This window comes from Oryctolagus cuniculus, chromosome 10 (genome assembly GCF_964237555.1).
Source record: "Oryctolagus cuniculus chromosome 10, mOryCun1.1, whole genome shotgun sequence".
NCBI lineage: Eukaryota > Metazoa > Chordata > Mammalia > Lagomorpha > Leporidae > Oryctolagus > Oryctolagus cuniculus.
In genome coordinates this window covers 46,312,565-46,384,653 of record NC_091441.1, presented here as the reverse complement: position 1 = coordinate 46,384,653, position 72,089 = coordinate 46,312,565, and the positions used below count along the sequence as shown (strand labels likewise).

General features: G+C 37.8%; 1 protein-coding gene and 1 long non-coding RNA gene across 2 annotated transcripts; both read left to right on the top strand.

The window, feature by feature from the left end:
• Window positions 1–8,187: 8,187 nt before the first annotated feature.
• On the top strand, window positions 8,188–8,801 carry LOC138844035 (uncharacterized). The gene is made up of 2 exons (XR_011379376.1): window positions 8,188–8,363; window positions 8,467–8,801. It is a non-coding gene; the product is annotated as an uncharacterized lncRNA (long non-coding RNA).
• Window positions 8,802–20,475: 11,674 nt separating this feature from the next.
• On the top strand, window positions 20,476–63,503 carry DSG1 (desmoglein 1). Its single transcript, XM_002713483.5, has 16 exons — window positions 20,476–20,705; window positions 21,027–21,426; window positions 30,472–30,507; window positions 30,747–30,878; window positions 34,474–34,629; window positions 36,206–36,350; window positions 41,960–42,126; window positions 44,600–44,734; window positions 45,019–45,204; window positions 48,205–48,464; window positions 49,922–50,061; window positions 51,008–51,394; window positions 53,711–53,844; window positions 54,166–54,238; window positions 56,448–56,656; window positions 58,739–63,503. Exons 2-16 carry the CDS (start codon window positions 21,379–21,381, stop codon window positions 59,810–59,812), a joined length of 3,282 nt encoding a protein of 1,093 aa, XP_002713529.2. The 5' UTR covers window positions 20,476–20,705; window positions 21,027–21,378; the 3' UTR covers window positions 59,813–63,503.
• The last annotated feature ends 8,586 nt before the right edge of the window (window positions 63,504–72,089 follow it).

Sequence of the window (72,089 nt, the reverse complement as noted above, 5' to 3'; positions counted from 1 at the left end):
TTGCACCACAACAGGTTAAGCTGCCATTTGGGATGCCTGCATCCCATACTGGGATGCTGGTTTCCGGGATTTAGATCCAGCTTCCTCTTAATGCACCTGGCAAAGCTATGGATAATGGCCAAAGTACTTGGACCATGCCACACATATGGGAGACACAGATGGAATTCCTAACTCCTGGCTTCAGCCTGGCCCACTCCAGCTGTTGTAGGTATTTAGGGAGTAAACCAGCAAGTGGAGGGCTTGCTTGCTCTCTCTCTCTCTCTCTCTCTGCCTTTCAAATAAATTGAAAATAAATTATTTTGTTTTTAAAAATGAATGGTAGTAAGATTTATAAGAAGTAACCACAACTTTTTCAAATAACACCAATAAAAATTCATTTTTAATGTCACATTTGTGGCAGGCTTCTAAGAATTAGTTTATCTTACTAATGTTTCTATGTCCTTGAAGTATTTGAAGTGCTTTGTCTTCAGAACTAAGTTCTATGTGAGTATCCTAACTCAGTGCAGAGAAATAACAAGCATAGCGTGAAATTACAGTAGCAGGCACACCTGCTCAGAAAAAAAAACAAGTTTAACAAGTTCTAGATGAGAACATACATTCACTAGGCCTATTAATTTAACAAAATAATAGTAATATTAATATAATGACACTGTGCAGCTACTGGGATAATAAGACAGCAGTGGATATAGGACAATGGACAAATCCTTCCTGAGTTTCACAAGTTTTGTTCCAATCCAACAAGCTCAGTGTGCAGGAACACCCATGGTTACGGTTCTATCTGGGAGGTATTGCTAAAGGAATAAATACGTAGTCAGGCAGTAAAAGAAAATCCACTCAAGCTTCTAGTGGTGTCTAATTTCAAAATCATTTTGAAATTGTGAGCTTGCTGTCTAAATCAAATATTCATCCGAGCTCAGAGAATTTGGCAATTCCACATCACCACCTGGTCCCGATACTGCTTTCGGGGGGTGGGGGAGGGCCCTGAGAAACTCCAGCTCATGTCCCTCTCTCAGTGTTTCACTGTCCACCATTCAGGAACAGTATGACCTGGGCAATTTTCATTACCTGAAAATTCCATCCTGATGTGTTAATAGCCCCTAGAAAGAAACAGGCTCTTGGTTAGGTTGAGGAGAAGACAAATAGCATTGTCACAGTCTTATAATTCATTGCTATCAAGACTTGTCTGGTTCTAGACAGGATTCAGAGCACAAAGCAACCTTTCTCTTAGCAAGTTTTGATAACCTTTAGTTTTAAATGTCAGAACTTCCTGAAATTCAAGAACAATTACGTAAACTATGTACAATGTCCTTAATTTAAAAAAAAAAAAAAGAAAGAAAAGCTAGGGGCCAGCATTGTGGCGTAACAGGTTAAGCTACCACCTGCAATGCCAGCATCCTATATGGGTTCGGGTCTCAGCTGTTCTGCTTCCGATATAGCTCCCTGCTAATGTGCCTGGGAAAGCAGGGGAGCATGGCTCAAGCACTTGGGCCCCTGCATCCACATGAGACACCTGCGTAAAGCTCCTGGCTCCTGGCTTCAGTGTGGCCCAGCCCTGGCCATTGAGGCCATTTGGGGAGTGAACCAACAGAGGAAAGACCTCCCTCTGTCACTCCCTCTCTCTCCTTTCAAATAAAGCAAAGATAAATCGTTCAAGCTAAAAATAAAATTAACAAGTGACTGAGAGCGAATTCAAGAGAAGCAAATATTTCATATAAAATGTATAATCATTCTTTGGTACCTATAGGGGATTTGTTCCAGGACCCTCCCCAAACTGGATGCCAAAATCCTTGGATATTCCTTGATAAAATGGAGTTGCATTTGCATATAGCGTAAGCACACCTTCTCATGTATTGGAGATCACCTTTAGAATACACAATATCTAATACAATGTCAGTGCTATGCAAAATGTTGCTGTGTTTAGGAGAAAATGATGAAGGCAAAAAAGTACGTGGATGTGAAGTACAGATGCAGTTTTTTTAAGAAATATGTTTTTGATTTGGGTTTTGTAGAATCCACAGGTGCAGAACTCAAGGATGTAGAAGTCCTACTTGTTCTGTTATATTTTATTTGTTTAAAAATGACTTATGCTTTTAAATATTTATTTATTTATATACTTGAAAGACAGAGTGAGACAGAAACAGTAAGACAGACAGAAAGATAGAGATCTCCTAGCCACTGCTTCATTCCCAAATGATAGCCACAGCTGGGTCTGGGATGGGCTGAGAAGAGGGGACAAAAATTCAATATAAGTCTCCCACATTGGTAGGGGACACAAAAAGTTGAACCATTACCTACTGCCTCCAAAGGTGTGTATTAGCAGGAAGTTGGAATCAGGAATGAAACCGGAACTCAAACCCAGGCACTCTGATATGAGATTCAGGTACCTGCAGAGTCATATCCACTAGGACAAATGACCACAATGACTGTACTTTTTTTTTTTTTATAATAATTTATTTTGTTTAAGGAATAACACATCATGTATTTAATATATACAGATTTGGGAACATGATGCTTCTTCTCCCCTTACCTTCCTCCCACCCATACTCCTGCCCTTCTTCCTCCTCCTTCTTCCCTATTGTATTTTTAAAATATTGGAACAATGGAAGACCTTTCTATCTGTCTCTCTCTCACTGCCTGTAACTCTCTCTCTCAAATAAATAAATAAAAATCTAAAAAAAAAAAACCTTAATTTGAAACATTGGAGGCCAGCCCTGTGACATAGTAGGTCAAGCCTCCATCTGCAGCACCAGCATCCCACATGGGCACGAGTTCAAGTCCCATTTGCTCCACTTTTGACCCAGCTCCCTGCTAATGCACCTGGGAAAGCAGAGAAAGATGGACCAAGTCCATTGGCCCCTGCAAATACATGGGAGACCTGGAAGAAGCTTCTGGCTCCTGGCTTCAGATTGGTCTAGCTCCATCTGTGCAGCCATTTGGAGAGTCAACCAGCAGATAGAAGACCTCTCTCTCTGTCTCTCCCTCTCTCTCTCTCTTTAACTCTGCCTTTCAAATAAATAAATAATTTTTTAAAAAAGAAACATTAATTGCTTTATGTAAAAATAATTGAGAAAAAATAAGTTCCTTGCTGAGAAATTAATTAATCTACAAATTTTGTTAAATGGTTATTCTCACAAATGTTTCTCAAGTTGCTAAACAATATTGTGGGAGGGGCAACATCTAGTCGTGGGTACTCAGTAAATACTAGTGGGTTAAATAGGAAAGAATATTAATATTTTAAAATAATAACAATTTTAAATATTCTTTATATATAAAAATAATATTGATGAATTACTCACTTTGTTTTAAAAATTATATCAAGCTAATTTATGTTCTCAGTTTAAATGGTCAGTGGTTCTTAGGTGCTTTCTATTTTTAGGATGTGAAATTCCCCTTCAAAATATTTATATAAATTGCAGTAATATAAATGCTTGTTTATTAAAATTAACATTACTGTTAGTATCAATAAAGAAAATGCTTAATGACTGAAGTTAAAATTAATTTTCATTTTACTAATTTATATATATTTTTGACAGGCATAGTTAGACAGTGAGAGAGAGAGAGAAAGGTCTTCCTTCCATTGGTTCACCCCCAAGTGGCCGCTATGGCCATTGCACTGCGGCCGACGCACTGCGCTGATCCAAAGCTAGGAGCCAGGTGCTTCCTCTTGGTCTCCCATGCAGGTGCAGGACCCAAGGACCTGGGCCATCCTCCACTGCACTCCTGGGCCACAGCAGAGAGCTGGACTGGAAGAGGGGCAACCGGGACAGAATCCGGTGCCCCAACCGGGACTAGAACCAGGGGTGCCGGTGCCACAGGTAGAGGATTAGCCTAGTGAGCCGCGGCGTCAGCCCAACTAATTTTATATTTTACAAATAGGATACTTTTATCAAAATTTAAGTAATTGTTTATAAGTATTACTAGTTGTTTAAATGATGAGTGAAGGATAGAGAAGCTTGGATCTATCAACTGTCTGGTCTATAGATAAAAACAGGTAAGATATCAGAAGTTCCAAACAATGATTTCAGCCCTCCAAGTCTCCGAGTCTTTGACTTGATGGTCGGAATCCTCTAACCTGAGGAAAATTCTTCCTACAAATACAAATACAGGTTTCATTTTCTCCACAAGGACATCATGCTCTCTGGATTATGGCTTCCTGATAGGTATCTTGGATCCCTACTACCTAGTCTGGTAGCAGACACTTAGTAAGAATTCCATCCATGTTTATTGCATGTATAAATAAATTACTGACTTTCCCTAATTGGCAGTTCTCTACACATTTATTATCTACCACTTCCTCAAATTATCTCGCTGACAGTATCTTTTTCTGTTCTGATAATCGGTTGAGTACTCTTACACCCAAGAGGATGTTTGTTGGGATCTGAGTGTAGGTAGAGGAGAGGGCATTTTGAGGAGCAGGTGAAATTCCTACTGGTATTCAGACCACCATGCCATAGGGCGTGGTGCTATTTGCAACCGAGTAGGCCTATGGAAAAATGCACTTTAAAAAAAGATTTTTTTTTCTTTTTTTTCTCCTTTTTTTTTTTTTTTTTTACAGGCAGAGTGGACAGTGAGAGAGAGAGAGAGAGACTGAGAGAAAGGTCTTCCTTTGCTGTTGGTTCATCCTCCAATGGCCACCGCGGCCGGCCTGCTCTGGCCGGTGCGTCGCGCTGATCCGAAGCCAGGAGCCAGGTGCTTCTCCTGGTCTCCCATAGGGTGCAGGGCCCAAGCACTTGGGCCATCCTCCACTGCACTCCCAGGCCATAGCAGAGAGCTGGCCTGGAGGAGGGGCAACCGGGACAGAATCCGGTGCCCCTACCGGGACTAGAACCCAGTGTGCTGGCGCCGCAAGGTGGAGAATTAGCCTAGTAAGCCGCGGCGACGGCTAAAAAAAGATTTAAAAAAAATTTATTAGAAAGGCAGAGTTATCTAGAGTAAGAGGGAGAGAGAGAGAGAGAGAGATCTTCCATCCCCTGGTTCACTCCCCAAATGGCTGCAACCCTCAGGACTAGGCCAGGCTGAAATCAGGATCCAGTATCCTCTTCCAGGTCTCCCACAGGAGTACAGGGACCCAAACTCGTGGGCATCTTCCACTGCCTTCCCAGGCATAATAGCAAGGAACTGGATCCAAAGTGGAGCTGCCAGGACTCAAACCATTGACTTGAACCACTAGGGTGCTGGCATTGCAGGCAGAGGCTTAACTCACTATGCCACAATGCTGGCCCTGGAAACGATCTTTTCAAAGAGGAAATAACTCTTGAGTGTCCAACTGCCAGGAATCCTGGCACAGGGGAAACCCTGGCCCAAGCATAACTTTAAGGTTAAGACACATCCAATGCCTCTTTCTAGAATTAGGGAGAAAGACAGGTGTAGATTTCATAATGAAATATCTAGCCTCATGGGAATTTTTCCAAATTCCAAACTCTTGATAATAAACAAATGGCAATCAGAAAAGGAGAATCTTTAGCATATTGTAAAGAGTGCAGCAGACACACGCACAACATGCACGCACTTAAGCAACAACACGCACACACACACACACAAAGGCAAAATGTATCCCCAGTAAAGCAGACATATAACAGGAATGCAACAATAATAAACTGTTAAGCAAATTCTTGGCCAGGGAAACCTAGCATGTAAGAATATTGTTTTGGATTCTGGTGGTGTAAATAAAACAGACATGAAACTTTCCCATCACAACTCTCCTTCTCAACTGTGCTGAGGAGGAAAAGTTTATCGCAGGGAATCCTAAGATGTCTTGCGGATGAGTAACATACAGCAACTGTTGAACAAGCACCAGGAAAGCAGCACTTGCCTTTCAGAAAAAGCAATTCAGATGTGGGCTGATGTGAGCAAATGAGTGTTGATTGCAAAGCCACCTGCTAGGGTGTGGCTGGTGAGGAAATGATGGAGGGAAGAGAATGACAACCCACACAGCATACCATCCTCATGAGGCCCTTCACAACCCAACCTACTCTACAGCTGGAGAGAGGCGCTCACCTGTCTACTACAGGAATAAAAGAGTACAAGGTTGGTTACAACAGAGCTAATCCCAAGAACAATCACTTGCCAACATTCTCAGCTCTCTGGATTTTGGCTCATTGTGACTCTGGCACAATCTGCTCCCTCTAGAATGACTTCCTCTTCTCCCCACATTATAGTCTAACTACAGATATCCACAGCCTATAAAGAACCATACCAAGTGTTAACTCAGCCATTCTTTAAAGCAAATTAGTGTTGTGTCTTTGCTTTCTCCTATAGAATTTTGTACACACTTCTATTACAAAGATTGTCACATAACAGTTTAATGCATTTTATATGCATATGTTCCTCCATTAGATTGTGTTATCTAACCCATGTAAATCTCATTTAATATTCATAGCCTCAGATTCTAGCACAGTGTGTGCCCAATAAATAGTTGTTGATGCATGCAGCTTCTGGGCCAGTGAGTACAACAACCTCCAACAACATGGCAGCCTTCACTGAGAGCGCTCGAGCTGTCACTGGCCACCTTCCTGCTGCCATGGAGATTAATGCAACCTGCTTCTGTATCCGCATTCCCAAAGCAATGTGTCCATCTTCCTGCCCAGGATTCTTGCATAGTGAGGCTTGGGTTAAATGGGACTGAGATGTCTGCAGAAAGAGCAGAAGAACTCCTCAGAGAGCTCTGGAAAGATAAAGATCATGAGACAGTGTCCTGGGATTTGGAAAACGAATATCACCTGGCTCTAGTGACTGCCATTGGCAATTAGACCATCCATAATTGTATCTCTGGCTTTCTCTCTCATCACTTCCCTTATCGTGATTCACCTCCATTGAACTACCCGATGTTATACAAACTCACAGGATTTCATACACCATACACCCCTCATTTTATTCCTGTAAATGCTTCTTGACCTATTAAATAAATTTTTATTCCCATTTTTAAATGAGAAGACTGAAACTCATGGACATTAATTGATGGGACGAAGGTTATCCAGAAGAAAACCCAGGATCTGATCTCAACTTTGACCCCAAACTTTGTATTCTTTTCATGGATGCCAAGTAATTTCCTCTAAGGAGTCGGCTTGTGCCCCATTGCTGAGGACATCCTAAGCTGCCAATAACATCTTAAATGAGCAAATACTCTCAGAATCATTGTGCCTCTGCTCCTCCATATAACAGTTGTGATATAGGCTTGGGACGAACTTAGAAACAGAATCTTACTTACCAAGTTTCTATGTCAGAAGGTCCCACACTTTAAAGTATTTCCAAGTCACTTTGGGCACTCAGTATAACCTACTTTCCAGGGTTCTCATTCTCTAGAAATGTGAGTTTAGTGATGTAAAATAGGATGCAATAATCTAGATTTTAGGCACATTTTAAGATTGATTTTTATTTAGTTGAAAGAGTTACGGAGAGAGATAGAGACAGAGAGAGAGAAAGGTCTTCCATCCCCTGGTTCACTCCACAAATGGCGGTAATGGCAAGTTGAGCCAATCTGAAGCCAGGAGCCAAGAGCCAGGAGCTTCTTCCAGGCCTCCCACGTGGGTGCAGGGGCCCAAGGACTTGAGTCATCCTCTGCTGCTTTCCCAGGTGTGTTAGCAGGGAGCTGAATTGGATGCAGAGCAACTGGGACTCCAACTGGCACCCATCTGGGAAGCCAGCACTGCAGGCTTGGGCTTTAACCTGCTGCGCCACAATGCCAACCCTTTAAGCACATTTTGAGAAAGAGTTTTCTATAAATTCTATTATGCAAGCCATCTGTTTACATTTATTTTAATATCTCTAGACAGAAGTAAATATTTTGATGATAAAATATATTGTTATTATCCTACAGTTATTCCTTAATATTATTTCAAGTTAGATTAGTTTGTTACTACTCTTCAAATTAGTTTGAATTAGTCTTGATGCTATGATATTCATCCAAGACTCCTGATGGAGTTGGGCATTTCTATTATTCTCAATCAATATCTCTGAATGCATGCAGATTTCTCTGGGTGTTCTTCTCACTGACTCTAAGTCTGCAATTCTGTGACTCATAATTTGCTAGTTTGACTGCTTGCATGTGCAGTTCCAGAGGTTAGTCATCCGCATTTCATAGTAGATAGCTGATTATATCGTGGAATTTTGATGATGTTTGCAGGAGCTTGAGTTGAAAAACCCTCCCAAGAACCAGAAGCATGTTTTAAAAAACCTGTTCCAAGATTTCTTGTTGTCACTCTTGTCATCATGGCCAAAACATATTCACTGCTTACAGACTATAACTGCAGCTTAATTATTGAAGTCCCCGAAAGCAAGGAGAAATGCAAGATGCAGTGATTGACACTTTAACAAATACTGAATTTTCATTTAAGAAGCTGTAATGAAGTAGAGTTTGCTTGGAGGTAACTGTGAGACATACTCTAGAGAGATGCTATAAGAACACAGGTGGCAAAATGTCTGAGAAATAAGGCATTAATCCTATTTAGTTTAAAATATTTATTACAGGGCCGGCGCTGTGGTGCAGCAGGTTAACGCCCTGGCCTGAAGCACCAGCATCCCATATGGGAGCCAGATCCAGTTCTCTGCTATGGCCTGGGAAAGCAGTAGAAGATGGCCCAAGTGTGTGGGCCCCTGCACCCGTGTGGGAGACCCAGAAGAAGCTCCTGGCTCCTGGCTTCGGATCGGCGCAGCTCCAGCCACTGCAGCCAATTGGGGAGTGAACCATCAGATGGAAGACCTCTCTCTCTCTTTCTCTGCCTCTCCTCTCTCTGTGTAACTCTGACTTTCAAGTAAATAAATAATCTTAAAATACAATACAATATTTATTACACATATACTGAGTGTCCACTCTAGAGAAGCAGAGAGGAGACATGCCCCCCAACTTCAAGGACCTTCTAAGTTCTCAGAGCACACGTACATAGGGTCTATAGCATAATCCATACCATCATCAACTCCAGTTCCCATGGCTACATCCATATGCTTTAAGAAATCATTCTGTGCACGCAATTTCTAATATGAAAGTTTTAGGACCACAATCTACTATCTTCCTTTAAATCTCATTCCTTTGCTCCTAATACATATTTCTTTGACTTCATTGAGACCCCATATATCATGTCTGCATTTCTTCTGTTTTATTCACTTAGATCTACTTCTCACTTCCTTCCTTCTCCAGATCATACCCCACAGCCTTGCTGTTTGGATATTCTTACCTACCCACCATCAGATTATTCTAGGTACTTCTGGAATTAACCAGAAATCATCTATTATTCAAATTTGTTGACATCTTCTCAATATTTACCGTCACTCTCCTGTATCTCTCAACATAGCTAAAAAATACACAGCCTTTCTTTTGAACTCCAATTTTATTTCATTCATTTATATATTTATTCTAAAATATTTATTGAGCAGTGTCAGATGCTAGATTCCAGGAGTACATTTTGGATCAAAACAGCATTGCTCCTATAGTGAGTACAGAGAGTAATAGCCATATAAATACATGTAAGCTTGCTACTTGTAAACTGCAAAGGAGGCTGTATACAGGGCCCTGAGAAGATCTTTGTGGATAGAATGTGGCAAAAGATGAGCCTAGAGGTAGACAAGTGCTAGACAACTCAGAACCTTGTAAGCAAGACTAAGGACTGGGGCTGGGGCTGTGGGTAGGCTGAGCCTCCACCTGAGGCACAGCCATCCCATATGGACTCTGGTTTGTGTCCTGGCTGCTCCTTTTCTGATCCAGCTCCCTGTTAATGTGCCTGGGAAAGCTGCAGAGGATGGTCCAAGTTCTTGGGCCCCTGCAGCCATGTGGGAGACCTGGAAGAAGTTCCTGGCTCCTGGCCTCAGATCAGCTCAGCTCTGGCCATTGCAGTCATTTGGGGAGTGAACCAGCAGATGGAAGACCTTTCCCTCTGACTCTCCCTTTCTCTGTCTATAACTTTATCTCAGGACAATTCAGGAGACATTCTCTACCACCAGTGTGGTAAACAGATTAGAGGCTGGCAGATCTGTTTTCTTATTATGAAGTTGCAACCACAATCTTTGGTAGGAACAAAAATCCCTTGGCTAAGATAGTGATTGTCAAGGTGCAGAGAAGGGAATGAACTTGAGAGATATTTTGGATGTAAAATCAATAAATGTTGGTGATGGATTAGAAATACCAAGGTAAAAATAAAATGATGTTGACAATGTGTCTTGGACTTATGTCTTGCACAACTAGCTAGATAGTGATCGCATTGCCTGTGAAGTTCTGATGACTATGTGAACATGAGTTTTCAACACTTCGACTTTGTATTTGAAGTCTCCAAAATAAAGGTCAAGTAGATATTTAAATGTATAGGCTGGTACTTCAGGGAAATAGGCCTGAACCTGACACAGCTACCTAGAAGTTGTTATTACATAAGATCTCTCTTGAGAGAAAATACAGCTGGAAGAAGAGCTAAGCAACTAAACCTCAGAAGGAGAGAAGGTGCCAGGAAGGAACAGAAAAGTGACAGCCAGAGAGTTGGGAAGAAAACCAGAAATGGTTCGCTCTTCCTATACTTCTTCTATACCCAGAATTATTCTGGGAACTTTCACCTTAAAGCCCTTTCTTTAGCTTCAATTACATTGGATCACACTGTTACAACTGCTTTGGAATAGCTTTTCTGTCTTCTGTTGATTCTTCTCCTTTGCTAGGCAAATGCAAACATGCAAGTTTTCCATTCAGATATTTTCATGTCTTTCTCTTCTTGCTCCCCTTAAGTGATTTCTTCCACTTAAGCGATTTTATTAGCACCTTTAAACAGATATATTTCACATACCCGTTTTCCATTCTTAGCTCTCTGCCCTCAGATGGACACTTATCATGATCTCATCTTCTTTACTGCTTCTGTAGTATATACTTTCACCACACCAGGAAGTCAGTTAAGAAGCTTAAAATAGACACATTTTTATATAAAATACGGGTCTTGTAATGCTAAATTATGGAAATGGATCAGAAGGAGGCCAGCATTTGGGGTAGGAAGATTAAGCCATCACTTGCTATACTGGCATCCCATGTCCAAATGCCTGGGTTGACTCTTGTCTGCATCTGGCTAATGCGCCTGGGAAGGCAGCAAAAAATAACCAAGTATTTGGACACTTGTCACTCAGGGGGGAGACGAGGATAGAGATCCTGGCTCCTGGCTTCGGCCTGGCCCAGATCTGGCTGTTGAAAAGTAAACTAGCAGATGGGCGAGCTCTGTTTCTCTCCTTCTCTTTCTCTGTCACTTTTCCTTTCAAATAAATAAATAAACCTCAAGAAAAAATTGGAACAGAATACAAAATCAAATATTTAATTTCTTTCCCTATAAATATTTGTGAATAACTCCAAAAACTTTATGTGCATATATAAAAATATGTGTACAGACATGTTTTTACTTTTATATGAAGCTGTTCATGTTTTGTACATTATTCTACACCGCGGTTGTCACACTGCAACTTGAACTTCCCTCCATTTCAATGTATAGAGATCTGCCTCTTTTTTTATTCCACCGTACAAATGTGACCTAATTTAATTAACAGTTGTGTTCTGATGACATTTGTGTTGTGTATAATTTTTCAGCATTGTGATAATGCAATGAATGTCCTTGTACATAATTTTTAATCATTTGTACCAAAGTATCTGGGGTTAAAATCAGAAAATAGAAATTGTAGCATCAAAGTGTATGCATATTTAAATTTTTGTTATCTGTTGATAAATTGCTATCCACAATATACCAACTTATGCTCCCACTTTCAGTCAAATGATTTCCCATTTCCCTACTTCCCAATAGGCATTACTAATGTTTTTGTAGTCAAATGCCAGTCTGACAGGTGAAATATTTACTATGTTTTTCCAGAATTTTCATTTATATTCTTGACATTATTTGAAAAATTTATTTATTTAAAAGGTAGAGTTACTGAGAGAGAGAAAGAGACAGGGAGATCTTCCATCTACTGGTTCACTTCTCCCACAAGGGCCAAGGGCTGGGCCAGGCCAAAGCCAGGAACTTGGAACTCCAAGTCTCCCACATTGGTGGCAGGGGCCCAAGGACTTGGGCCATCTTCGGCTGCTTTCCCAGGCACATTAGCAGAGAGCTGGATCAGAAGTAGAGCAGCCAAGACACTAACCAGGGCCCATATGGAACGCCAGTGTTGCAGGTGGTGGCTTAACGTACTGTGCCACAACACCAATTCCACTTATTTTTATTTCAAATGAAATCTGAACTCATTTTGTCAATTTCCACAAAAATGAATTTGGGGGTATCTTTATGGTGTTGTATCTTTCTTATAAAAATAAATTGTGTCTCTTGATTCTTATCTTCTTTCTGTCCCTTGGGGAAGATTTAGTTTCATCACTCAGGCACTATACATTATTTCTAAGCTTCATTTCAAGTAGTTTACATTTATAGCTGTTACTTTGAAGGAACATATTTGTTTTATTATATTCCCTAACATATAGCTACTTAGATTAATGAATCTTGTTTCCTAATTAGGCACTCAACTAAGTAAATGTTTATGCTTTTTGTAATCTTTTTTTAAAATATTCTCTTAGAATTTCTGTGTGAAATTGATGACCCATGAATAGTTGTACTTTTAATTCATTTATAATATTTTTATTTGATTGTTTCTTCAAGAAAATATGATATAGGATTATTTTTTTCTGATTTTAATAAGAATGCACTTACCATGTGGATACTAGGCATACAGCAGATATTTTTTGTATGATAAACCATTTTTATTGAATTAGTGACTATTCCATTTATTTACATTTCATTCTCCAATTTAAAAAAGATGATGAATTATTTGAATCTTTGTAAAATACTATGGAATGTATTTTTTTAATTTGAGTTGCTACAATGGTTCATTGCTATAATGTATTTTTTGATATCAAACCACCTTACACTCCTAGAGAGAATTCCAATTGGTAATGACTTATTCTTTTAATTTGCTCCCTAAATCCATATGTCAATATATTATTTCAAACTTCAGCAATTATATTAGTACATCCAGTTATCTTATGTTTTAATGTGTAACTCATTTGTATTGCCATTGTCTAATTTGTTTCCAGAATCATATTTTTTATAAACTAACAATATAAAGTAATATCCCTTTGTCCTACCTCCCCCACATTTTTTGTTTGCGCGTATTATCCTAGTTTACCTGATTTAAAAATATTCATGATACTTGTATCTTCATCATAGCTTGACTGCAAACTACATATTTATTGCCTCCTAAAAAAACTTTGCCTCAATTAAATTTTATTTTGTCAATAATTTATAATGATACTCTTGCTTTCTGCTTTAGGCACATTGGTGCTCAAAAATATTTAGAGAAATACACATTAGAAGCATGATCTTTTCTAGAATCTTAAATTTCCAAATTTTTTTTTTTTTTTTTGACAGGCAGAGTGGACAGTGAGAGAGAGAGAGACAGAGAGAAAGGTCTTCCTTTTGCCGTTGGTTCACCCTCCAATGGCCGCCGCGGCTGGCGCGCTGCGGCCGGCGCACCGCGCTGATCCGATGGCAGGAGCCAGGAGCCAGGTGCTTTTCCTGGTCTCCCATGGGGTGCAGGGCCCAAGCACCTGGGCCATCCTCCACTGCACTCCCTGGCCACAGCAGAGAGCTGGCCTGGAAGAGGGGCAACCGGGACAGAATCCGGCGCCCCGACCGGGACTAGAACCTGGTGTGCCGGCGCCGCTAGGCGGAGGATTAGCCTAGTGAGCCGCGGCGCTGGCCAAATTTCCAAAATTTTTAATTGTTCAATAAAATGTCTTGTATTGCTGTTCTTTATTGCTATTGAGTGTTCTATGATCCAATTAAGCATCATACATAGTGCTTAGAGTTTTTTTTTTTTTAAGATTTATTTATTTATTTGAAAGGCAGAGTTACAGAGAGGCAGGTGCAATGAGAGAGAGAGAGAGAGAGAGAGAGAGAGGAATTCCATCCACTGGTTCATTCCCCAAATGGCCACAATGGCCGGAGATGGGCCTATCTGAAGCCAGGAGCCAGGAGTCAGTAGCTTCTTCTGGGTTTCCCAAGTGGGAGCAGATTTCCAAGGACTTGGGCTACCTTCAACTGTTTTCCCAGGTCATAGCAGAGAGCTGGATCAGAAGTGGAGCAACTGAGATTCGAACCCTTACCCATATGAGATGCCAGCACTGCAGGCAGTGGCTTTACCCACTACCCCACAGCACCAGCCCCTGTGTTTAGTTTTGGTGGCTCCCTTTTCTTCTTTAATCTAGTATGGTTCCTACTAATTTTTTTCTTTATCTCATACATTGATATTTTTGAAAGATTCAAGACCATTTTATTGTTTATTTTCTCTTTCGAAAATTCAGGTTAAATGTTTTATGCAGCAATTGTACACACAGCGATGGTGGTTTTCATTGCATCAGGAATGAGGTGCATATTGTTAGGTTTGTCCCAGTATTGACAATGCTAAGTAAGCTTTACCAGCTAGTAAGATGACGTGAATCTTTGAGACCCTGTAAATGCCTGGTTTCCCAACAAATATTCAAAAATTGTATCACACATTGAGGATGTTTACTTGAATCAGTTAGTATGTTGCTAAGTGTCATGATACAATTTTCTATTTCTATTTTTTCCTATTTATTTATTGGTAATCTTCCCTAAAGAATAGATTACTTTTCATCACCATTATCACCTTTTTCAGTGACAGTGTGGACTCATTTATAAAATCTCTTTCATTCTTTAGTGTCTTGGCTTTCCACGCCTGAAACGCTCTTATGGGTAAATCATAGCTCTTTAACATCATTTTTCTTTCTGGTGCTTTAAGCTATGATTATGTGGCATAAGTCTTTTTATTAGAAGATCTAGTCAAGAGTAGAGACTTCTTAAGGATGGAAACACCCACCATCCATTTTTATCTCTCAACAACTAGTCCAGTATCAATATGAGTCAAGGAATTGTTGGTACAATTGAATTTTTAAAATCACAGTTAACCATGTTTCTGAAAAATGATGATGTAAAGGACTTGCCTGCTATTACCCGATACACATAAACTCCAACATGGAAAATATTCTGGACAAACATTAATCACCACTGTTACCTTGAAGCATGTTGGCATTATCACTTTCAAAAGAAGAGTCTTCAAAAAGGAAAGGCAATGGTGCAAAATCTCAAATCCTGTAAATAACCTGGAGATATGATATTTGCTACCGAGGGGTTAGAGTAAATCTTAATGTGAGGGGGAATTTGGAGTTACTGCATTTTCTTGAGAATGACCTACAAGAAGCAATGCTTCAGAAACGCTCTTCTGGAAAATGAATTCAAAATAGATGAAAATGGAAAGTATTCACAGCAATGCAAGATGAAGAGGACCTAGGGAGGATCCATAGAGGAGAAATGAGGACAGAAAGGAAATTGAAGAAAAGAAGATTTAAAATGTAAAGTCCAAAAGAAAGGGCTTAATCTGCAAGGAAAGGAAGAAATCAAGAATTTTCATAATTCTACAATGTCATTCATGCATAGTCTGAACAGTTATGATTTCTCTGATATCACACCCGACAAAACTGGTCTAAACATTTCCAAAGCACCTTGTGCATGCTCCAGTTAGCAACTGGGGAAAGCATCTTTCTCATTCCAGCTAGCCTGGAGTCACTTGTGGACTAGGACCATGTGGTGTTGCACCTTTCCTTGTATCCCTATTTCAGTGCAAGTCACAAAGCAGGCCAAAGACAAAACATCATAGAGCTGAACTCACAAGAATTTTTTAGGAGAAACAGGATAGACTGAACTTGCTTGTGAAATTCAAACATACGCTGGGGTAATGGCTAACGCACATCAGTGAATTAGCAGGCCAGTATTCCAGAAAAGAGTAGCAATACTTCTGTTACAGTATGCTTGCAGCTATGATATAACTTCCTCAACCAAGTTCAAAATTATTTGAATATTCTAATGTATAGTGCAGTGGTGAACTCATGACTGCTCCATTAAAAATATTACTTTTTATGTTCTAAGAAACTTTATGAATGTTGGAGTTTAAATTTGGTATAATTTTCCTATGTCACAAAATATTTTTTAAAATATTTATTTATTTGAGAGATAGAGTTAAAAGACATAGAGAGGTAGAGACAGAGAGAAAGGTCTTCCATCCACTAGTTCACTCCCCAAATGGCCGCAGAGGCCAGAACCGAGCCGGTCGGATGCCAGCAGCCAGGAGCTTCTTCCAGGTCTCCCTCACATGTGCAGGCCCCAAACACTTGGGCCATCTTCTACTGCTTTCACAGGCCATAGCAGGGAGCAGGACTGAAGAGGGGCATTCAGGACACAAACGGGCACCTATTATGGGTTACTGGCACTGCAGGTGGAGACTTAGCCTACTACGCCACAGTGCTGGCTCCAGGAAATATTATTTTAAAATGTAAAAAAAAAAATTCTTATCTCATGTGTCATACAAAAATATTAGTTTTAAAACTATTTTTAATTGTAAAGAAAAACCTTATCTCATTGGTTATACAAAAATAGGCAGGTGACTGTAAATCATTGTTTAATTTTTTTAAAGCAAAAGAAATAAGAGCTTAGTCTGCTTTACCACTCTTATTTTTCATAAAATACTGAAATATTAAGATAAAGTACAAAGTTTTCAAAATGATTTGCTATTTTCCCCTACTCCTAATCTTAAACTTACTCATAATCATAAAAATGATAAAAAATTTCTATGTAGAAAGTTTATGAAGATGGAATTTGTTGAACTCTCATTCTAGAATTTACTAGAGAAAAATTAAGGTTTTACTTAGATCTGCTTTAAAAGGAAGGAAGGAGTGTTAGGCTGTATATTATTGCGGCCAACTAAACCAAAGCTGAAAATTTGAAATTAAAATTACAATTTTATTGTAAAGATGTCTTTTTCCTCAGTGATTAATGAATTTTAGTGGTTATTTCAGTCCACATGATTTCTGTTCATATCCTTCAAATTAATCTTGTGAATTCTCCTAAAATCAACTCTTTTACTAATGAGTCATATTTTATGCTACAATCTATGATCTATTTGTCAAATCTACGAGTTGGCCAACTTTTCCTGCAGGAAGCCAGAAAAATAATTACGTTAAGCTCTGCTGATCACATGGTGTCTGTCAGAGCCTCTCAGCTCCCCTGAAGCACAGTGAGAGCTGCTACAGATAATCCAAAAGCAAGCTAGCATGGCTGTGTTCCAATTCACAAATAGCTAAGACCAGGCAATGTGCCACATGTGACTTATCGTCACAATTTACCAATCCCTATTTTAATCCATTATTTTGACTTTTATTATGAAAGTTTTCAAATGAACCGAAAAACAGAGAGAATTCCAAATGCTGTCATTTGATGTAACAGTTGTTAACATTTTGCCATGTTTACTTTGTCTGTCTTACTGTTGTATCATCATAGAGAGAATTTCTGTCTTGATGAGATTTTGTCCCTCTGTAATATAGCACATATCTGGAAAAATGAAGACATTATATTACATAGCCTAATAATATTTATAATGATTCTCTAATAACTCCTATTGAAATTCCTCCCAATATACCCAAAATTATTTCTAATGCTGTTTTCATTCAAATCAGGCATAAAATTAAGAATCACACAGTGCATTTCAGAGGTGTAAATTGTGGTACAATGGGTTAAGCCCCAACTTCCATATTGGAACGCCTGGTTGGAATCCCAGCTACTCTGTGCTTGTGATCCAGCTTCCTACTAGTGCACCTGGGATGTAGCACACCATGGCTCAAAAGCACCTGGGTTCCTGCCACCCATGTGGTAGTCTCGGATGGAGCTCCTGGCTCCTGGAAAAAGTCTGGTATAGTGCCCATTAATGCTTAGATTCAGGGAATGAACCAACAGATAGAGATCTGTTTGACTCCCTCTGTCTCTCTCTCTCTCTCTGTCTTTCAAATAAATGAATCTTATTTTAAAAATTGCACATGATTATTGTATATTAAAATAAAGTCTCTTTTAATGTAGAACAACAGTCCCCACCTCCCAGACATTTGTGTGTGTGACATTGACTCACTGAGGAATACTCTGATTTTAAAGCTGTGAATAAGATCAGGAATTAATAAGTCTCATAGGAAAATTAATACAGAAGCAATCACAGAATGTTCTGTGTATGTTATCCTTAATGTATTTGCTTCAGTTTCTTTGTCATTTTTAAGATTTATTTATATCTTTTATTTATTTTTAAGTAATTTATAGAGCTTATTAGGGCAACTTGGACACTTACATAAAAAACCAGGTTCATGCATAACATAAAAACATACTTCAAAGAATTTCTCTGAAATATAGGAGTCTGTGATATTGATGCAAGCTAAAGAATGTGAGTAGAACAGCTACCATAATTAGGCTTAAGAAATTCTAGGTCACTAGAATCTATTACCTTTGTTAACAATGCTGGTTATTTTGTTTTTCAAGAAGACATTTAGCATTCAAGCTGAGAGCAAACATAGGAATGCCGACACTGAGATGACATTCTGGACACTGTATGCCTTAGAAAAGAGGAAAATTCTCTCCCAAGGAGAATTTTGATTCATATAGGAAACTTGGTCAGCTCGCTAGGGAAATTCCAGACAGAAAAATTGCCCCAAATTTCATAAAATTCCCATGGAGTGAGTACTGTTCATGTGTATGAGAAGTACACATACTAAACAATGTTCAGGGTAGAAATTGGGTGTATTGAGACTCCATAGAAAAAGCAGCTGGCACAATATGGCCATGCAAAAGTGTAATATGAGGTTACTTTACAGATGAGGTGGCTAGAAGAAGGAACTGAGAAAACGTGAATATGGAAATGAGAGAGGTTTGTGTTGCCTAAGCTTTAAAATGTCTTAACTCTTCGTCTTTAGGAAAGAGAATCAGTGAAGAATTAGAAAAAGGGACTAGGTCAACAGATAATAGGATCACATTAAAAGAAATGGAATTAAAAGGTGATAATTGGAAACTGAAACAAAGAGTTCCCCAAGTTAAGAAAAGAACTAGGGTATATTTAATTAAAGGGAATTGGGTCATAAGCATTTTAGGCTTAGAATAAGATAGAAGATAATAAAAGCAATGATGTTTTAACTCCTCTGTCCAATAAGGGAGACACTAGTCAAATGTATTACTTAAGTTTAAATTAGCCTAAACTAATTAAAGTGTAAAACTCAGTTTTCGGTCAAAACAGTCGCATTTCAAATGCTCAACATCCACACATGGTAAGTGGCTACCACACTGGACAGGACAAACAGAGACCATTCTTACATTACAGAAATTTCCATTGAACAACACTATTCTAAGAAAGAGAAAAAGACAAGGACAGAGGCAGAGGAGGAAGCATAATGATTTATAAACTCTATTCCATTGTGCTTAACCTCACCAGCTCCCACGTGGCTGTCAAGAGAGCAGTGCTCTGCAACAGTGGGGCTTTGTCACACCTCCTCTCTAAGACAGCTGCTGAAGAGATTGCTATTTCATGAATCCTCTAGCTGGCTAGAGTTGTTAAAACAGGGCATGAGTCAGGGGTGGAGCCAGTGATCCATTTAGGGAAGGATAAGTCAGTGAATTCTGAGGATGTGTGCACACTCTAGCCTCATGCTCAGAACCAAGATAGACAAGGCCTTCACTTGCCACTGAAAGCTTCAAAAGTAGGTCTTTTCATCTCTAGTGCCTATTGAGTCTTTTGTCATTCATGGCCGTACAATCCTCCTACTGACATATTGCTCAGACTAAGTCTTAGCTCAGCATTCACTCTAACTGGACTAACAAAAAATTGGCCTGCCCATCTCCATTTTTCTTATTTACTCACCCCAGTCAAATCCTATCATGAGAATTCTTATTTACTGCAAGTTAGTGTAAGTACCTAGCTCCTTCCCTTTTTAGTGCATGGCGAAGAGCATGAAATTTCTAACCACTGGCAAGTAATCTTTTTGCTTCACAGAAGTAGTAAATTACAGAGTTCTGTAGACTCTCTGACCCTCAGAGAGATTATTCCTTTGGGGAACATTTTTAACAATCTTTTTTTTTTTAGATTTAAAAAGATTTATTAGGGGGGCTTCCAAGAGAGAAAAGAACCCAAAGAACCCGGTAGCACTGGGGTTTTAAGTACAATTTTGAAGAGAAAAAATAAAAAACCTTTAACAATTAGATTGACACTCAATTACAAGGCAGGTACAAAACCCATAAAAAGACCTAATTTGACCATAATCAACATCTTATTATTTAAGTCTCTTGTTCCAGACTGCAATTTTAATCTCCGAAGGCATGCAACATCTATAGGTTTCCTGTCACTCATAATATTTAAACTAGACATTGACAGGTGAAGAGAACATGTTTGAACAGTTCCTTGTGAGGGTCACTATTTGTTTACACAAACCTCACGGCTGCGTTCATTTTCCTATTTGCATGTGTGGGCAGCCAGTTCTTCGGCATATTCCCATGTTCTAATTGGCTCACTCTACAGACTCTTGGCTCTGGTTTGGCAACGATCGTTGCCTTTTAACCCACCTCACCTGAAGAGCAGCTTTCTGTGTCTACATTAGTATTTCAGGCGCTGAACCTTGTTTTTAAAATTATCAACAGGATTTTAATTGGTGGTTTTCATTGTTTACTTTTCATCTAGCTTAGAGATATTTTAAATTTTGTTTTACTACATGTGAAATCTTGACAAGAGAAAGATAATACAAGAGAGAAAATACTCATTCAGAGAGAAAATGAAGGTTCCCTGGATTAGGCTGGTCACTTAAAGGAAGTGTGATTTAGGCAGAAGACCTAATAATTGTAAGTATCACAGTTTCGCTTGTTTGACTTAATGCTTTAAAGACACAACTTCTCACTCTCAACATCAGCAAATTTTCTGTCTCTTAACAACTTAGAAAATAACTGAATATTTCCCAACATCTACTGAAATGGAAATTTTATAACTTTCTAATGTGACCTGAGGGTTTGGCTATGAACATGGGCTAAATAATTCTCTACTATGAGCACCCTAAGTATATTTGCCCTTTTAATAGGAGGAAAAGCTACACAACCTATAAATAAAGCATAATAAGAGAAACCCCTATCCCTTGATTAACCCCCCATATTTTTGTGCCTTTTAAGTGCCTGCCACTGGAACCCTACAGGAAAGGAGTGAATCGTCCTTGCTCCATGGAGAGCTGCTATTCATCTGGAAGAAGGGTGTGTCCCTACGCTTTTACCTGGGAGCAATGATGATCTTGTCAAGCATTTCAGTGAGACCAGCCCAAGTTTTTAGGGTGGGGATCCGGACTGGTTATACGTACCTTCAGTCCTTCTCCCAGAGGAAGGCAGAAACACCTCAAAGCCTGCATGTAAGAACATCTACTGAGAAATTATTTTAATCAGACACCACCTGAGTAGGGGAAAGAGAAAGAACAGAGAAGAACAAACAAAACTCCCTTGGTCTTGGATGTAAGAGAAGCCAGCAGCAGCCATGGACTGGCACTCCCTCAGAACAGCTGCCGTGCTGCTCATCTTCCTGGTGAGTGGATTCTGTTAAAAACCCTTCCCAATCATCCTCATTGTAAACAAGGGAAAGCTTCTGAGACCATGCTGTTTAGTAGTGGTTGTGCTCTAAACCTATTGAAAGTTTATGATAATGACAAGATGATTTTATGAACTTGATTTTTGAAAGCGTTTCTCTCTTTAATTGAATACTCTCAATCATATAATACATCAGTGTCCACTCATTGTCTCACATCTCCAACATTGAAGTCATTGCTAAGTCATGCTGGGAAAATACTGGATTCCGGAAATCCATAGCACTTTGTTGCTCAAAGTGTCTTTTGCCGGTGGGCTTTTGAATGAAATATTGTGCATGTGTCCTGATTCTTAACCTAAGCATTTTTCCATTCTTTTGGTGTCTTTGTTGGCAGAGTCATTATGGTTTTTAAAACATAACATCAGGATCCATATAAATAAAACTCCTAGCAATTTGTGATTGGACTTGTGAGTCAATTAATCTCATGAGTTCCATGTGTGGCTGGGATCCATAGTATGATCAGAAGCCCACACTGTTAAACAATGATCTGAGTTGAAACAATATTTTTAATTGCAAAGAAAAACGGTGGTACAGGAGATTTTTAAATTATATGAATGAATGAATGAATGAATGGTTATAATTAAGGAGTATAACTATCACAATACTTGTTCTTACTACTGGAAAGTCAGTAATAATGGTGACACAAAAGTTGAATATTTGATGGTCAAATGAATGTAATGAAATGTCTTATTCCCATCCCTCCATATGTCATTAGTTTTCTCTTTTATAGAAAGTGCAACATCAACATATTCTCTCATTTTTACTTTCGGCAAACATTTTAAAATCATATAGTGTCTCACAGTCAGGTTAAAGTAGTTCAGATAGGCAGGTGCCAGGTAACTCATCCTCTACCTTGGCACATCGTTGGCTCATATTTGTTTCTACTTGCTTAGTTTTTGAACTGGAATGTTGGGCTTGTGTAATAACAAGTCAGATCTTTGATTTAGGTATGCTTGTTAGTTTGAATTCAGTATATTAATCAAGAGGGGGGTCATAACCAGTGGAGTTAGTTATTAATGAGCATCAATAGGTTGACAACTTTAGTTTCAAGCATGCTTCAAACATTAGTCCCTTTTTACAGACATTTTAAGGAATTTTTATGGTCAGGTGTGATCAGAACGAGATAGAGCAAGAATCAATGATCACTACACAATGTGTCAATTGAGCATATTTGGGAATTGCCAAATAATCTTAATTTCATATCAAGTTGATCCATGAGGGCCTTTTATAGTTCCAGCTGGTTAAAGTTTGCCCTGATGCCTGTACACTAACTTCCATTGAATCTCTGAGATAGGCTTTCTTTCTTAATTTATATGATTACTTCTAATTAAGTATACCCTATAAAATTCCTTGAAACAGCCACTTCTTAGTCATTCTTCAATAAAAATGTATCATTTTATCAAAATTGTATACATACCCTTATTGAACTTTCTCTTTCTGAAGAGAGATTTCTATTTTTGCTTTATTTTCTGAAACCGGATAGCTTGTTTGTGAGGTCATTTGGTGGAAGAAGTAGTTAGCAGTATTTTACTTTAGAATCAACAGAAAGTTTCTCAAATGCCTTATAAAAATTATTTCTCAAAGGAGTTATACTATCATGATTTTAAATATCTTATTTTCTCATTGACATCCTTTTTTCATTTCACTTTCTTACGTTTTGAAGATAAGTATTTTTAGTACCAATTTTCCCAGATGATTGTAGTAATTGCCCATTGGCATTATCTAATCTGGATTTGGCTTTAAATTTTTATTTCCTAAGCACAACAACCACTGTAGAAAATGCTTCTAATTTCCTTTCACTAGCCTACTGTGAATGTTTGCCATTACCAAAAAAAATTTATATAAAACATATTGTTTTCTGCTTGAAATCAATCAGTGAAAGCTCATATCAGGAAGCAAATCTGGACAAATGTGAAGACTTTTAAGACATCTAAAACAGTAGTATTTTTAATGAAAATTCACTTAAAAGTGGGAAGTTATACTTACAAGCATATTGTGATCTGCTCAACATATGTGGAAATTTTAGATCTTGTTCAAATTAGTGGGCTAGATCAGAGAGAATAAAGTGGAGGAGAAGCTTTTAAAGTGACCAAGTTGGCTGTGTGACTATTTCATTATTCAGACAAGTTTCCGGGACAGACAATAGTTTACACCAGCAATGCCAGTGCAAGCCAAATACACTTTATTGACTCTGCATTTGTTGTTTTTGGGTTTTTAAAATTTGTTTGTTTGTTTTTGCTCCCATTAAAACCAATGTATGAAGTGGAATGGAGACTTAGAATGCATTGTCTATAGGCCAGAGGGAAAAAGGTTATCTCTGCCCCAACTATAAGAAATTCGAGTGGATGATGTTGCAATGGAAAACAGTATGGCACAGACACTGTGAGGGTGGCAGGAGGTGGGGGTTAAGAGAATGGTGTAATTTCCATAGTTCCGACGATTTCTGAAAATTACTTGCAACTTTGCCAGGTCCAGTGAAGCTATTAAAATCAATACAAATCTGAAGATGCTTTTCTCAATAAAGGCAAACTACTGCAGCTTAAGCTCATAGAATAGAGAAAACGGTGCCCTTGTGTTACCACAAATGATGATTTCTTCAATTCATCATCTTAGTAACTTTTCCACTTTCTATGGTTTAGTATTTCATTAAAAAAAACTGACTACCTAATAAATTAACTCTTTAAAATACCAGGTGGAGATTTTCAAAATATTTCTTTGCACCCAAACTAAAATACAAAGAAAACAAAACACATTTCATGACCTAATTCATAAACTTATTGGAACCAGGCATCTTAAGTTTTCGTGATTATGTTCACAGTCACCCAAAGCAAGAATAGGATGAACAAATTAGTACAGACAAAAGAAGACAAGCCAACGAGAGTGCTATTCATGTTTCCTTGTGCATGTATTATAGTGATAAGCATTACAGAGATTTAGTACTTCAGTAAAATATTTTAAAGAAAGTGAGAGCAGTATTTCTGTTCTCCTGTTCAAGGAAACAAATAGTTCTTAAGGACAATAGTTTCCACCAACGTGGTGTGTATAAAAGCTTTGTTATGTCACTGCAGATTTAGGGTCAAAATCTTCATTCATTTTTAGAATAACAGCACAAATTTGTCATCAGTCTGTGGTTTGAGTTGCTGCAGAATGCAAACATTTTGCCAGCTTTATCGCACGTAATAAGAAAACGAAAGCATTGGTAAATGCTGTCTTTATAATTCTGAAGGCTCGCTCCTATGGCACAAATTCACCTGTTGAATAAATCTTACAGATCTGGAAAACTGACATTCCTGTCTATACTCAGAGCTCTTAATTTCTGTTCACTCTTTCCCTACTCCACATTTATGAAGAAAGGGTTGCTAAGTATCCCTGTGTCCTAACAGGCATTGCTTAAGGTATGAGCAGGAAGCCTGTTCTGCTTGACTCTGCAGTAAAATTAATTGTGCTCCCTCGGCTGGGGGAACACCCTAGCAGAGTGCTGGGTCATGCCACCCTCACTGGTTATGCTTGGCATGCAATTTTCTTTAATGCATCTGGGCAGGTCAGATTGTTTTAAAGCCATTGGTTGCTGATCCATGCTCTTAATTGGCCTAGGAGAATAGAGCCCACTTGCCTAATGAGAAATTGTATTTCCACAAATTAGCAGCTGCCTGCCCACAAACCTCCTTGACTGTAAGTTATTTGAAGGCAAGTTCTATGGCTGATTCACTTCTGTATCCCTCATAGAACCTTGCACCAGCACAAGATTGTTCAATAGATATTTGATCACACAAAGCAGAGAAACCACAAGATAATTTTTAGAACATTTTGCATTTCTCTTCTCCCATACACTCCAAAAATTATCAAGGTATTAAATATGGAAACCATCATGTTGGGTCTCACCAGCATATTTATGGAGTAGTGGTGTATTTATTTCATGTTTCATCTAAAGTTTATCATAATATTTTTAGAGTTTTGGCCCCTTAAAGTGTTAAGTCAGCCCCCACATAATACACATTCAATATGTATTTGTTAAAGAAATGAACCAATGAATAACAAGAGAAACAACCCAGTGAGGAGGTGTTGACCTCAGACTAAGACCCTTTGTCAGAGCAATATAAAAGAAAAATGATTTTTCAGAGGAGCAAATTATTATATCTTAGCTTTGTTCTAGTGCTTCCTTGTGACGTATGTAAAATTAACACATTAGAACTTAATGCTCAAGAAAAACAAGTAACTGTGAAAGTCACTTCACAGTTAGTAAATGAATGAGATTTTCCTTATTAAAATTACTTATTGGGACTGGCACTGTGGCTCAGAGAGTTAAGCTGTGTCTGCAGCGCCAGCATCCCATTGGGTACCCGTTTGATCCTGGCTGCTCCACTTCTGATTCAGCTCTCTGGGGAGCAGCGGAAGATAACTCAAGTGCTTACGCCCCTGCCACACACATGGGAGATGCAGAAGAAGCTCCTGGCTCCTGGCTTCAGCCTGGCCCAGCCCCAGACATTGTGAACCAGTGGATGGAAGATCTCTCTCTATATATATCTCTCTCTTTCCACTGTCTCTCTCTGTCTCTCTCTCTCTCCCTCTGTAACTCTGACTTTCAAATAAATAAGTATTTTTTTAAAAACTACTTATTATCCTCAAGCTCATTTTTGTTATATGTAAACAAGTATAATCATGATTTTTTTTAAAAATCACTAAAACTGGCTGCAGTTAGGAAATTATTAAAATTAGTATATTATTTCATATCCTGACGCTTTAAAAAATAATAGATGGGCTCCTAAAACAGAGATGAAGGGAGGACTCATTGAGGGTGCACTGCAAGTGAATTAGTCACCTCTTTCATAGAATTTTAGGTTGAAAAGGGCTTTAGTGTCACATTCAGATGAGGAAATTGAAGCACAGCCTGGCTAAGTAACTTACTCTGTGCGCATATCCAGTAGGCCAGGAGCTGAGCTAACCTCAGTCAGCTTGATGACCTGTGTTCATCGCTAAGTGAATCTTCATCACAACTCCCATGGCATGGACTCCAGACATATTTCAAAATCCAAAGTACTCCTCTAATGCTTGGAACACAACCTCACCCTTACTCTAGGGACAAGGTCTTGGTCATTCATGACAAAGTCCTTCAACTTTCTTTTCCTAATTGATTGATTTTAATCTCTACCCTTCTCTTGTCCTTATCTTCTGTCTTCCAAGTCCTTTCGTTTTCTGTCTATCCCCTCCTGCTCTCTCCATCACAACATCTCTAGTAAGCATCTGATTTCTTTTTCTAAAGATTTATTTATTTATTTGAAAGTCAGAGTTACAGAGAGAGAAGAAATAGAGACAGAGAGAGATCTTCCATCCACTAGTTCACTCCCCAGATGGCCCCAACGGCCAGGGCTGGGCCAGGCTAATGCAAGAAGTCAAGAGCTTCATCCATATCTCCCCCATGGGTAGAAGGCACCAAACACTTGGGCCATGTTCTACTGCTTTTCCCAGACCATTAGCAGGAAGCTGGATTTGGAAGTGGAGCAGCTGGCTCCCATGTGGGATGCCAGTGCTGTAGGCAGCGGCTTTATCCACTATGTGCCACAAAACTAGCCCCAGCATCTGATTTATGAATCTCTTTGCTTTAGGATCAAAACCCCTTTCTCTATTCTTTCTCAACTGTCAAAAATCTTCCTCTCCCATAAGATGTCCTTGAGCACTACATCTGGTTCTACTATCTTGTCTTTCTTGATGTGTCCAACCTATGTCTTCCTTCCCTCCATTGCAGGCCCTAATTCTGCTCTGTCAGATAAGTGCTTGTTCCATTTAACCAAGACTATTCTCTTGGAAGTCACTGAAAACCTCAGAATTTCCTCAGCATTCACTGCGCTCAGCTTTGTTAATATCACCTGACACTCATTCAACCCATCCGTCCTTCAATTTCCCCTTCATTTAACATCCATTAAAATGCTTTATATTTTCCTCCTGTTTCTTTGGCCAGTCCTCTGCTGCTGCTTATTTGTTGTCCTTGTTCCCAGTTATATAAAAGCAGGAATTCCCCCTGGTTTCATCCTCAGCCAAAGGCTATAACTTCTACTTTAGGAACTTCAGCTTCTCCCATGATTTCCACTATCCTGCCTGAACAGATCTCAAATCTCAAATCTCAGATCTACATATCTAGCCTGTTCAAAGTGCTGGTGCATATCTCAAATTGCTAAGCATTTTACCTGGGCGCCTCTCTGGCATCTGAAACTCAATGTGTTCTAACTTGCTAAGTTCTACTTCTGCTTGCTCCCAGTCCCACGGTTTTAAACTGCCGTCTCCTGAGGCTCCTCCCTCTCCTGACTCCCACATCCCACCCTCCTCAAGCCCTGTAAGTTCTGCCCATGCACTGTCTGTCTCCGAATCGTTCCCACTGCCTCTGCTCTGGCTTAACTCCTCAGGTTAGCACCTCCTCCCCTGCAGCCTGATTTAGCCCAGAAGATTCTCAGTTGGTCACAGCCTCTAATTGCTGTCTCTTCTCACCACCTCTTCCAACTGCTGTCAGTGAAGTCTTCTAAACCCACAATTTTTATTGTATCTTTCCCATGGTTGAAATGCCTCAGTATTTTCCTACTGCATACAGGAATTTGTTTTTAGAACTAAAACGTACCTATATATTATCTCGTCAACTCCTGCTGTTTTATAATGAGAAGACTAAAGCCCAGAAGACAAGGGAAATATATTCAAGGTTTTCTGACTCTACTCAGTACTCTTGTTGTTCCATTATTTTGCTTTGACAGTAGCTTTGCTTCAGAGTTTATTCTAGACTCTGAGCAAAGGAAAATAAGCTTAGATCAACCCCCACATTTTTAAGCAGACTTGGCAGTTTTCTAATTACTCATCCAAATTGAGAGTCTGACACTATGGTGAAACCTACTTGGGCTTCTGCCTAAGTTACCTCTCATGGGAAAAAGAATGACCCAGCTTCATAAAGCCAGAGAGGCGTCTTAGTCATCAGCATCATTATCCAAAACAAACAGCAGGCACTGGCAGTTCACTGTGGTAAGGGAAGAGCAACAACAGATAACAGACACGTACACAGGCTGTAACTATAGAGAAATGACTTCTGAGTAGACAAATAAGGTTTTTCCACATCTCCGGCGCAATACCACAAATAAGAGGGAAAAGTGTTCATATATTCACAGGTAGCAAAAATTGTGCATTTACATCAACACCATTTCAACCCTGCACTTCAGATGGACTCTACAGATAATTTCAGTGACATTTCCTAACCATTTGCACAATTTTCCTTTCTTTCTTTCCATTTTGTTTTACTGTTGTTGTTGTATTACCAAACACAAAGATAATAGGAGATTCAGCTGAAATTAAACTCAAAGTTGTAATTTCAATTCTTTGTAGCATGCTAATTCGTAATTTCCTTCAGAGAACAGACTCTCCCACACTATATTGTAGAACCCACAGCCCAAGCACCAGCTCAGGCTGAATCGCATTGGAGTGGATTTAATCATAAATTAATATCCAAGTCTCAACTTCCTTACTTGTTAAATGGAGATAATAATAGTAATAAGTATTGGTCAAATAATAACAGCAATAATAAGTTCTGCTCAGATGTATCTATTGTGAAGATTAACTGCATTGATTTCTCTAAACACATTGCTTAGCATCATTCAGTGAATTTTTACAGTGATGATCATAATGATTAACTTCACATCTTGGGTAAATGATTTTTATAACAAATACATTTCTCTTAATGCCACTCCTTTTAACCCATGTTTCCTTGAATTACCAACCATGACAATTTTTAAAAATGTGGAATTTGGAGATTGAAATTTTCTTTAAAGGTAAAAATGAAACCACTAAAAATTAATACATGATATTTTTGCATTATTATTGCTAGGATTTTTTTTTTTTTGACAGGCAGAGTGGACAGTGAGAGAGAGAGACAGAGAGAGAAAGGTCTTCCTTTGCCGTTGGTTCACCCTCCAATGGCCGCCGCTGCAGCCGGCACACCGCGCTGATCCGATGGCAGGAGCCAGGATCCAGGTGCTTTTCCTGGTCTCCCATGGGGTGCAGGGCCCAAGCACTTGGGCCATCCTCCACTGCACTCCCTGGCCATAGCAGAGAGCTGGCCTGGAAGAGGGGCAACCGGGACAGAATCCGGCGCCCCAACCGGGACTAGAACCCGGTGTGCCGGCGCCACAAGGTGGAGGATTAGCCTATTGAGCCACGGCGCCGGCTTATTGCTAGGATTTTTTAAATGCTGCCTATACTTTCCTTATATCAGTGAAGCAGATGAAGGTTGTTTGTGGACACAGTTTGCATACTTTGTATTTCTGAAAAAAATCGATTAGAAACTGAACAGTTCTCAGAGAGGAATAAAAACTAAGGATGTCCGCCATCTCTAATTGATTCTAAGTGCAATTTAAAAATTAATACATGCAAATTAGATTTCAAATCCACACCTTCCTTCTTAAATATACATTTTATAATATCTTGAACAAATGTATGAGTATATGAAACTTGATATATGAGTGTCTCTGTTTTCAGAAATGCCTGTGGTTTTTAGAGAAAAATAAAGTTAAGTACCTGTTTTGTTTTGTCTTTTTCCCAGCCGCAAATCATATGTGAAGGTCAAGGTCAGCTGAAACAAGGCAGATTCTGACAGATTTGTTTGAATAGGGAGATTATTTAATGGAGAAGAACAGACTAATGGAAGTAGGGTACTCAGCAATTTGTCTAGGGTTTCCAACCTTCAACCCATTGTGTTCTGGTTTACAATACCCTGTCCATGTAATTATGAGTGTTTGATTAGACCAAGAATGAAGAAAAAAAGATCGAAAGAAATACAAAGATGAGTAAAATTAAAAGGGAAAAATTAGACCTAAAAGGCAAATCAGATCCACCTGCTCCCCAGACTGAGAAAATAATGACTCACAAGACTACTGTTTGATTTTTTGAAATGATTGAATAATATGAATTTTAAAGCAATCTATTTAAACTTAACTCATAATTATCTTATTTTTGTAGGTGGTGGTGGAAGTTAATTGTGAATTTCGAATCCAGGTAATATATAACAAGTCCACTTTTTTCCAAATCTAAAAATAAGACAATGTTTTTGAGAATAATCACATATTCTTTGAGTAGAGTTAGTGTAATACTAATATTAATAGGTTATCAAAATTACCAATTTTCCCAATAAAACATCCTTTCTTTCTGACATTGTAATTACCCCTCCTCCAAAACTGCCCATGAAATATTAATTGTGAATAAAAGTAAATGACACTTTATCCTACCCACTCCAGGTAAGAGATTATAACACTAAAAATGGCACCATCAAGTGGCATTCAATCAGAAGGCAAAAGCGTGAATGGATCAAGTTTGCCGCAGCCTGTCGTGAAGGTGAGGACAACTCGAAGAGAAACCCAATTGCCAAAGTGAGTATGCCTAAGCATAACATAAAAACGATTTTCATTGTTTTCCATGATTTGTAATAACTAATTTACAAAGTACAAAAAAGTAATGTATATGAATGAAACTGGCATTTTGAGGTTTGATTATTGTTTATAGCCCTTGTCTATACTCTTGAGGAACAGTGGTTTTCCAACTTACTACTTGTTGAATTCTGTATTTAGTGGAGGGTTAAGCTTGAGATTCTAAAGTAAATTGAAAGTATCTCATTGTAAAAATTAAAAGAAAAATAAGAAAAGGAGGAGGATGGAGGGAAGGTAGGGTGGAAAGTGTCATTATGCTCTACTGTTTATGGCCCACATTGTGGTTAAGCTGCCCCTGGGATGCCAGCATCCTGTAGGGGCACTGGTTCACATCCCAGCTGTTCCACTTCCAATCCAGCTCCTTGCTAATGGCCTGCGAAAAGCAGTGGCTGAAGTGTTTGGGCCCCTGCCTCCCACGTAGAAGACCTTGAAGTTCCTGGCTCCTTGCTTCAGCCTGGCCCAGCCCTGACTGCTGGGGACATCTGGGGAGTGAACCAACAGATGGAATCTCTCTCTCTCTCTCTCTCTCTCTCTCTCTCTCTCTCTTCCTCTCCCTCTCTCTGTGTAACTCTAACTTCCAAATAAATAAATAAGTTTTAAAAAAACTGAATATAGGGGCCAGCGCCATGGCTCACTTGGTTAATCCTCTGCCTGCGGCGCTGGCATCCCATATAGGCCCCGGGTTCTAGTCCCGGTTGCTCCTCTTCCAGTCCAGCTCTCTGCTGTGGCCCAGGAAGGTAGTGGAGGATGGCCCAAGTGCTTGGGCCCCTGCACCCGCATTAGAGACCAGGAAGAAGCACCTGGCTCCTGGCTTCGGATCGGCATAGCTCCTGCCATAGCAGCTATTTTGGGGGGTGAACCAATGGAAGGAAGACCTTTCTCTCTCTCTCTCTCACTGTCTAACTATCTGTCAAATAAAAAAAAATTGAATGTAATACATGAAATTTGTTCACTTATATAAAGAAAAAGAAAAAAAGAATTGTTGCTGTTAAAGTTTCAAAGGAAATTCTCCTAAGGGGTATATAAACATATCTCATGGAGACTTCATGCCATAAAATACAATATGATGCTGATCCAGTGATCCAGATTACGAAACTGAAGCTCCTAAATAGGTAAATTAAGAAATTTAGGCACAGCGTTTTGTGCACCAGTGCAGATGCCACGTCAAACATCCCCATCTTGTGTTGGAATGCCTGGATTCAAGTCTCAGTTCCACTTCCAATTCCAAGTTCCTGTTAATGCGTACCTGGGAGGCAGTAGATGAGAACTCAAGTATAGGGTACCTGCCACTGAGTTGGGAGACCTGAACCGAGTTTCAGGCTTCTGGCTTAAGCATGGCCCAGACCTAGCTATTGTGGGCATTTGGGAAATGAACCAACAGATGGAAGATTTCTTCCTATCTCTGCCTCCTTCTCTCTGTCTCTTTGCCTTTCAAATAAAAATAAACAAATAAATAAACCTTTTAAATGAAAAAGGAACTCAGTTAAAATTGACTCCTCTCACTGGTGAAATTAGTACCTACCATCCTGTGGTTCTGTGAAGTCTAAGTGGAAAGGAGAGTGCAATGACTCCAGTGATGACCCTGGCATTCAGCGGATTCAGCGGATCTACTTAAACCTGTGCTCTTTCTGCCTCACAACTATTGGAATCCGATTCTTGCCCTTGTACTTGTTATAAAAACTCACAATGTACCACTTTTGTAAGCCCTTTCATTTCATTTTCCCTTATCTTTTTTTCTACATACACATACACTCAGGAACATACCTCCACACATAGATTTGCACACAGAGATTTATTTACACAGGTACACACAAATATAGTCACAAATTCACACAGATATGCATGGAGACTCTTCAGTAAGATTTTCTTACAGTGAACAGTTTCTTATTTCAAAGAAAGGGCCATGGTTTCCAAAACCATTTATTTGAATGGTCTTCCATTTTTTGCTTATACATCTTCCTCATTTTCAGAGTTAAGAGCTTCTATACACAGATATTTCATGTTATCTACATAAATATACTTAAAACTTTCTGCTAAAAAATTGTTTATAAATTCTTGAATCTATTACACACAATTATTCTTAGGTGTTTAAATTTTAACTGAAAAGTGATCCCTGTTAAATATAAGAGTGGGAATAAGAGAGGGAGGAGATGTACAATTTGGGACATGCTTAGTCGGACTTGCCCCAAATGGTGGAGTTAGAATCATGCCAGGGGATCCCAATATAATCCCATCAAGGTGGCATGTACCAATGCCATCTCACTAGTCCAAGTGATCAATTTCAGTTCACAATTGATCACACTGATAGGTCTAAGAGTCAAAGGGATCACACAAACAAGTCTAGTGTCTGCTAATAGTAGCTGATAGAATCAAAAAGGGAGAGAACGATCCATCATGGGAAGCAGGATACACAGTAGACTCATAGAATGGCAGATGTCCTAAACAGCACACTGGCCTCAGAATCAGCCCTTAAGGCATTCGGATATGGCTGAAGAGCCCATGAAAGTATTTTAGGCATGGAAAGCCAAGACACTCTGGAAAAAAAAAAAAAAAAGGAAGACCTAAATGGAAGATCTCTGCAAGTGAGATCCCAGTGGAAAGAACGGGGCCATCAAAGAAGGAGGTACCTTTCTCTGAAGGGAGGAGAGAACTTCCACTTCGACTATGACCCTGTCGGAGTAAGATCGAAGTCAGCAAACTCAAGAGGCTTCCATAGCGTTGGCAACTCATGACTAGAGCCTAGGGAGATTACTGACGCCATAAACAAGAGTGCCAAATTGTTAAGTCAACAACAGGAGTCACTGTGTACTTACTTCTCATGTGGGATCTGTCCTTAGTGTGTTGTCCAATGTGAAGTAATGTTATAACTAGTACTGAAACAGTATTTTGCACTTTGTGTTTCTGTGTGGGTGCAAACTGATGAAATCTTTACTTAATATATACTGAATTGATCTTCTGTATATAAAGATAATTGAAAATGAATCTTGATGTGAATGGAATGGGAGAGGGAGTGGGAGATGGGAGGGGTATGAGTGGGAGGGAAGTTATGGGGGGAAAAAGCCATTGTAATCTATTAACTGTACTTTGAAAATTTGTATTTACTAAATAAAAAAGAAATTAAAAAAAGAAATTCTTGAATCTAAAGATCAGAGTTAAATTATGACAACATTAGTAAAGTCCTTTAGAGGACAAGGTATTCCCTATTCTGGATCCAAGACTAGCACAAAGTGTGCAAATAATACAAGATGAAATTATAAATGTTGAATAAAAGAGTGATGACTGCATAGACTTAAATTTCCGAGGGTGGTATTATTTTTCTTGTTTGATAGCTACCATTGAAAATACTAGTTATACAATCACCATTGGAAATACTATAATTATTATACTTATCTAGGAAAGTAGTTTCTTATTTTCAACATTTCCCAGGTGACAATAGGTACAGCACTTTCACCAATTCTCACAAAAACAGCCGTCACACCCCAAATGCAGAACTCTTTATTTGCTCTCTGTGATGTTTGCAATTGTGTTCTTTCTGCAGATTCACTCAGACTGTGCTGCAAACCAGCAAGTAACATACCGCATCTCTGGAGTAGGAATTGATCAGCCACCTTATGGAATCTTCATCATTAATCAAAAAACCGGGGAAATTAATATAACATCCATAGTTGATCGAGAAGTCACCCCTTTTTTCATTGTAAGTGAATTTATTTCCATCTATATTCAGACGTAAGTTACTCTTGAGAAATCTGAAACTGAGCGCATTCTTGATTTGATTTCAGGAGTCAATAGTAGACATTTTTGACTCTTAATTCATGAGCATCCATAACCCAACAGAAACAAAGAGAAGATAAATAGAGAAAGGAGTGTTTTGCTGTTTCAGCAAAACTGCAAACCTCCAGTGGTCCCCATGACCAACTAGAGTGTTTGTTGGGAAAAACATTGCATTTTCTTTAATTCCCATTGAAATTGTTGTTGTTTTTTTTTTTTAACTTTAGTATCAAATAACAAATCCGGAGCTACTAAGGAATCTTTTCTGAGTGGACAAACTTTACTATAAATTCATGTTGCTTAAGTTCAGTTGAGCTCTGAATGTACTCTGGAAATTAATTTATTCTTAACTGAATCTCACTCCATTCTTTACAGGGGCTGTCACAAGGCTTAAGTATTCTCTCCCTCCAAACACACAAACTCATTCCACTTTAAGCAGCTGATCTTGGGCCCAACTACCTTAAGAAGGCTGAGACTATCCATCACAAATTCCCACAATTAATTCTCCTCAGCTCAGAATGCTTTTCAGTAAATCCAAATGCAGAACCAATTTTCAGCTTTTTCTCACGGCTTACCCTGAGCCATTGTCCCAGAATTACCTATTTCTTCAAGAATCTTGTTCCATCAAATTAGTCTGTTTCTCTCTTTTCTGCTTGCACTATTTCTACTTTCATGACCCTTGCTTCTTAATATTTGAAGTAAAAATAAAAATAATGATGGTCTTATTTGATCTTATAATTGCTTCTAGTAAAACTCCTCCATCTTTGGCTTAAAACACTTTCAAATAAGAATCTACTCTTGCTGCTTTCATTTCTGCTGCTGATCTGTGTTCCTGGATCTACTTTCATTCTTTAATCTTCAATTCCGTATCTATATTCCTATTTTGTCTTTCACAGTATTTGCCCGCAAACTATCTAAATTAGCAGGTCAGTTTAATAGTTCTCCTTGAGACCAATGTATTTTTATATACTACATATGTAAAATAGTGTATGCACTTAATGTATACTTGAAATATAAATAATTTGAACACAAAACCCATATAACAGCTACCTAGCTCAAGAATGATACATCTCTTGTATGCTCCCAAGAGATCCTCCTTTACCTAATTTTAAAACCCTCCCAACAGTTCCTATTCCTAATTTCAAAAGTTGTGTTTGTATCATTCTTTCTTTCCTTATATGACTCTCTTTGCTTGGAACACCTCACCAATTCCCAGTCCCACTTACTGAAATTCCTTGAGACCTACTTCAATCTTTACACCCTCTGACAGCTCATAGTATTTTGTGTTATTATTTTGTATATATTATTGTAACTTATAACGTTACCTTTTCTTAAAATATATTTTGTGTTTGTATTTGCCATCTCTTATTGATTATAAATGCTACTTATGCCTAATTTCTAGTAGCAAATAATAACATCTTTCTTTTAACTTCCCACAGTGCCTAGCAAGCTAGAACTCAATATGTGTTTCAACATCTAATTATTCCTCTTTTCTCTCCTAGATCTACTGCCGGGCTCTAAACTCGCAAGGCCAGGATCTGGAGCGGCCTCTGGAACTCCGAGTCAGGGTTTTGGATATAAATGACAACCCTCCAGTATTTTCAATGACTACATTTCTAGGACAAATAGAAGAAAATTCTAATGCAAGTAAGTAATATAAGTACCCTATCAAGCACTCTTCCAGATACTCAGGAAATTAGAAGTCAAACTATATAAAGGTGTACTTGTAGATGTGAAGATAAGTTACAGAACAGCATGCAGAATAGAAAGTCTTTCCTTCCTTAAAAAAATTATTTATTTTGAAATTCAGAGTTAAAGAGAAAGAGAGAGAGAGATCTTCCATCCTCTAGTTTACTCCTCGGATGGCCACAATAGCCAGCACTGGGTCAGTATGGAGCCAGGAGCCAAGAGCTTCATCTGGGTGTACCATATTGGTGGCAGAAGCCCAAACACTTGGACCATCTCTCGTTGCTTTTCCCAGGCCATTAGCAGGGCACTGGAATGGAAGTTGAGCAGCCAAATACAAACCAGGGCCCACATGAGATGCTGGCATCGAAGGCAGCAGCTTGACCTACTACACCACAGTGCCAGACCCAGAAAGCTTTCTCCTCAGCTACAGGGGCAGATCCAATCTGTTACACACAAGGAGCAACTCTGAACAATGAGGAGGTTTTTCTCATGTAATTCGTATCCTACCACTGTAGGAGATTCCCAACAGGAAATTCCCATTGTAGTTTACACAGGGGCAGCAGGGGCACTTGGATGAGAATTTAGCTTCCCAATGAGATTGCTGCCCATTCTTACCCACTTCTGCTCATACTGATTTTTTTCAACTTAACTACTTTAAAGTCACTCAATCATAGAAATCACTTCAATACAATCTATTTTGTCATCAAGAGCTTTTGCAAAACAGTATTTTCCCCTTCTTATATATGACCTAATAAGTATTGGCATCCATTGGGCGTTTGTCCCAGCACCTCCAGCAAATACTACAATCTAGGTGTTCAAATTCCTTATATAAAATGGCATAGTATTTGCATCCAAATTATACAAATCTCACCATATACTTTACATCATCTCTATATGACTTATAATATGTAATACCACGTGAATCTTCTATAAATAGTTGTTATACTGTATTGCTTAGAGAATAATGGCCATAAATGTATGTACATGTGCAGTAGTTTCAGTCCATAGTTAGGTTAAATTTAGTGATGCAAAACCTGAAAATGGAGAAGGCAGGTCATATAGATTTTGTTGGTTTTTTACTCATCATTGATTTTATGTGTTTTAAGTCATTATGCATCTAATTCTATTTGGTCCACTAGGCATATTTAAAGCCAGTTGTCCTAAGTGGTGCTAGCAGAGGATTCCAAAAAAGCCATAGCTTCAGAGCCTTTGCCTGAAAGGACTTTGACAATCCAAAAGTGCAACTGCCTCCTTCAGGATTATTGTAACTGACAGCATTTTAATTGCCAAATACCCATCCATCTGGAGTGGGATAATATATGAGCTGCTTAGCATATTGCTAAAGATAGTCCTAAATGCATTAAAAACCAAAGGAATGGTCACTACTTTGAAGACAAAATTTCAATTTATCATAATTACTTTTACCCTTTAAGCAGTCAAGTTTCTTGAACATTCCAAAACTCTTTGTATTTTTACTTTTAGTCATTAAAATACCTATACATTAAGCTTTAAAATATTATTATGAAATTATCATTGATAAAGGCTTAATATCCAGAATGTATAAGGAGCTCAAGAAATTTAACAAAGCAATACAGGAAATCCAGTTAAGAAATGGGCAAATGATATAAACAGACATTTTTCAAAGGATAAAATACAAATGGCCAGCAGACACATGAAAAAATGCTCAGGATCCCTATCAGGGAAATGCAAATAAAAATCACAACAAAGTATCACCTTTCCCCAGTTAGAATGACTCTCATCCAAAAATCCAAAAATAAAAATGCTGGCAAGAATGTGCAGAAGAAGTTACTCTAATACACTGTTGATGGGAATGTAAACTCATACAACCATTACTGAAGACCATAGGGAAATTTCTCAGAAATCTGAAAATAGATTTACCATATGACCCAGCAACTCCACTCTTGATAATATACCCAAATGAAATGAAATCAGCATATGAAAGAATTATCTGTACCTCTATGTTAATAGCAGCTCAATTCACAATAGCCAAGATATGCAATCAACCCAAATGTCCATCTACTGATGACTAGGCACAGAAGTAATGATATACATGCACAATGGAATACTACTCAGCCATAAAAAGGAATGAAATCCTGTCTTTTGCAGCAAAATGGATGCAACCTGAGACCATTATGCTTAATGGAATAAGCCAGTTCCAAAAAAGACAAATATCATATGTTTTCCCTTATTTTTAAAAACTAATATACAGAGTATAAGAAAATATATAATGCATATGTGAGAAATTAACATTTTGAGATTTCATTATTATTTACAGCCTTTATCTATACTCTTGAGGGACAGTGGTTTTTCTACTTACCACATTTTTTTCAGTAGAGGGTTAAGCTTATGATTATAAAAAAAAATTAAAGTATGTCATTGTAAAAATCAAAAGAAAAATAAGAAAAGAAAGAGAAGGTGGGAGTTGAGGAAAGAAGGGAAGGTAGGAAAGGAAGTATCATTATACTCTTTAAACTATATATAAAATTTTTATAAATAAAAATTTTTAAAATTTCCCACAATATGGGAAGAAAAGGGGAACAGAAATCCATTCTTTGTTCTCCTTAGCATCATTCCTTGGAAACAAGCATGCTCATCATTTACTTAGGTGCATACATGCTATCATGGCATAAATGTAAGAAAATATATCTTAAGATGTAACTGAGGGGCTGACACCGTGGCACAGCAGGTTAAAACCCCGGCCTGGCTTTCCATGCCTGAGAAAGTCTCATGGGCTTTTTAGCCAGATCTGAATGCCTTAAGGGTTGATTCTGAGACCAGAGTGCTGTTTAGGTCATTTGCCATTCTATGAGTCTGCTGTGTATCCCACTTCCCATCTTCTCTCCTTTTTAATTCTATCAGTTATTATTAGCAGACACTGGTCTTATTTATGTGATACCTTTGACACTTAATCCTATCTTTATGATCAATTATGAACTGAAACTGATCACTTTAGTAAAATAGCATTGGTACATGACAACTTAATGGGATTTGGAGTCCCATGGCATGTTACTAGCTCTACCATTAGGGGTAAGTCTGAGTGTGTGCCGAACTGTACATCTCCTCCCTCTCTCATCCCCACTCTTCTTTTGAACAGGAATCAATTTTCAGTTAAGTTTAAACACTATAATTGTGGATTAATTAAAGAGTTCAACTGATGTATTAAATAGAACAAGAAAATACTAAAAATAATAAAATAGTAAACCGTTCCTTGACAGTCAGGACAAGGGCTGATCAAGTCACTGTTTCTCGTAGTGTCAATTTCACTTCTACAGGTTTCCTTTTAGGTTCTCAGTAAGTTGTCACAGATCAGGGAGAACATATGATATTTGTCCCTTTGGGACTGGCTTATTTCACTCAGCATGATGTTTTCCAGATTTGACAAAAAAATTACCTAAATGAAAGATCTCTGTGGAAAAACGGGCCATCAATGAAGGAGGTACCTTTTTCTGAATGGAGGAGAGAACTTCCACTTTGACTATGGCCTTGTCTAAATAAGGTCGGAGTTTGTGGACTCAAGAGGCTTTCATAGCCTTGGCAGCTCAGGACAAGAGCCTTGGGCGATTACTGACACCATAAATAAGAGTGTCAATTGTTGAATCAACAATGGGATTCACTGTGCACTTACTCCCCATGTAGGATCTCTGTCCTTAATGTGTTGTACTATGCGAATTAATGGTAAAACTAGTCTTCAAACAGTACTTTATACTTTGTGTGTCTTTGTGGGTGCAAACTGTTGAAATCTTTACCTAGTATTTACTAAGTTGATCTTTTGTATATAAAGATAATTAAAAATGAATCTTAATGAAGAATGGGATGGGAGAGGGAGTAGGAAATGGGATGGTTTGCAGGTGGGAGGGTGGTTATGGGAGGTGGGGGGAAACTGCTATAATCCAAAAGTTGTACTTTAAAAATTTATATTTATTAAATAAAAGTTTTTAAAAAAAGCCCTGGCTTGAAGCACCAGCATCCCATATGGGCTCCAGTTCTAGTCCCTGCTGCTCCTCTTCTGATCCAGCTCTCTGCTTTGGCCTGGGATGATAGCGGAAGATGGCCCAAGTTCTTTGGTCCCTGCACTCATGTGGGAGACCCAGAGGAGGATCCTGGCTCCTGGCTTCGTTAGGTGCAGCTCTGACCATTGCAGCCATCTGGGGAGTGAACTATCAATGGAAGACCTCTTTCTCTGTCTTTACCTCTCTCTGTAACTCTATCTTTCAAATAGATAAAATAGATCTTAAAAAAAAAAAAAAGATGTAACTGAGATGATCTTTTACATACTAATCCACACTGAGTTGTTATTTAAATATATATTTTTAAACAATTACATTTTAGGACTAAATTACATTTAGGACATTTTAGATTTCTTCAGTACATTTAATAATGCATTAGATTTGATTATATGACTATAACATAATTAGTTTATTGCCTACTGAAAACATTTTAAAATTACGTGAAAATTAAGATGCAGAGATAGAGTGAGAAAAGTAGAGCAAGAGATATGGAGATGCCCCAGTATATTTGTGGAAAAACTGAAGCAGGGTTGAAGAGTGAAAAAGAATTCTAGCTGATGAATGGACAGGCAGTGGAAGTTTTGCATATTCTTCAGTATCCTTCATGAAAACTACTTATAAAGTCAGTAAACAAGATAAAGAACAGGACAATGTGTACAGTTAAAAAGCATTTCTTTAAATCTGCTTATTACCTAGTACTTCATTAAGGACATCACCAAGCAAAAGAATAATAATATATATTAATTAAACATACATTTTAAAAGATTTCTTTATATATGAAAAGGCAGAATTACAGAGCGTAGGAGGGTGGGAGGAAGGGAGAGAGAGAGAGAGAGGTCTTCCATCCACTGGTTCACTCTCCAAGTGGTAACAATGGCCAGGGTTGGGCCAGGTTGAAGCCAGGACCCAAGAGCTTCATCCAGGCCTCCCACATGGGTGCTGGGATCCAAGTATTTGAGCCATCTTCCACTGCTTTCCCAGGCACGTTAGCAGGGAGCTGGATTGGAAGTGGAGCAGCAAGCACTTGAATGGGTTCTTGCATGGAATGCCAGCATCACAGATGGCAACTCAACTCAAGTGCTACAACACCAGCCCCAAATGTACAGTATTAAATGGAAATTGTATATATTTCTCTCACTGCATATTTGGTTCTTACATGAACTTAAAGAGGATGAGATCATTAATCATCCCCAATTATATAAAATGTGGAAACTGAGGCTGAGATCACATAGCCAGAAAGTATAAGGTTGGGGAAAAGTTGACCTGGCTTTTATATCATTTTATTTCCCTCTAGCATCCTTTGGAAATTTTTATAAAAGAAGGAATTATGCTAGAATAGTGAGAGAATAATACATTTTCTTTATTAAGAAAAAGATATAGAAACAAGCTAAGACATTAATAAGTAGAAAGAAAGGGAAGCTAGTAAAATGCACATTATGTGGACCAAGTCACTCCAAAATCTGTTTAGAAAACTAATATAGTATACTGTAATAAAAAATGTAAATTATCCATTTTCAATCAATTTTCCTTGTTTTCTAGATACACTTGTGATGAGACTCAATGCTACTGATGCAGATGAACCAAACAATTTGAACTCAAAAATAGCCTTCAAGATCATAAGTCAGCAGCCTTCTGATTCACCAATGTTTATCATCAACAGATACACGGGAGAAATTCGAACAATGAATAATTTTCTAGACAGAGAGGTAATTCTTTTTCTTTAAATAGGTTTTTAGTCTCAAGGGAGTTGATTCTAAAAACAAAGGTACCTAAGAGAGAAATAGAAAAAGAAAATAGTATTTTAAAATTTTAATTATGCAATCTTTTTTCATCAAGGTAATGACATAAGACATATAGATTATCCTTTAATTACATTTCAATGACATTTTTATGTAACTAATTAATTAGAATTTGCCTTAATTTTAGGAAAACTATATCATGGAGGTACACAAATTTGCATAAGGTAAAGACAAGAGTTTCATTTAAAAATTCCACAATGAACTAAATTTAAGAAATATTTATGGGCCGGCGCTGCGGCTCACTAGGCTAATCCTCCGCCTTGTGGCGCCAGCACACCGGGTTCTAGTCCCAGTCGGGGCGCTGGATTCTGTCACGGTTGCCCCTCTTCCAGGCCCGCTCTCTGCTGTGGCCAGGGAGTGCAGTGGAGGATGGCCCAAGCACTTGGGCCCTGCACCCCATGGGAGACCAGGATAAGTACCTGGCTCCTGCCATTGGATCAGTGCGCCGGTGGCAGCGCACCAGCCGTAGCAGCCATTAGAGGGTGAACCAACGGCAAAGGAAGACCTTTCTCTCTCTCTCTCTCTCTCTCACTGTCCACTCTGCCTGTCAAAAAAATAAATAAATAAATAAAAGAAATATTTATTACATCACTTTCTTTGTGCATCACAATGCATGGGATAAGAATATTTGCAGAACTATGAAATTTGCTTATCTTTCTTAAATCAGCATATCTCAAGCTCCTTTAAGAACAGAACTTTCTATTTTCTTTCTAAGTAACAAATATGGACAGCCCACCAATTCATTTACCCTACAGAAAGAATCCTAGAATCAGAATGATAAATAGAATGAATATGAGGCTTTAAATAAAATCCAGGACAATCTTCTAATATACAAATAAGAAAACAACTAGTGATTGTGAACAATTACAATCAGCATGCCATGTGGTTCCATGATTTAATTTTTAAATCTACTTTTTCATTTTTTAAAATATCACTTTTAAATAATATAGAGTTTGCCTGTCCATATATTCGGAATATAAGTGATGAAATATTCTTTTTTTAATATTTGTTTTATTTATTTGAAAGGCAAGTTACAGAGAAAGGTAGAGACAGACCCCAAATGGCTGCAATGACCAGGGCTGGACCAGGCCCAAGCCAGGAACCAGGAGCTTCTTCCAGGTCTCCCACGTGGGTGCAGGGTCCCAAGCACTTGAGTCATCTTTTTGCTGCTTTCCCAGGCCATTAGTAAGGCTATGGATCAGAAGTGGAACAGCCGGGGCTTAAACCAGCACCCATATAGGATTCCTGGGCAGCAACCTGGGGTTTTAATTGCTGCATCACAGCACCAGCCCTGAGGTATTCTTTTTTAACTGATATTTAAACTTCATTTAACTATTATAGTTATATAAAATTATATTAAAATTTTTCCTGCTAATAATTCCTAGCATGGGACTAAATTAGATTGTTATTATACTCTTCAATGATCCAAGGTTATCACTTTCTAGTCTACTTAAATCTTTTTTTACTTGTTTATAAATTAACATTAGAAGAGACTGACTACTTAGCACAACCTCATTCAATTCTTTTTAGGCTTCCCAATGTGATTCCTTCATTGTCAAAATACCTTTATTGGTAAAGCACTCTAAGAAAGGGATGTCAGAGGTAAAAGGACTTTGCAGTCATTAAGAAGCATATTTTCACCTGGGGTCTATGGAGAGCCCTCAGATGTCTCTATTAATCCCCTAAAATTACATCCATAAATTTGAATGAGTAGGCATTTTAAATAGTCTAGAAAAGGCTCCATACTATTTTTGCATCTAAAAATGTACAATCAAGAATAGATACATCATCAATAACTCCGTTGCCATGCCCTCCACCTCGCTAAAATATTGGTTACTCCTGTGTTATTCTTGCACACCCGGGACTGATGATTTAGAGTGTGGAATTTTCCTTTCCCGAACTTTTAATAAGTCTTAACCTCTCTCCTCTTGAGTATTTTACTCCATTTCATTATTTATAAGTTAATCCACCTCTAGACATGTTAGGATTCAAAAAGAATAAGAACTTTAAAAAAGTATTGCTTCTTTTAAATGACGCTGGATGAACATCATTGGGAATGGAAGTAGAAACTTCTCTATTGATCCATGTGAGACTAATGGATTTTCTTTTTTTAACAAATATGATTGTTTTAGGTTGTTTAATTTTTTAAATTTTTATTATTATAAGAACAGATTTGATGTATTAATATATATAATTAAAAGAAGATAACCATACTTCCTTCTCTCCTTCTCAATGCCTCCCTCAAACACACTCCTTCAATATTCTGTGCTACCTCTCTCACTTAGATTTATGTCGATGTTGAGCCAACAACTTTACAGGACTTTACATAAAACACAATAAGACCTGTCTGTGTCAACTGTGGTATTGCTTATGTTTTTAGCAATATGGCCAGTATTCTCTTGCTGTAAGAGGCTCAGACAGAGACGGTGGGGCAGATGGCTTGTCAGCAGAATGTGAATGCAACATTAAAATCCTTGATGTCAATGACAACATTCCATTGTTGGAACTGTCTTCAGTAAGTATTTATTCTTGAAAATAATGACTTCAAACTCATTACATCCTAAAATATATACTAACAATTCTATATAGTCATATACATGTTAAATTCAGTACTATACAATCAAAGTATGCATACTTTTCTCTTATATTGGATTAGATAATAGGGAAAACAATGAAAAGCAAGATTATCAACACATATCTGTTTGAAATAATGAACAACTATAAAGATTCCTGTGTACACCCAGTTTGTCCTTTCATTCACACAGTTGGTGTTAAAGGTTTTTTTACTTCTTGTTTCAGTATTCCGTCAGTATTGAAGAAAACGCCCTCAATTCAGAACTGCTCCAGATTAGAGTGATTGATTTGGATGAAGAGTACTCAGCTAACTGGGTGGCGGTACCTTTCTTTATCTCTGGAAATGAAGGCAATTGGTTTGACATAGTAATGAATGAAAGAACAAATGTGGGATTTCTAAGGGTTATTAAGGTATGGCATAATTTCCCTAAGTATTTTTTCTTGGTCTTTTTTATGCTTTTTTTTTAAGACTTGGGTTATTGATTTGAAAGACAAAGTGACACAGAGAGAAGGGGAGACAGAGAGAGAAAGAGATCTTCCATCTGCTGGTTCACCCTCCAAATGGCCACAATGGCTGGGGCTGGTCCAGGCTGAAGCCAGGAACCTGGAAATCCATCTCGGTCTCCTGCATGGGTAGCAGGGACCCAAGGCCTTCACCATCTTCTGTCACTTTCCCAGGTGCATTGGCAGGGAGCTGAATCAAAAGAAACAGCCAGTGGTCAAACACACTCTGATATGGGTGCCGACATTGAAAGCGGCAGGTTAACCACTGTGCCACAATGCCAGCCCCGATCTTTTTTATTTTATCAGTACACATTGTATACATGCATTGAAATGTCATACTATACCCCATAAATATGTATAATTAATGATAGTAGGACATTTTCATGTGTTAAAAATATGAAAAATAATAGATAATTGAAAAAATAAGCTTAAGATAAAATATTAACATTTTATAAACGAGTCAGAGAAAGAGTAAAATAATTGTTTTACATTTGTATATATCATACAGCTTTTTATGTAGTTTTGCTTATATCATTTCATAAAAAAAGACACTGAATTGTAAATTGAAATTCTTTTTCATCAGTACAGTATTTCCCAAAAGATGAACAAATCACGCACATTGAAAGCATGTTAACAACAATCTTACTTTATTCTTACAACGAAGTATTCTTAATCCTTAAGGTTCATGTTTTAAGACTATTTTTAAAAGCACATTTAACATAGGCTTTAATGATGTGTTCATGTCAATATGGTAAGTCAATTATGCATGAAGAATATTCATCAAGTAAATTAAATGTTGCTTATTCTTCCTATGTGTTTTTCAAAAATTAAAATTAGATTACTGTAACTATAGAACTATCATGTTCCCACGTCACTGTGACGCCTGACCTTGGCTTATTAGGAGCACAAATGCGCCCTTGATTTAGTACAAGCTAGTATTTTCGCATGCCTCCTCTATTAAGGATCAGACATATTTACCTGCAGTAGAATTTCATCAGACAGAACAAAATGACTCCTATAGAGCTGTTAATAAAGGTCTTTCCCTGTGCTACAAGACTTGTGGAGTCAGTTTTTAAAACCTGAGATGGCTGTGTATGGATTCTACATGATACCAGCAAAATATATTCTTCACAGAAAAATGCAATCCTTGTTAAAATAATCCTTTCATTCAGAATAGCTGTGGGGAACAGGTTCCTAAGGAATTATGTCCCCGTGGGAATGTGCGCCTTTTCCCTCTATGTCAGCATGCCTATAGTTTCCACTTACTGTAAAAGTTATTTATCAGGGCCGGTGCTGTGGTATAGTGGCTAAAGCCTCCTCCTTCAATACTGGCATCCCATATGGGCACTGGTTCCAGTCCTGGCTGCTCCATTTCTGATCTAGCTTTCTGCTATAGCCTGGCAAAGCAGTGGAAGATGGCCCAAGTCTTTGGGCCCCTGCACCCATGTGGGAGACCTGGAAGAAGCTCCTGGCTTCAGATAGATGCAGTTCTGGCTGTTATGGCCATTTGGGGACTGAACCAGCAGATAGAAGATTCATTCTCTTTCTCTCTCTCTCTCTCTCTGCCTCTGTAACTCTTTCAAATAAATAAATCTTTTTTTAAAGAAAGTTATTTATTTATCTATTTACCATAGAAGAAGAGAGAGAGGCAGGCAGACAGAACTTCCATCTGCTGATTCACTCCACAAATGCCTAGGAAGCCAGGAACTAGGAAGCCCATGTGGATGACAGGGCCCCAACCACTTGAGCCATCACCTGCTATCTCCCAGAGTTCACATCAGGAGGAAGCCAGAATCTAGACAGCAACCAAGATTCTAACCAGGCAGTCTGGTATGGAATGAGGGCATCTTAACCACTAGACTAACACCTACCCCAGCCATGCTTTAAACTTCAAACAGATACTTAATTTATTCCTTGCAGCAGCCCTGCAAATTAGGTTATATCATGTCCATGTTGCAGTTAAAAGCATTGAGGCTCAGACAGACTACTTGCTCACATTCTCATAGCTAGTAAGTGGTACAACAAAAATTCAAACCTGAGTTTCCCTAGCTACAAGGTTCACATTTTTTCCGACATAGTAGCTAACATTCTATTGTAGGGAAATTGAGTCCTGATCTACTTCACTGCAAATTATTATCTGCAAAATATCCACTGCAAATTATTACTTTAGGAAACCATTCAACCTGTCTTCAATATCCTATCTATAAAATGGGGATGATGATTTTTCTTCCAGGCTGACATCAAATATGAAATATCATCATATATATAATATATGTAAGATGCTGATATCTCATAATGAAATCATTTCTTGATTACTTCATATTATAAGATAAATTATTCTTAGACTATGCTGAAGAAAATAAAGATTTATTTATGTTATGTATATATTATATTATATTGCCTGATTTATTCAAAGTCACATATATATGTATATATATGTATATATATGTAAAATTTCTCCTAAAAAGTTCTTAAGGATAAAACCAGTGAAATAATTGAACCTCCAATATATTTGGCCCATGTCTTATATTAAAAGAGCTTCTTTCTGAGAAACATAAAATGATTGAAGCTAACATAAATTATCCTTGTACTATAAAATACATGAATTTGACCATTAGAAGCATTTTAAGTTTTTACTTGGTTTAGTAGATAAGTAAAGCTCATATGATATTTACACAGTGAGACATTTTCAACTGTCTCAATAATAGATCTAGAACATTTGGATGTTTTCTTACTATGTTTGCACATGTTTGCATTGAATTAAAGATCAACTTGTGTGTTCACATGCATTTATATTTAATTAAAGAAAAGAAAGTATGAAGTTTTAAAGTATTCTCAAAGGGCCTCTCTTTCATCTCTCTTTTCATGTTTTCTCTGAGTAAAATGATTTCACTCTGTATTTTCTAGCCCCTAGATTATGAAGACATGAAGAATCTGCAACTTAGTATTGGTGTTAGAAATAAAGCTGAATTTCATCATTCAATTATGTCTCAATATAAACTCACAGCCACTGCAATCTCCGTGACTGTCTTGAATGTAGTTGAAGGATCCGTATTCCGTCCAGGTTCAAAGACATTTGTAGTAACCAGTAACATGAAAGCAAATTCTAAAGTGGGAGAGTTCGTAGCTACTGACCTGGACACAAATCTACCTTCAACAAGTGTAAGGTATGAATGACATTTTCCAACTCATTTCCTCCACATATTGAACTAAAGTATACTCTTTTTAGAAATTTTAAGTATCTAAATTAAAATACTTTTCCTAATTTTTGAAACAGTCATTTCATTGTAAAAAGCACTGTTTAACTTACTTAATTTTGAATACTTGACATAAAATATTAAAAATTTTGTTAAATGTGTAAGATGTTGAACTGTAAAGATGTGAAAAATAGTATGCCTGGAAAAAGGCAGCTCTCCTATGCTTACTGATAATTAGTTGATTGCCCATATTGTGATTATTCTCTTCAAGAAGATGCAACTGATTTTCCTGGTGCAAGTTTGCTTAGCTGGAAATCTACTGGATTTAGTTCGTTCATTTCAGTTAGTTTCTTCACATTCATCAGCGCTTACTATTGGTCAGTAATTTTGGTATGAAAAAAATGACATAGCACACTTTTTATGCGCTGAGTGGCCTCATGAGCTGGCAGCCAGCAAGCAGACCCAGTGGGGCAAGATGATCACGAGTCCCTGGGGAGGCTGCCACGCTCCCTGCCCGCATCCCAGCTTCAGTGCTATGTCATTTTTAAATGTGTGCTATGTCATTTTTAAACACTGTGTATCTGAATATTTCTGCTTAATCGTGAAAAGGTTGTATGTACATGTGCACAGGATGAAGATCAGGTGAAAGACCTCAGAAATGTGCTTGAAAAGTTTTCTCAGTGCTCTCCTCACACAGTGGCAGTTGCTCTGTTCTCCTACCATACTGGACCACCATCACTAAGGAGCATCCTTGTACCCCACAGAAGTGCATTCGCTACAGGCGGCCCCTCCCCACCCTTACTCCTCTCAAAGCTCTGTTCCTTCAGGTTAGCAAACCGCCCGAGACAGAGAGTCATCTAATTAGTGTTTGTCTCACAAGCGTGTAAAGAAGAGGGAAAACACAGGAGCCAAAGATGAGGAGAGAAGGAGAATATGACAGAGGCTTCAGGCAAGGACATTTCAAAAGAAGCTTTGCCAAGTCACTTCGCACCTATGGAGCAGGAGAGCAAAGAGCAGGGAGTGCAGGCCAAGCTGATGAACGTGAAGTAACTCTTTCTTAGAACAGTTCAGAATAGGAATAGCCCAGAAGATCCTAAGATTTGGTATTTCAAGATAGTTCTACAGCTACTAAGATCAAATTAAAACGAGACTGCAAGCATCAAGGGATTATTCTGACACTCAAGTAGGCATAAAAAGACATTTCACCAGAAATGGCTGCTCAGCAATTTTTTTTAATTTATATTTTTTTTACTTCTAAGTGGCTCAATATAACTGCGACTGCTCTAGTGGGAAAAAAAAAAATCTGTGATAACTGAAAACTCTATCCAAGGGTTGTAAGTAGTAACTGAAAAATATTTATTAAATAACTAAAATGTTTCTTTCTTTGGTGGCTGACATTAGTATTTATTGTTTTCTTGCAAATGCAGATACGTAATGGGGAATAATCCAGCCGACCTGCTGTCTATTGACTCAAGAACAGGCGTCATCACTTTGAGGAACAGAGTTACCATGGAACAACACGAAATGCTCAGAGGAAGATATCAAGGAACAATTCTGTCTATAGATGGTAAGAAATCAACTTCTCTTCCTTGTAGAGGAAACTATGTATACATATGCTTAGATGTCTTATAAAAATAATAAAAGCAACAACAGCGTGAACAGAACTGAGCTGAAGGAGCATTGACTTAGATATGAGCAGACTGGATCTAAACCTATTCCGGAGATGTTTTTATTCAATTATTCAGAAAGTATATCTTGGGTCCTGACTAAATGTCAACCACTGGGCCAGGCTGTAGACTTATATCGATGAACAAAGAATACTAAGCTTGCATTTATTTGCCAGTACTAACAAAAGTTACCTGAAGTTACTCTTACATTTTTACTTAGTAATTCCATTTCCAATAACTTTAGGAAAAATAATAAATAAAAAGGCTAAATGCACAGAAATGTTAATTACAACACTGATTTTATAATTAAATATTGAATACAATATCAATAGTAGGTAACTAAGTAAATAAATCATGGTCTACTTCATAAAAATTATGTCCTTATCAGAAACTATGTTAATGAAAATAATAGTAAGATGAAAGAATATTTTTCATAAAATAGAATTTTTAATAAAATAGAATTATTCACATGGCTGTATCAATGTAACTAACAATAAGAAATACTTAAATATTATAGTTAAAAACAAAATGTCGTCAAAAATATCAGTAGGGTTGTCCCTGTGTACTGCTACTATGAGGATTTTTTTTTATTTGTATCTTTCTGTAATTCTATAGTTTTAAAATTATATGTAGTGTCTTCTGTTTATAATATAAAGAAGTAATCCAGTAAATAGTAGTACTACTAGTAATTAGATTAATTATATAGTAATAAATAGATTTAAAATTGAGTCACAGACAAGGGATATTGAAATAACTATTGATGAATAAAGAAAATAATTATGTATTGTCCAAAAATTATGACCCTAAATGGATAAAAAATGTTTTCCATTTTCAAACTTGTTACAGATTCACTTCAAAGAACTTGCACTGGTACAGTTATTATCAACCTTGATGGGTCTGGCTGGGTATCTGGAACTGAAACTAATACAGGTAGCAATACAGGAAGTGAAACAGGTGGAGGTGGAGAAACAGGTACAAATGCAGGTACCAACACAGGTGGTACCAGTACCAATACTGATACCAATACCAATACCAATACCAATGAAAATAATGGAGGTGGTACCATTGGTGGCACAGATGAGAATTCTTCCACTAATGAAAACACTAACACCAACACAAATGCCGGTGACGGTGAAACAAGCGGATATGATGGTCGGCAAAGACTCTCAGATAATGTACACTTTGGTCCTGCTGGCATCGGATTACTCATCATGGGCTTCTTGGTGCTGGGATGTAAGTACTTTATCCTATCCATATGTGCCCCCTGCCCAAAATGATCAAAAAGGAAATATGTTTTCTGAGTCTTTCATCAAATATGTTTTACAAATTCATATTTTGTGCAATTATCAAGAAATGTCTATTTCATGCTAGGTATATAAGACTTAAAAACAAACATGCATTTTTAGTAAAGCTCAGTATAATGAAAGGTGCCATAACAAACAAGCTCAAGTTGCTATCCGAAGGACAAAGATAATCAGAAATAATTTGTTGAAACATTCAGAAAGGGCTGCACTGAGAAAGCAAACTGAGTTGGGGTTCAACAAATGAATAGAAGTTAGCCTGACAGACAAAAGAAAGGGAAAGCAATAGAAAGAGAAAAAAAGAGTCTACATGTAAGATTTTCTAAGAATAAAAGTACAAGGGACTGAAATAAAGAACTCCAATATGAAAGAAAAGAAGATACTTGTGATAGGGTAGTTAAGAGTTGGAGACTAGCTGGCACCACGGCTCACTAGGCTAATCCTCTGCCTTGCGGCGCCGGCACACCGGGTTCTAGTCCCGGTCGGGGCACCGGACTCTGTCCCGGTTGCCCCTCTTCCAGGCCAGCTCTCTGCTGTGGCCCGGGAGTGCAGTGGAGGATGGCCCAAGTGCTTGGGCCCTGCACCCCATGGGAGACCAGGATAAGTACCTGGCTCCTGCCATCGGATCAGTGCGGTGCGCCGGCTGCGGCCTTTGGAGGGTGAACCAATGGCAAAAAGGAAGACCTTTCTCTCTGTCTCTCTCTCTCACTGTCCACTCTGCCTGTACAAAAAAAAAAAAAAAAAAAAAAGTCAGAGACTAGCAGAGGCTGCATCTTGAAGGGATTTTATGTGATACTAAATGCATAGCTTGTTAAAAGAAGACTCAAAGAGACCTAAGGTTCAACTTTAGTTTCTAAACTTAATTGCTTGAGTTTTTCACAGTTTACCTAGCCTTTCAGGACATTGCTTTGGTCAACTGTGAAATAACAAAACTTAATTAACATTATTGCTCTAATGATGAAAAAAATATACCACACATGAAGCATTGAGCACATTTAATGTAGCACTAGTCAAGGTTCTAGCCATGTGGGTAGAATCCAATGAATTCTCCAAGTGGTTTTTAGCATTGCCTTGGATGATGCTATAAAATTAAGGTGGAAATGAGCCACATGCTACAATCTCTAAGGAACAACAAGAGCTCTAAAGTGAGCAAGTTGAAATCTGTACATTAAAATTAAATTGATGCAAATACTGCCATTCTCAAGTGTGAAATCATAAAATTTTAGTGTCAAAAGATACCTCAGATAACTAACACATAGACACACAATGTGAAGTCAGAGCACATACATATAAAATATTTTTTTCTAATTTCATTTCTCTTAATACATGAACAGCCATAAACAGACATTTTTCACTAAATTTACTTGTAAACTGGAGTTTCTTTCATTTTTAAAGAATTTCTTTTATTAGCCATACAAGGCATATAATATTATTAGCCTTGTATGGCTAATAAAAGATTTTAAAGCTTTTTTAGGACTTAGAGAAATGCTTCTAGATGGAAAGAGTTCAGTTAATCCAGCAGATTTTCCAAAAAGCAAAACACATAGGATTCTTTTCTTCTTTTATCCTTCTCTTCCTTCTGTTTTCTTCCTTCTTTCCTCATATTTTCATCTGCACATCCTTTCTTTCATTCATGCATTCATTCAAAATCAGAGATCAAGATTATATTCTATGCAAGGCTGGTAATAAACAGGTGGATGAAAAAACTCTAATTGATTAACAGCAAAAGACATGGTTAAGCAGTGATGTTTTGTATTCATGCAAGAGTCATTTAAAGAAAATGTAAAGATATCTGTGTAAGAGAAAATAACAGTCTCAATGAGAGTAATTGCTGGAAGCATGAAAAATATTTTACTGTATAAAGACAAATACATGTGAAAGGAGAAAAATCAATAAGGTGTGAAGGAGAATACACAGAGAGAAACATTTCATGCAGGCTCTCCAGTTTCCCCTCTCTCCCTTAATATTTTCCTGAGTAATGACAAGGGAAAGTTGCCTGTTATAACATTATAATACTATTTGTAATTTTAATACTATAAACAAAGGCAAGCTGATTAGAGTCTAGTATACTGAGGATTTTCTAAGATACTGACATTTATTCAACTTGTTTTCTTGAACTTTCATAATAATGTTGGAATCACATGGATTTATAGAAGGAATTCAAATTTAACCATTTTTAAAAGCAGATTTTTTTGCTTTACTATGAGCCCATTGGTTAACTCCAGTATTCCTCTCTCTCTACCTTCAGTGGTTCCATTTTTGTTGCTCTGTTGTGACTGTGGAGGTGCCTCTGGTGGTGGAGCCGGCTTCGAGCCTGTTCCGGAATGTTCAGATGGAGCGATTCATCCATGGGCAGTTGAAGGACCCCAGCCTGAACCCACTGTAAGTTCTCCCTGGAAGAACTGACCTTTGGTTATCACCTAAACTCAGTCTACACATACAGAGATGCTGGCAATACTCACCCACCATCTATGCTGTGCTTTAAGATAGCTAATGGGGAAAATGAGGAGGAACCAACAGTATATCACAGTTATATGGGAATACCAAAGAAGACATTCAAATGAGGTCCAGGTTTTAAACAGGTTTCAAACATTTCTTCAATGGTATTTTTAGGAAATCTACAGTGATTTGAATATAAAATACATGTATAACTATATAAAGAAAAAACTCATTACAAATGAGAAAATGTTGCCTGTCTTTTAGGGTTTGGCCACTATCTGTGTACCACAAATGCCACCTGATAATGCAAATATAATAGAATGCATTGACAATTCAGGTAAGAAAAAAAAAGTTTAACAGTTCAAATGACTAAGAGGGAACTCTGTTCTCTCCTTTAGCTTGCCTTACTATTTATTCACGATCTTGTTTGTCTTTCAAAGTGTTTATATCATTTGTTTTATAATTACTAATTTATAAATCAAATGATAAGAGAAAACCTACAATAATTATTTTTCTTATACTCTATAGTTTTTTGAATCTTTCTCAACCATCAGAGAGTATTTAGAAAATGACACAATTAGGATCTCTATAAATATAAGTACTGAAGTGTACTCCTGAGCCAAGTGGGGTTGAGATTTTTATCTCATAGAGCAAACATCATTTACCACCCCCCAAAATATAATATGTGTATATATATACACGTATACATATAGCATATATACACATACATACATGTAATATATACATATACATACATGTATAAATATAACATGCATATATACCAATTAAAGCACACCGGATTAAAATAGATTTGTACTCACTTCCTGAGGCTAGACTCTTCCTTCATGATTTGTTTAATAATTCAAAACTCTTCTACCTTTACCTGTTTATAATGACAGAAAAAACACTACATCCCTTTTCAGCATCAACATAAAGGTTGGCCTAAATAAGCTTTATCCAATTTCTTAAATCAAAGGTAAATAAGTGAAACACTATCAAAATTTATCAAAGCTCTCAGCTGAGGTTGTGTGTGTGTGATGGGATTTCTCCTTGCACACCTCTGTATATATACAACTCGTCTTAACATGGGAATCTAGAGCAGGTCACAGGTAGAAATCAGGAAACAATCTGAACTTTGTAACACACATAACCTCAACTCTAATTTAAAGAACTTCTCAACTTTTGAAAATAGTTGTCATCTTACCTCTTTTGAGGTAAATGTTATTTTCTTTCTCTTGGTCTTTTTCAAACTAGTAATCATAACTTCCTAATTTGAATGCTCTAAACGTGTAACAGGCATTAAAACATGTTCTTGAATAAGACATTGTCTTATTCAAGAATCTCCATATGCTTGTCCTTAAGTCTATTTTTTTTCCTGATGCATTCGTTTTTATTAATGACACTAATATCCCCTCACTTCAAAAGTGGAAATTCATTGTTGACTCTTCCCTTTCCTTTTTGGCACGCAGTCAGTTCTCATGACTGGTGTCATCATCAGATCCACCCACATTTATTTATGCACTTATATTTTTAAAGATTTATTTATGTATTTGAGAGGCAGAGTTTCAGACAGAGAGAGAGAGACAGAGATCTTCCATCCACTGGTTCACTCCCCAAATGGCCACAATGGTAAGAGCTGGACCAGTGAGAAACCAGGAGCTTTTTCTGGGTGTCCCTTGTGGGTGCAGGGGCCCAAGCATTTGGGCCATCTTCTGCTCCAATCCCAGGCAATTATCAGGGAGCTAGATCAGAAGTGGAGCAGCCAGGACTTGAACCGGCACCCATATGGGATGCCAGCACTGCAGGCATAGACTTAAGCTACTATTGCCACAGTGCCAGTCCCTACTTTTGAATTTATTGCTTTATTATGTCTGCAAACATTTGCAGAAATGTCAACCAAAGCACCAAGAGAGGCACCAGGGTAACTGAAATATGAAAAACCTAGTGTCTTCAAACTTAAGATCTTTAGAACATTTAAGCTATGAGACACCTATTCTATTGTCAACATTCCTCCTTCCACGTCATTTCCATTGTCCCGTCATTTTATCTCATCTGCCTCCAATATTGTAAAACGCTTCCACTGTGCTTCAGATTCAAGTGCAAAAGCAAGATCCTCCATGAAAACCTTTCTCATCATCATAGCTATGACCTCTTCTGTAAGTCAGTGGTTCTTGCCTTCATCTGGATGCCTGTTGAGGGGTTCTTATGCCGCTTTTTAAATTTTAGAATTTAAGTTACCCGCCCCCAATTTCCCTCAGTTTGAAACCAAACTCTTCAAGGAATAAGTTTTTGTAACCTTTATGCAACCATCACTTCCAGCACAGCTTTTAACAATTCTCCAACAAATAATTGGCATATTAACAAATCAATTAATAACATTATTTTAAACTCAACATCACATTTATGTCTCCTTTATATATGATCTTCATTTTATTTCTTCGCTCACAAATGCATACTTAAATGAAGACAATATATTATTATAAGTTGTTAACTTTCAGTGCATGATATACTACCAAAAGTAAATTTAATTTGATCAATATTTTTAGGAGTTTATACCAATGACTACTGTGGCAGAGAAATGCAAGATCTGGGAGGAGGAGAAAGAACAACAGGATTTGAACTAATGGATGGAGTTAAAGCATCAGGAGCACCTGAGATATGTCCAGAATATCCTGGAACATTAAGAAGAAGCTCCATGAGGGAATGTAGAGAAGGAGGTCTGAATATGAATTTCATGGAAAGCTACTTCTGTCAGGTAAGGCGTCCAGCCATACACGTTCCTCGGTATCCTCTGTACTTCAAGAGTTTACTGATTCCCAAGAGGGAAATTAAACCTGATAGCATCTCAGGTTCCCAGCCTCTTGTCTCCAGGCCCAGCAATCCATATTTTTTCTGAACAATGTTTCAAAAGCTGTAATCTCAGAACTTTATTTCCACACTTAAAGAGAAGGAATGGCTCCCTGATCTTATTTTTGTCCGGGGCATCAAGTGTGAACTCCTTAGTGTGGCAATTAAGGTTGTTCACAAATCGACCCCCTCAATCACAACTCCACATCACAAACTCCTACCCATCTTTCAAAACCCAGTTCAAATATCAGTGCCTCTCCTATAACCCTGTCATCAAAAGAAGATTTCATACCACTATGATTTCTGCAGAGCTTTGTTCATACACTTACGGAACATGTCATCGATAAAATCTGGTTGTATTTACATCCACCACCATTTCTATTGTGTTTCATCCATCAGTTCTCTACATTATGTTGCCAGTACCCAGCTCAGCTTCAGGTATATAATAAGAGTAGGTCCAAGAGTCATAGTACACTTCCAGGATGTTCTAAGAACCAACTGCAAGCAATGCAATGAGTGTGAAGCCTGGAGAAGCGACAGAGAGAGAATTAGGTTTGCTACCCAGGCAGAGATACAGTGCCCCTTTTTACATGCCCTGTGACACTCTACCTTCAGGAATGTCCTATCTCTGATACTGAGTGGACTCACATTTCTGTCCATCCTATATTCTGGCCTAAAATGTCTTCATCAACTGCCCTAATGGCTTGGAGACTAACATTTTTAAGTAAAATATTAATTAAAAGCCTTCCAAATAGCAATAACTAATGATGAGGCTTGTTGAAACACTTTGGAATACTCCCTATCTATATCCTTACATTATTCTCATGAAAAGTAAAATTCTGCCTCAAAACTTTTGCACTTACAGCTTCCTCTGCCCAGAACACAATCCACTTTACTCCCTCTATCACTTTATTCCAATCTCTAATCATACCACTATTTATCAGAGATGCTGTCCTTCACCTTCCAATTTAAAAGAATCCCATCACTCTCTGTTCCATGGCCCTGAGCCGCCACTTGTGACACACATGTTTATGCGTGTCTTTCTCACCCGGCTGCAATGTAAGTCCTTGGAGGGAAGGAGTTTATCTGGTGTTGCTTATTACTTCATAGGCAGGCTCCTGGCAAATACTGAGGATTCACTGAACATTTTTTAAATGAAATGGCACAATGAGTTGGTTTGCCATAAAATATTTCTTTTTTTAACTTTTATTTAATGAATATAAATTTCCAAAGTACAGAATATTGATTACAATGGCTTCCCCCCCATAACGTCACTCCAACCCGCAACCCTCCCCTTATCCACTCCCTCTCCCCTTCCATTCATATCAAGATTCATTTTTGATTCTCTTTATATACAGAAGATCAGTTTAGCATACATTAAGTAAAGATTTCAACAGTTTGCTCCCACAGAGAAACATAAAGTGAATATTTCTGATACTTTACCTGAAAGTTTGCAGTCTACTCCTGTGAACTCCCTCTATCTTCTTGTGCTGAAAAGTCACATTGAAATAAGTCATGGTGGAGATGTCATATTCACTCCTTTGGAAGGAAAGAAAATACAATTCTAAATGAACCCAAATCAATCATGGACTACCTTTTTTAGACAGAAAAGTACATACTTCCATGTACTTGAAGTTCAGAATTTTTCTCTACTTCCAACTTGGTTATAACATAATTCATGTGTGTGACTTGGTGTCCAAGAAACACATTTACAAACAAGTCCATATAAATACATTTTAAAAATCAAAATGTATTACCAGAATTGTAGTTAAAATAATTTCTAACAAAGTTCAAGCAATTATAAAATAATTTCTAATGAAAAAATGCAGCAATTACAAAATTATTTTCAAAGGTTCTCTGGTAGATACTAGAATTTTGCTTTACATTTTTCTCTTTGGTAACACTGTGTAAAAAACTGATGGCAAAGACTTTTCGGGTATTGTTGAACATGTGGTCATAACTGCACTTTCTCTTTCTCCCCCATGTTCAGAAAGCATACGCTTATGCAGATGAAGATGAGGGGCGTCCATCCAATGACTGCTTGCTCATCTATGACATTGAAGGTGTAGGTTCCCCGGCCGGCTCCGTGGGTTGCTGTAGCTTCATTGGAGAAGACCTGGATGACAGCTTCTTGGATACACTGGGGCCTAAGTTTAAGAAGTTGGCCGACATCAGCCTGGGGAAAGATACAGAATCCTATCCGGACCCTGATCCTTCTTGGCCACCTCAGAGCACTGAACCCATGTTCCCCCAGCAGGGGCCGGAGCCAGTTTCCAATGGCCACCCACCAATCTCCCCACATTTTGGCACCACCACAGTAATCTCTGAGAGCACCTATCCCTCAGGACCTGGTGTGCAGCATCCTATGCCTATTTCTGATCCTCTAGGCTATGGGAATGTCACTGTGACCGAGTCCTACACTACCTCTGGCACTCTGAAGCCCTCTGTCCACCTTCATGATAACCGACATGCGTCAAACGTGGTGGTGACAGAGAGGGTGGTGGGCCCAATCTCTGGCACTGATTTGCATGGAATATTAGAGATTCCTGACTTGAGAGAGGGGTCAAACGTTATAGTGACAGAAAGGGTGATAGCACCAGGGTCAAGCCTCCCCACCTCTCTGACTGTCTCTAATCCTAGAGAGTCTTCAAATGTGGTAGTGACAGAAAGAGTCATCCAACCTACTTCTGGCATGATGGGCAGTCTGAGTATGCATCCGGAGTTATCCAACGCCCACAATGTGATTGTGACAGAGAGGGTCGTTTCTGGTGCGGGAGTAAGTGGAATCAGTGGCACAGCTGGGATAAGTGGAGGCGGAGGCTTAAGCAGCAGTGGCCTGGTTGGCACCAGCATGGGTGCTGGTGGTGGGGGCCTGAGTGGAGCTGGGATAAGCAGTGGTGGCATCGGGCTGAGCAGCCTGGGTGGAGGCGTGGGGGGGACAGCTACCATTGGTCACATGAGGAGTTCCTCTGACCATCACTTTAGCCAGACCCTTGGATCTGCCTCTCCTAGCACGACTCGAAGTCGAATCACGAAGTATAGTACGGTACAGTATACCAAGTAGTCAGGACCCCAGCACAGTTTTTCCTGGTATTTGTGATTTAGAAATTCTCATCATCAAAAAACTATTTTGATGCACACTTAGGTGCTAAGATAATTGTGGAGTAAGTTGAGAAACCACAACAAAAAGTAATTGGAAACATTGCTATGAGGGAAGCACTCTCCTTAGCACCTGCAAACTTTTTTCTTACATTAGTCCTAAGGAAATCATGACAGTGAACTGAAACTTGCAACAAGGCCTTCTTTGTGTCTCTGTGGCCTACCAGGTCTTTGCATGTGTGGCCTGTAGTGTATCTCCAGCAAGCAAAATAAAGAGAGCTTGGTCATGTGAAAGCACTGACTGTAAGTGGCCATTGGCACACTTCTTGCTCTGCTGGGATTTGCCTTGTAGCTGAGGCAACACTCAAAAAGAACTAAATGTGCAATATGTGCCCATGCACTGACCCTGTCAGTCTCACAAAGGTAATATAAATAAAAAGCCAGCCACAGATTCAGGCCAGGATTAGCCATTAAAAAAAAATATCTGACAACATAGTCAAGCCCACAAGCCACCAAACACTCTTACCTTAATAACTGCACTAGAGAAGACGAATTTCACATCAGGAAACATTTCACAGCAGCGAAATTCTGTATGAGAGAGGCCATAGGATGAGACTTACTTCAGGTAAAGCCACAACGTCTGAGCCCGAATCTTAACATGAGGCTCCCTTCCTGTGAAATTAGGATTATTCTGATTCTAGCTTGTGTTTAACAGTAGATTTGCTCTTGAAAAATACTGCTTACTGGTGAGGTTGTGGGATATCACACTCATTTTCCCGTTGACCAGTGTGGTTCTGACTCACTAAGGAAAAACTGGCCACGGTTACTTCCCAGACAGAAGCAAGTGACAGTCGACACGGTTGTCAGTGTGAGTGGCAAATTGCCTTCCATGAAGCAGGTGGGGGCTACGTTGTATTTTCAGATTGTGTTCTTAGTGCATCTTAGCCACTCACTTACAGTGTTTTATTACATAGCTCCACATTAAAACAATTTGCTTAAGGTGAGCTGTGGGAAACAAAAGCTTTTAATGTGGTAAAGCTTTGAGGGATTTTTTTTAAGGGATCTAAAAAAATGTTTTTAGGAAATGTAAACCATCTAATGGGGAAAGTTAGAAAGCAATTTCTTGGTAAAGTAATACCATACTAATTCTTAGCTTTAATGGAGTTTAGAACTTCTTCTAACAACCCTCTGCTTAAAGAGCTAGACCAGGAACCTTTAACAGAGTCGATGGTATTGTGTTGGCAAAAATGAAACAGTACTAGACAAAGTCATTTCTTTAGTCCAGGCCATCCCCTAACAAAATTTTCTAACTGGAAAAATTTTAAATTTCTGATTTGATTTGTCAAAGAAGTTCTTGGCTTCTATATGCTCTGAATTATAGTCTTCAAATAATATAGTATGATATATTTTTTGAGCTTCAAAATTTAACATGGTCTTATTTATGATGTATTATTTCTGTGTGTTTGCTATATAGTGTTCCCTGATTTAAAATCTAAAAGAAGATCAAAGCATTCTAAGAGATAGGCAAATTTACTATTAGGGAAATTCTTTTCTCTTTTTTAAGTTCAATGTGAATACAAGCTTACTAAACTGATATGACAAAATAAAATTAGTAAAATAAACTTTTTGCCCTGCAGTTGTGAATTATATACAAGTTTTAAGAAATTTTCCCCTGAGTACTCAAATTCCTCAGAATGTTACAAGGTCAAAGAATATTCAACTTCCAATCATTGTCAAAGGTGGCTAGGAGTGAATTATTCTATTCAGAGCCATTTTGCTCTATATAATTGTTGATAAGCTTTATATTTTTAAAGCCACAATATACATCTTATTTTAACTCTGTAGAATATGCAAAATTTTGACAGTCTTTAACATGCCAAATTGCGGAGGTGTAAATAAAGTCATTCAAAGGGAGTCTTTCTTTTATTTCTTCCCGCCATTTAAGGAACTACATTAAGGATGGATAATTTTTCCAGAAATATAGTCAAAAGGTATTTGTTGAAATATGCTTGAGTATATCTGGATCCAGGAGTTTGAAGGAATAGAAATAATTACTAATTAATTAATTAAAGAGAATGTTATCTATGTATAGCAAACATTTTTTGTTTTGATATGACATATCATCACAAGTCTTTTTGTATGACAACTGATACCTTGCATAGATATTTTAGGTTATCTCACAAAATACAGAGTGATCATCTCTACTAGCTGATTTTCTTAAAATCCATCAGTTATATAAAACTATGGAAAATACAAGGAAAAAATGGCAGTATTGGTCATCTATCTTTCTAGGAAGATACTTTCAAATCATTTTCTCTTTTTTTAGGATTTCACATTGATGTTTTATGCTGCTTTTAAAATTTTACAATCTCCTTTTTACAAACAACCATTTGTTTAAAGGCATGATGCTTTTTAATGAACAGCCTTTGGACAGAATTTCTTTCTTGTCTTAAGATACTTTACTCTAACTCATGTACACCATTCCGTATACCTGGAAGGGAAATGGAAATCCGTTTATAAGAGAAAAGGTGTAATTCAAATCCATATTGCTTGCTGAATCCTATCACAACTTGCTATCAACAAAAGCAAGAAGGAAGAGAGAGTAATTTAATGTTATATATACATGGTTTGCAGCTCAACCATGGTATCTGTACATCTAATTTTCTAAAGAGGTATCCATAAGGACAAAAATTAATGTATCATACATTATTCATCATTTATATCAACTAAAATACCATCTTGACTTAATTTTGACATTGAATCCTAAACATATCTGCTACATAGTTTTTACCTCTATGCATATTGTTTGATATATTTGTTTTGCACTGAAAATTGACAGAAAAAGTGTATTTTGGGGTTATTTATATGCTTTCATATATATATCTGTTTTACATTTGTGTATAGAGATTTCCATTCAAGATGATATTTTGACAGTTTTTTAAAGCATATATCCTCAAAAATTAAATGTTACAGTAAGTGGGTATTTCTAGTTATCTACACAATTTATTTCTGAATTTATACCAAAATTTGAGTATCAGCCAAGACATAGCACTCATGACACTCTTTGACTTTAGTAGGAGAATAAAAGTGTTATAAAACATGCTAAAAATTTTTTAAAAGGCTATGGCTATATTGAAAAGACATTTAAAACTCAAAACAAACTTTCAAAGTACTTACCACATTTTCTATGCCTGTTTAATGAATTCCAACCTTTTGGGGCATTGCCAATATTTTTAGGACCTACTTCACATGACACTAGAACATAACAATCCATAGTAGGTTGCTAGTACCCATGCAATCAAATCTGTCTTCCAATTCCAGATTATTCAATTTATATTTGGACAAATTGGGAAAAGATGAATCTATTATCTAACAAAAAAGTTTAAAGCAAGGAATAATTTATTGTGTAATTGCCTACATTGCCTTCTATTTTGCTGTTTACACACTTGATGGTCAAACTGTACTTAGTCAACTTTAGTTTTCTTTTGCTGTCTATCTTACAAGTATTTTTGAACTCTAATAATCATCTTTGGTGATGTATAAAGCTTTTGAGTTTTTTGGGTACTGGTTCCTTGCTTGGTCATCTTTTGGCTTTTCCAAGTTGGTTTGTAATTGCCAAAGAGCTGTGTTTACATCAATAAAATTATTGATATGCATCTATTATCTTTTCTGAATTATAAGGTGGGAGAAAGTGTAGGACTGTAAGACATAACTAGAAGTCATGAAATCTAGTGATTATTTGCATCCCACATTAGAGGGAATAGCCTTTATTTTCCTAGTGTTAAAATACATTTTGTTTAAAAATGTTTTATATATTTGAAAGGCAGAGAGATAGAGACAAACAGATAGGCACAGATCTTCCAACTGTGGGTTCACTTCCCAGATTGAATCCAGGTATCCCACGTGGGTGGCATCCCAGTCATTGCCTGCTTCTTCCCATGGTGTGCAGTAGCAGGAAACTAGAGTCAGAAGTAGAGCTGATACTTGAACACAGGGTGTAACATCCTTTTTTTTTTTTTTTTTTTTTTTTACAGGCAGAGTTAGAGAGAGACAGAGAGAAAGGTCTTCCTTTTCCATTGGTTCACCCCCCAAATGGCCGCTACTGCCGTCATGCTGCAGCCAGTGCGCTGCGCCGATTCAAAGCCAGGAGCCAGGTGCTTCCTCCTGGTCTCCCATGGGGTGCAGGGCCCAAGCACTTGGGCCATCCTCCACTGCACTCCCGGGCCATAGCAGAGATCTGGACTGGAAGAGGAGCAACCGGGACTAGAACCCGGGGTGCCAGTGCAGCAGGTGGAGGATTAGCCAAATGAGCCATGGCACCGGCCATAGGGTGTAGCATCTTAGCCACTGCACCAAATGCCTGCCTGTAAATTATATATTCTATTTCCTAGCTTCCCTTTTTTCATATTTCCTGCAAAGCCCACCCCCAGGTATACAACAAATGAAGCCAGGGCACAGCAATGACCAAGTATTAATGTCACACATGTGTAAAGGGGATAAAAGGTTTGCATTTTAAACATTTGAATGCATTTTTAGAATTTATGTGCTTTTAACTTTCTCTCTTTAATACTCTAGTATTTTGGTCTGCATTAGAATGTCATTTCTTCTAAAATAGCTTTTCTTATTTACTTTTAAAATTGTACCTTTTTGTCCTTAAGACATCTATGTGGCTATCTGGGGCCCAGACACTTCAGATAGCAGGGTATTCAAGAAAGAACAAGAAGATTTGGGTATCCAGAGAGAATGAAAGAAGGAAAGCAATAGGAGATGAGGTCATGGAGGGAACCGGGGCTGAGATTGAATTTGACCTTGAAGACCAATATGGGAACTTGGCTCATTCTGAGTGTGATGAAGTGCCAATGGAAAGTTTTGGCAAACAGTGTTCTGGCCAGACAGGCATTTTTAGTTTATTGTTTTATTTTACTTATTTGAAATGGAGAGAGAGAGAGAGAGAGAGAGAGAGAGAGAGAAATATCAAAATCTTCATTCCATGGTTCATTCTCTGGATTCTTGCAATGGCAGGAACAGGACCAGGGCAGGAAATCATTCTCCCACTTGAGCAACAGGGATTCAATACTTGCTTCCCAGGGTGCACCTCAGCAGGAAGCTGGACTCACAAGCAGAGCCAGGACTCAGAGCCAGACACTTTGATATTGGATGTGGACATCTTAACCCCTGCACAATATGCTGGTCCCTAGATGTACAATTTTCAAAGGTCCCTCTATCTATAGTGCTGTCATTCCTCAAAAGAAATGCCAAAGGTGAGGAGGCTGGTTAGGAGACTATGCAGTAATACAGGTGAGTGATCAGCCCATCCATACGACTGGAGAGGAAAAACAAAACAAAAATCCCAGACAGGTTAATGAGGCCTCCTGTAGAAAAAAACTAGGGTCAAAGGCCATTTTCCAGCACCACTCAGACTATCAAGTTCTGATTCTTATCAAATTGCACATCTGGTTTGACCTAAAATGTGATTCGTCACAATTTTTTTATGAGAAGATATTTTTCTCCATGCACCTTAAGTATCTCTTTCAAAATCTATGCCAGCTACTGCTTGATAAATTATAGCCCTGGGCTTCTCGGCTGATTCTGATGGCTGTCATCTTGGGTTTACCCAGAGCAGAGCCTAACACAAGATTTTTTTTTTCATGAAAGATATAATCTTTTCTTTAAACATTTATATATTTGATTTTTTTAACTTTTATTTAATGAATATAAATTTCCAAAGTACAGCTTATAACTTCCCCTCCCTCCCTCACACAACCCTCCCCTTTCCCACTCCCTCTCCCCTTCCATTCACATCAAGATTCATTTTCATTTCTCTTTATATACAGAAGATCAGTTTAGTATACATTAAGAAAATATTTCAACAGTTTGCACCCACATAGAAACATAAAGTGAAAAATACTGCTTGAGTACTCGTTATAGCATTAAATCACAATGTACAGCACATTAAGGACAGAGATCTTACATGAGGAGTAAGTGCACAGTGACTCTGTTGTTGACTTTACAAATTGACACTCCTGTTTATGGCATCAGTAATCTCCCTATGCTCCAGTCATGAGTTTCAAAGGCTATGGAAGCCTTTTGAGTTTACCGACTCTTATCTTATTTAGACAAGTTCATAGTCAAAGTGGAAGTTCTCTCCTCCCTTCAGAGAAAGGTACCTCCTTCTTTGAAGACCTGTTCTTTCCACTGGGATCTCACTCGTGGAGATCTTTCATTTAGGTCATTTTTTTTCTTGACAGAGTGTCTTGGCTTTCCATGCCTGAAATACTCTCATGGGCTTTTCAGCCAGATCTGAATGCCTTTAGGGCTGATTCTGAGGCCAGAGTGCTGTTTAGGACATCTGCCATTCTGAGTCTGCTGTGTATCTCACTTCCCATGTTGGATCGTTCTCTCCCTTTTTTATTCTATCGGTTAGTATTAGCAGACACTAGTCTTGTTTATGTGATCCCTTTGACTCTTAGTCCTGTCATTATGATCAATTGTGAACAGAAATTGATCACTTGGACTAGTGAGATGGCGTTGGTACATGTCACCTTGATGGGATTGAATTGGAATCCTCTGGTATGTTTCTAACTCTACCGTTTGGGGCAAGTCAGCTTGAGCATGTCCCAAACTGTACATCCCTTCCCTCTCTTATTCCCACTCTTATATTTAACAGGGATCACTTTTCAGTTAAGTTTCAGCACTTAAAAATAACTGTGTATTGATTACAGAATTAAACCAATAGTATTAAGTAGAACAGAGAAAAAAATACTAAGAGGGATAATGTATTAAGTTGTTCATCAACAGGGCAATGGCTGATCAAGTCACCGTTTCTCATAGTGTCCATTTCACTTCAACAGGTTTCCTTTTTGGTGCTCAGTCAGTTGTCACCGATCAGGGAGAACATATGATATTTGTCCCTTTGGGACTGGCTTATTTCACTCAGCATGATGTGTTCCAGATTTCTCCATTTCTAACACAAGATTTGAAGACAACTGTGGAAGGAAGGAAGGTAGCCCCTGGTAGAGAATGGGGAGATAAAATAGAGAAAGATAAGCAGCCAACACAGGATAAACTTTGAAGCCAGTTCTGCCGATGGGCAATTGGTGTGCAGTCCTCCAGGGAAAGGACACGCACTGCTGGGTTAACCCACAGAAGAAATGAGGACAGTGGTGTGTTTATGCTTCTGGGCACAGTTAATTCCCTGTGCCTGCTACACAGGTGGGCAAAGTGGCCTTGGCAGCAGTGAAGTGAAAAAATGCTTGAGCTGGCAGTTGAGTGAGTGGACAATGACGCAATTGGAGCAAAACACAGAGGGGGCCCCGTCAACGACTATAGCACCATTGGTGTACCCGTCAGCCCTCTGGGGAAACACACTGAGAAAACTGGGGATTTTTGGATTTGACAGGCTTTTCAAATATTTCCCTGTAAATAAGAATGGCTCATCAGCTAATCTATTGGTAAACTAATTAACAAAGCCCAGCGGTGTGAAATAGGAAAATCTTCAGATTCCCCTTGCCATTAATTGCTCCCTCGTGAATTTCTATGTTTTTGTTAATTAGATGCTTACCTCCTATAACACATGACTTGGCTTTATTGTTACAAATTTAGAAGTGACCCGTATATATCATTTTTTTAAATCTACTTAACTGCCACAAAGAAATGATACAGATTCATTAAAGTTAGCATTTTTGTACACATAACCCCGAAACTTTAACAGCTTATTGCTAACAACATCATGCCAATTCACTCAGTCTCTGAAACGAGTTCCTGTACCTAGCATATCTCATAAGACACTCAAAAACTATCTTGTTATTAGATGGATATGGAAGTAATTAAATAAGAAAATTATAGTTAATGTGCGCTGCATAGAAATCAGCATAGCAGCGGACACTCAATTATGATTTGTTGCACACAGGAATAAATGCAATCCATTTACCCCCAAGTTGTTCTGAAATCTATTGCTACATTGACAATCCATGCAAGGATTGAAGCCTGGGAGTACTCCAGATTACTTGTAAAATTCTTGCCACCCCAGGTAAGGCTACTTCTTCAGAACTGCCCGTTGGTTTGGTGGTACTTCTTTCATCTGAGAAGCAAATGATGGAATTTGTTCAAGTATAAAATGTGTCTTGATCAACTATCTTAAATATGTTTCCGGAGAAGATGAGATATGTAAAAATTTAGTCCTAACTAGTGTTTCATTCGAGCTATAAGTAAACTACAGAAAAATAGTTTATTTTCAAGTATAAGCAATTATTTTCCAAATATTTGAAAACTACCTTTTAAAAAGGTAAAATTGGAACAAGAACGTGGCTGTCTTCATGGAATAAAGATCATGTCAGCAGTGGAAATGAGTTCTTAGAACCCTGTGAGATTAATAAATAAAACCATAAGTAAAAGTTCACCCAATGGATGAATTCAAATAGAAGGTTTCTGAATTTTTCACTTGCTATTCTAATCAGGGAGTAAATATAAGTGTTTCTCTTCTTCGAGCATCACTGAGTACCCCTGAAGCTTAAATGAAAAGGATGTCAAAAGCTTTCCATGCACAACCAATAAATAGTTTTTGGGCTGCTATGTTAATTGCTACGGCAAGTAGAAGGCATCCTTTGCAGAAAGGGTGTGAATTTATAGTTATCTCCTTGGGAAAAATAATTACTCATAAAAATTAATAAATTGATATTCTGCTTTATACATCATATTCTATAAAGTTGATTATTGGTAATTCATTACCAAGAAAATCTACTTTCAATTTAAGGGCAAAAGCAAAGGTGAACCTGGAAAATTGGATGTAAAAATAGTAAGGGGAGAATTAAAACTATGGAAGGCTGATAATGGGTCCTAGGAATTGAGCTCAATGCTCTTTGGGAAAATCCTAGACACCTTTTGGCTGGACTTCCTTTGGTGATACTCGTATCATTAACAGCCTTAAACCTACCTGCTACAGGAACATTATACTTGTGAAGAAAAGATAATGAGCTTTAAAAGATAGATGTAATATTTTGTAAAAATCATAAAAACCAAAATAAATATGAAAAACCAATAGAACAGAATAATATTTCAAGTACAGGTATAAAATTTTCAGATATGAGTTATGAACTAGAGTAACAAAGAAGAAAGAAAAATCTTACTTAATGTTTATCACTAAAAATTACATTTTAATATATTTTAAAACTTAAATCCATATCTAGTACCATATGATTTAATAAATAAAAAGTATATTAAAGATATAAATGCTAGAAACTTTGAAAGAAAGAATAGCACCCAAAATGAATACATTGCATATTATTTTCTTTATGTAAACACATCTGATTTAATTTCCCAAATACAGGAAGAGAAATAGATGATGGAATTATAATTTAGAGAACTAATAAACTCATAGAAACAAACTGAGTGCAACTCTTAGAATTTGAACCAGATCTGAATCTTTATATGGTTCAATATAGCACACGAACATATAACATTTATCCTAGTTGAAAAAAAGGGATATAATTGCATAACTATTGACAAACTACAAGCTATAATTAAAGCTTATTAAGGGATAAACTAAATAACATATTATAACATACACAATAAAAACTGACAAAGATGATAAGGCATTAGGGATTTTCAGAAAATGAGGTAGTCAAGATATTTTTATTCTACTTGACCCTATGAAACCAAACCAAAACAATAAATATAAAATAACCAAGGAGCAAGCATTTGGTGCAGTGGTTAAATTACAGCTTCCCATGGCTTAACACTTCAGATCCTTGTCACCTACATGGGAGACCTAGATTGAGTTCTGGCTCTTGCTTCAACCTGGGCCAGCTCATGCTGTTGAGGGTATTTGGGGAGTAAATCAACAGATAGAAAATCTCAATTTCTCTCTCTCTCTCATCTCTTCCTTTTCAAATAAAATAAAAATAAATAAATAAAAATGTATTAAAAATAGGAATAATCCATCCTCAAAAAGAATTACAAAATGATTCCCAATCTCTGTTCAAAACACATGCATAATATAAAGAATGTGTGCTAAATATAGTAAACTTTATATCAAAACTAAGAAGTTTCAGAACATGTGAATATATCTCCCAAATCTATTTTACAGTTACTGTTGTCTTTATGCTTGTGTCCTGCAACTCCAAAATTCATATTTTGAAATTCTAATCGCAAGGTGACAGTATTAGGAGGTGGGGGTCATTGGGAGGTGATTAGGTCATGAAGGAAACATCCTCATGGGTGGGATTACTACCCTGATAAAATAGGTCCAAAGAGCTTCCATCACCTCTTTCACCATTTGATGACACAGCCAGAAGGTGACATATAGGAAGCAGGAAGCAAGCTCTCACCAAATACTGAATTTGCCAATGTTTTCATCTAGGATTTCTCAGCCTCCAGAACTGTGAGAAATAAATTTCTGCTATTCATGGATCACCCAGTCTCTGGTATTTTGTAAAGCAACTCAAACAGACTAAGACACGTGTGAAGATTGCTCTAAAATAAGTGAAACAATGCTTCAGAATCTAGGAATGTAGGCAAATTATGAAATTGTCAGAGAACACGCTCATAGGCACCCAGTCCACACCACTGATTGGCAGGGAAAGGAAAATGGAAGGTCAAACTTTCTAAAGCTGTCACCTTCATTTTCTATAACTAAGTCAAAAATAAAGAAAGCAATGACACAACAGAAAAAAGGAAAGGGAAGTAAACATTTCACATGAAAAGATATACAAGTCTTCAGTGCCCCACTTCCATGAGAGATGCTGATCTTACATTAGAAAAATGTCCTTGTTTAGCTGGTTTCACTTATCCTAGGCCATCCACAGGATTACTCTGACTCAATAGTTCTTAAACTTCAGCCTGAAATCCAGAGCTGCCTGGAGAACATGGTAAATAAAGAACAATTCTAAGTCTCATCCCCAGAGATTATGATTCGGTACATATGAAGCCAAGAAATCTGCATTTTCAGCACACTGGCCCAAAAAAAATCATTTCAAAAGTCACTTCCTACCTTTGACCTTCTTATTCCTGGATTTCTTTCTCTAACAATCTGAGCTTCCCAGATTCTATTCCATTAGTCTACCAGATGCATGACCCACAACATCGAAGGTGAACCACATACACATTACAGCTTTGCCCAAGGGGGCACTTGCCTGTGTCGTCAAAATTGCCACAGTGATATCTCAGTCATTAGCTGCCCGGGGAATGTCTGCCACTGCCTTGCTTGCGAGTCAGAGGCAGACCAAGATGAAATTTTCCAGAATAAGTATGTAGCAAGTATGTAATAAGCATGTAGGTAAGAGACTCTAATTACTATAGAAGTGGAAGCCACGCTACTCCGTGCCCACATATTTGGGATACATACCTCACTGATGTTGTAAAGTCACAGAGAATCAACAAGGCAATTCTGTTAGGATGTACGTATGATTTTAGGGTGTAAACAAACATCGTCCCTACGGTATTATCTTAACGCTTTAGGAAACTGACATTTAACCTCCATGATTTCTAACACCCACTAATGTACCTGATTGGCTGCCATATATAAAGTGACTTTAATGAGGGGACAGGATGTTTGTCTTCAGCTCTGTAAGGGTTGAAGAGTGAGACATGTATTCACAGCAACCACTCTAGGTCAACACCAAGACAAGCCTTGTCTATCTTTTGTCCATCTTCCCAAGCCCTGGCTAATGAAAACCCTTTTGCTTGTGTCAGCTGGAGAAAATATTTTTATTTCACTTGGCAAACACAGCATAGAACCATAAATATTTTTAAAATTTCCTTTCTTCTAATACTTACTTTCAAGAAAGAGAGCTGCCCTTGGATACTTAAATAATACCCACAAGTAACTCTAAACTATCACAATTTGGAAAACCTTGCCTTAACTTCATTTCCATGATATCTGTCCCCACACGGATTACATTTCTTTTTTTTTTTCTTCAAAGAGAACCTGTGCTGGCATACATTGTATTAGCTGCTGTCAGAGCATTACCTTGAAAAACACAAGTGTTTAGGGTTTTGCTGTGATCTACATGGATGTGAAATGTGGAATTAAAATGTCCTGATATTCTGAGTGCTATTACAAAAATAATAATTAAATATCAAGAACATCCTTGAAATTTGAAGTACACTGTCATCTGACCAAAGAAATGCTACTCACATAACATCAAAAGGGAGTTGTATAAAGAACTTACTGAAAAAGTTGTTTTCATAGAAACAAGTACAAATAGTTTAATAAAATATAATATATGGAAAAATTTTCTAAAGCT

Excerpts from the sequence above, each read along its gene's own strand:
- DSG1 (XM_002713483.5), top strand. The coding sequence starts at position 21,379 with ATGGACTGGCACTCCCTCAGAACAGCTGCCGTGCTGCTCATCTTCCTG. Across the intron at positions 48,465-49,921 it reads CTACCTTCAACAAGTGTAAG|ATACGTAATGGGGAATAATC; the intron begins GTATGAATGACA and ends TTGCAAATGCAG. Across the intron at positions 53,845-54,165 it reads GACCCCAGCCTGAACCCACT|GGTTTGGCCACTATCTGTGT; the intron begins GTAAGTTCTCCC and ends CCTGTCTTTTAG.